Below are 72,089 nucleotides of genomic sequence, written 5' to 3'. Positions count from 1 at the left end.
TATGCAGCGGTCCTTGTCCCAGACCACAGAGCCACGCAGCAGGGGAATCTGTAACCGTCCTCCCCCGCCACAAGGTCACGTAGCCCCCGCACACAGAGACCCGAAAAGGAGGGATGGCAGGCTCCGTTGAAACAACCAGTCCGGCACTGCAGACCGCTCTAGGAGCAGGAGCCTATCATTCCTCGAGTGTAGAAGCGGTGTTAACATCACTGCACACCCTACCCACCACAGTCTGCATCCCTGTTTCAACCCTTTAACGTGAATTCATTAATAAAGAAAACGTTGTTAATTAACAATGTTCCATTAACTTTATTTTTAAACCTGTGTTGGAAGGGGGGAAACGTGGTGAACGGGGTTTGTAACCGCAGAAGAAAGTCAACAGTAGCTGAAGCAGGGGCAGGTTCAGCTTCTCTGTAAAGAAACTGAACAGTCACAGGTTACCCTGCTCCCTGAGGAACCTAGCTTTCAAAGCCTCCCAGATGCACAGCACTTCCCGCTGGGCTCTTCTAATTGCACGGCTGTCTGGCTGAGTGTAATCAGCAGCCAGGCGATTTGCCTCAACCTCCCATCCCGCCATAAAGGTCTCCCCCTTGCTCTCACAGAGATTGTGGAGCACACAGCAAGCTGCAAGAACAATGGGGATATTGGGTTCGCTGAGATCCGAGCGAGTCAGTAAGCTCCTCCATCTCTCCTTGAGACGTCCGAAAGCACGTTGAATGATGACAGTTACCCAAGACCACCCTCGACACATTTTTCCCCCCAGCATGCATTGTGGGGAAATCCCAGAATTCCAATGGGCAGCGGGGACTGCGGGAACTGTGGGATAGCTTCCCACAGTGCACCGCTTCCAGTGTCGATGCTTGACCCGTTAGTGTGGACTCACAAAGTCGAATTAGTGTCCTTAGTGTGGACACACAAATTTGACTTTGTAAGGTCGATTCCACAAATTCGAATTAAGTTAAATCGAACTAATCTGGTAGTGTAGACATACCCTTAGTCACTACAGCTTCTCCAGTGAGGGGCACTTACATATCACAATGTTTATTGCAGTATGCACATGACAGAGTTAAAAGACAAGTTATGAACATGGAGAGTTTTGGAAAGTAAAAAATTATATGGGAACACAATGTATATTTTAAAAAAAATCTACTAGATTCTAGTGTAGTCTGTTCAAACTCATAGCCTACTGGCAGCATATTAGGGGTGTGTGTGTGTGAGAGAGAGAGAGAGAGAATGAGAATTGCACTTGTGCAAAAAGTCATCAACTTCTTGTTAGAATTTGAGTTAATGAGGAAATTCCACTTGACCTAAAAAATGCCAATATTGTGACCATTTTTAAGAAAGAGGACAAATCAGTGTGAGGGAATTACCAAGGTATTGCTGGGAAGATTCTTGCTGGCATCCTTTTGAACAATCTCCTCCCTCTTGCTGAAGACACCCTTCTGGAATCCCAATGTGGTTTCAGACCATCTTGGAGTACCACCGACATGATTTTTTTTGCACTACAAATTCAAGAGAAGTGTAGAGAACACCACCAGCCATGCCATTATTTATGGCATTTATTGGCCTAACTAAGTCCTTTGATTCCATCAGTCATGAAGCATTATAGAGATGCTGTCTAGGTTTGGTTGTTCATTGAAGTTCATTTGTGTTCTCAGGCTACTTCAGGATGAGATAACCGCCACCATCCTCTATAATGGGTTGGAGACGGACCTGTTCACCATCCATACTGGTGTTAAGCAGGGCTGTAAGATTGCCCCAACCCTTTTTTCCAATCTATCTTGCTGTAACCTTGATTCTCATTCGTGACCGCCTTTCTTCTGAAATTGGGATTGAGTATCACATGGACAGTCAGCTCTTCAAACTGCAACATCTTCATTCTAAAACTAAAGTCACCAAGGCTGTTGTTATTGACCTTCAGTATGCTGTTAACTGTGCTATCCTCACCACACTGAGGATATACAACTGTACAGGAACATAGCCCTTACATTTTATAAAAATCCTTCAGAGGTGAAAGTAATGGGTGAGGAAGCTTCCATGCTCAAAACAGTTCTGATACTCCAGAAATGCAGCAAGAACAGGAATGGCCAGAAAGACAGCAAGAAAATTAGCTAGAGAGAGATGTAGTCTTGCACATAAAGAAAAATAATTCATAGCTTAGACAGTTTTAGGAGAAAATTATGCTTCAGATCTGCATGGCTGATCTGGGCTCCCAATATTCTACTCTTTACCAGCCATGTGGATACTAGGAACATTTCATGGATTGAGAACTGGTTAAAAGACAGGGAACAAAGGGTAGGAATAAATGGTAAATTCTCAGAAGGCAGAGGGGTAACTAGTGGTGTTCCCCATGGGTCAGTCCTCGGACCAATCCTATTCAACTTATTCATAAAGGATCTGGAGAAAACGGTAAAAAGTGAGGTGGCAAAGTTTGCAGATGATACTAAACTGCTCAAGATAGTTAAGACCAAAGCAGACTGTGAAGAACTTCAAAAAGAGCTCACAAAACTAAGTGATTTGGGCAACAAAATGGCAAATGAAATTTAATGTGGATAAATGTAAAGTAATGCACATTGGAAAAAATAACCCCAACTATACATACAATATGATGGGGGCTAATTTAGCTACAACAAATCAGGAAAAAGATCTTGGCATCATCGTGGATAGTTCTCTGAAGACATCCACCCAGTGTGCAGCGGCAGTGAAAAAAGCAAACAGGATGTTAGGAATCATTAAAAAGGGGATAGAGCAGGGGTTCTCAAACTGGTGGTCGGGACCCCTCAGGGGGTCACGAGGTTATTACATGGGGGGGTCGTGAGCTGTTAGCCTCCACCTCAAACCCCGCTTTGAATCCAGCATTTATAATGGTGTTAAATATATTAAAAAGTGTTTTTAATTTATAAGGGGGGTTGCACTCAGAGGCTTGCTATTTGAAAGGGGTCACCAGTACAAAAGTTTGAGAACCACTGGAATAGAGAATAAGACAGAGAATATCTTATTGCCCTTGTATAAATCGATGGTACACCCACATCTTGAATACTGTGTACAGATGTGGTCTCCTCATCTCAAAAAAGATATACTGGCACTAGAAAAGGTTCAGAGAAGGGCAACTAAAATGATTAGAAGCAGCCAAGAATCCTGTGGCACCTTATAGACTAACAGAAGTTTTGGAGCATGAGCTTTCGTGGGTGAATACCCACTTCTTCGGATGCAAGCAGTCCACTGCTTGCATCCGAAGAAGTGGGTATTCACCCACGAAAGCTCATGCTGCAAAACTTCTGTTAGTCTATAAGGTGCCACAGGATTCTTGGCTGCTTCTACAGAACCAGACTAACACGGCTACCCCTCTGATACTTAAAATGATTAGGGGTTTGGAACAGGTCCCATATGAGGAGAGATTAAAGAGGCCAGGACTTTTCAGCTTGGAAAAGAGGAGACTAAGGGGGGATATGATAGAGGTATATAAAATCATGAGTGATGTGGAGAAAGTAGATAAGGAAAAGTTATTTACCTGTTCCCATAATGTAAGAGCTAGGGGGCACCAAATGAAATGGGCAGCAGGTTTAAAACAAATAAAAGGAAGTTCTTTTTCACACAGCGCACAGTCAACTTGTGGAACTCCTTGCCTGAGGAGGTTGTGAAGGCTAGGACTATAACAGTGTTTAAAAGATAACTGGATAAATTCATGGAGGTTAAGTCCATTAATGGCTATTAACCAGGATAGGTAAGGAATGGTGTCCCTAGCCTCTGTTTTGTCAGAGGGTGGAGATGGATGGCAGGAGAGAGATCACTTGATCATTACCTGTTAGGTTCACCCCCTCTGGGGCACCTGGCATTGGCCACTGTCGGTAGACAGGATACTGGGCTAGATGGACCTTTGGTCTGACCCAGTACAGCCGTTCTTATGTTCCATAAGATAAGAGAACAGAGCCAACCTTCAGTTGAGAATTGCACTTCATGCTGAACAATTTGGAGATCTACAGCAAGTTAAATTCAGGGGAAGAAATCATTTAATGGTTTTTGAAGCACTTTATCACTGCTTCCAATCGGTTAGGAAAGTTTTGCATTCCACTGCTCTTCACTAAGTGCTTGTTAAGGGAGTAATGAGTTAGACACACATTCAGATTACTGCATCTTTTTCTAATTTATTTAGAAATATGTAAACTCTTGGGCGGGGATATTAGATGGCCAGGGCTGAGTGAATTTTATACCTCACAGAAGTTGGATGCATTTTTTTCCCCCAGAGTTCCAGCAAAGGTGTCCCGTTTCTCTGCAAAATTCTTTCTTCAGCTTTGTCTAAACTAGGCACATTTTCTGAACACTTCCCACCATTTCTAACACTAGGGCTGCACTGAGAGCTTTAATGTGGACAGGCCTCCAACTGTCACCTCCATTTAAGCGCCTCATTAACTTAATTCTATCTTCTACTGCACCTTAGAGGCCTGATCTAACTCCCCCAAATGACTCCCATTGACTGACTTATGCATTGGATTGGTTCCTAAATACTGAGGCCCTGATTTTCCACTGCTTCCAAAATGCACTCAAATATAGAGGGCAGTAGTTAGCCGCAGGGAACTAGCAACAGCTCCCTAATCCATGCCTGCTCAGCCCTGGTAGAAGTTAGAGTAATAGGGGGAATTCTCCAGGGGAAATCTCTGGTCAGCTGAAGTTGACTTTGCATGACTTAAATTGTACAAAATGAATTTAGCAGACAGGAGAATTTGATTCCAAGACCCTGATTACACAATATACTTACTATATGTCTAACTTTCAACATGGGATTAGTTCAGTTCAGTATGACATTAACTTGCTTAAAGTTATGCATGTGGTTAAGTATCTTGCAGAATCAGGTCCTGAGTAATTAAGTTCCAGTTGCTGTCTGCTATTTATTAGTACACATAGTTGAGTAACATTCTGTCTTTTTTTTCTGGACAGAATACTTCAGAATACCTCTGAAGCCCACATAAAATATTTTAAATCGCTCCTGCTGAAGAAGCTTCTGAAGTAGGGTGTGATGCTTTGAAGATAAAGATTACATCATGTTTTATCTGACCTGGCTAAAGATGGAACTTGGAACATCCAAAAGGGTAATGAAGATTGTGTGCATGAACATCCAAAAGGGTAATGAAGATTGTGTGCATGATGTTCTAGTGGCGAAACATTAAAACAAAAGCAAATTAATCACAATTGCTTTTCTGTCAAATTTAGATTCCTAGTGATGTGTGGGAACAATTATGAAATGAATTAATTTGTCCTTACCAAAGATGTGTTCAAACTCAAATACTAAAAGGAAGATGATGAAGGAAAAAAGAGAGATAAATATGGTAATATTAAGCCACAAAATAGCAATAAATACATACATATTCTCCAGCACATATACATATCTTAAAGTTGTGTCCCTACTAACAAAATAGATTGTGCAGTATAACGTCTTAATAGCAATAATTTAATGGTAATGATTTAATCATACACCACTAAAATGTATGGTGTCTACTCGCAGCTTTCCTGTTTTTCATTTAAATGAAAAATGAATCTGAGCTTGTCAGTTCCCAGCTGCAGTATTTAACCCTCTTGCAAATTTTCATATTTTGTAACACAATGTGGATAGTTATTTGGCTTGGTTTTTCTTAGCAACAATCTTTTCCCTATCATCTCTTTTCTGTATGTTTGTGATACTACCTCCACCTCAGAACACAGAGCCTTTCAGTGAAGAAATCACTGTCCAAGATTATATATCTATTCAGCTTCTTTTTAGGAGTGCACTACTGGGCATTGCCATAGGATGTGTAACAAATTCCCATTTGCCCAGTTACAGCATCTTTCTCATTTGTGTCTTCATCATTCTGGTCGATGTCCTAGATGTCCTAAAAATAACACAAACTCTCTCTTATAGGTTTAGCAAATCACTCCTTTCTCTGTCCTTTTTAGGAGAGGGAGGAATTGGAATGCATGATCTCAAAAGTAGGAGAGGGCATCTATCAGGAAAAACTGTAAGAGTGATGCACTTGCAGTGGAATCCTTTTTGTGGAGACAAATCTTGCCCCAGTCTCCAAAGTCACAGAAGAGTTTGACAACAGAACTATTACAGCTCTGTTGCACAAGAGTGGGGCATGACTTAAGGGGGTAGAGTGGGTGGGTCTGGAGAATGCAGCCATATTGCTAAAGGGCCTCTGTAAAGTATCTTTGCAATAGAGCAGGGTGAATAATTGATTTTTCAATATGCTGGCAGTTTGGAAAAATGAAAAATAATTCAGTTAATAAAAACCAAATCTGAACATTCAAAACAATTTTGGCAAATCAGAAGTCGACAAAACTGTTGTTTCAGGTTAAATGAAAGATTTTGTTCAATCCTGAACAAAATGTCTTGTTTTGTTTCTGGGTCCTTTTTCACGTAAGAGAAAAGGAAATGAAGGGCTAGATTCACAAAAGGGTGTCAATGGGAGGAGGTGCCTGGTAGTGCCCATCTGAACTTTTAATCCAGTGTTTAGGATACTCACCTGGGATGCAGGAGACCTGGGTTCAACTTACCCCACCTGATATGGAGCAAGAATTTGTACTTGGGTCACCCACATTGCAGCAGAGTGCCCTGGCCTATGGAATGGGCTGGCGAGGAGGCTCTCTGTCTTGCCCATTGAAGCTGTTTCAGTTTGTATAAAATAGTTAAATAGTAATTGGGCCATAGATAGTAAGTAAGAATGACACTATACCCTGGTGGTTAGGGTACTCACCTTTGTGATGGGGAAACCAGAGTTTATGTATGTCTCTACTCCAATGTCTCTTTAATTATGCACAGTGGAACATCTTTGACAGGAGAGATTGAGGGAGCTCTGCATGAAAATATCCCATAGCCCAGTAGCTAGGGTAATGTTCTGTAATGTGGGAGACCCAAATTCAAATCCCTGCTCTACATTAGACATAGGGGGAAACTGAACCTTGGTCTCCTACATCCCAGGTATGTGTCTTAACCAATGAGCTAACAGTTGTACAGGGCAGCACCACCACCATTTTCCTGTTCTTTTTCCCCTCACCCCCATGATTCTGCCCAGTGCCTGGCCCAGCTACTCTTCCTGGCATTGGACTCAGGGTCTGATCATAGTGAAGTGTGTTTCTACATTAAAAACTTTCACTATAAGCAGTTTCATTATGACTAGAGAGGTCCTTCCTGACAAAAGATTCCCATCACCACCCTGCTTCAGATCGGGCTTTTCCTCATCCCCTGTGATTGTAGAGTGCTCTCTGAAAGCTCATATGTTCACTCTCAGTGGGGAACTCTCAGATCAAGATCAGTCTGGCTTCTCTTTTTCACTGAGAGAAATGGCACCAAGAACAGGTACTAGGGTTTCCACTTTATACCCCTTCCTCCTGATGGTATAGAAGCAAGTTTATTCTTCCTCGCCTTCTGCTTGTAATCTACTTCTAATGCAGCATTTACTACCTATGTTTTAAATGATGATTTCTGCATTACAATGGAAGCGACACGGTGGAACCTTGAATATAGTGGAGTGAAGCTTGATTGGAAGAGGAATAAAAGTACATTAATGTATTAAAGCAATTAAGGGCAGTAGGGCACTTACTCCGCTTCACCATCCATTAAGTTTCACTGTCACCATATTCACCATAAGCAGGTTCCTCTGTATTTCATAAAAACAGGGAAAGTTGCTAACCCGCTACATGGCTTCTAAACTGCTGTATTATATGTATTAATGATGGGTAAAGCTCCATTGGCCCGAGAGTTCAGTTTGGATAAGTAGCCAAAAATTTAGATGCTTAGAACTGAATTATTTCTAAGGTCTGTAAAACTGGGCTGGAAATTTCACAAACATAGATTCTTGTGAGAGTTTTCATCTTCGCTGCTTCTGGTTAGGCTATTAGGCTGTTCCAACGGTCTGCTTCTAGGCCCAGAAGGGTCCCCCCCACACTTGAAAGAGAGCTTGTAGGTAGAGTACACATGGAAGGTCTAAGCTTCAGAACAGTAATGGGAGCTGATCACCTGAAAGAACCGGATTATGTCAGACAATGGGTAACTAGAATGCTGAAGGAAATTCAGAAGAGCCATAACATGACAGTGACTGAATTAGAGCAATATATTTTATAGATAGATGTTTTCAACCTATATAGTTACTATCCTACCTGCAAGCTGCCTTATGCTCTCACTATTTAGAAATATCTACAATCATCACAATAAAATTTTTGCAGTAAAAACAAGGTTGAATCAAGGAAACTGTCTGATCTTATTTTTAATCTTATTTAAAGAAAAAGTACTCTAGAAACTGTAAACTTATCATTGGAACATCACAGAATAAGCCTGTTCCTAGTAGCAGATAAGAAAAGCCTGAGTTTGCGCCCTTTAACGCAGGCTATGTGACTAACACTGATTACAGAAGGCAACATATCTAAAGAAAACCCCAGGGTTAAATCCTGGGAGTCATATTCATGACTGATTAGTTTTAAGGTCCCTTTTATCACTTTGAAAATTAGCCAATTATGTTCATGACATGGAAGAAGAAAACGGCCTGCACTCACAGATAAATAGTAATTCCTTTCACTATCATCGTCAGGACTGTGGATTTGACTCCTAATATAAACAAGAGTTTGTTCTTAGTGGCTTAGGACACTAAGGCCAGCATAGCTGATCTAACAGGAACCATGTGGACAAGGTCAAAAATGCAGCTTCTAATCTGATAAACTGACTTGTGTGTATTGTGATACAGCATGGCCAGAGGGCAGCAGGAGAGTGATTTTTGTTTGTTTGCTTTTTAAATGGATTTTATGACTGTGTTGATACTTCTTTGAATTTTGGGACAACTTTAAATACAGTTTCAGAGGGGTAGCTATGTTAGTCTGTTTCAGCAAAAACAACGAGGAGTCCTGTGGCATCTGTGATACAGCATGGCCAGAAGGCAGCAGGAGAGTGATCCTATTAGGATCCAGGAAGTGGGCGAGCAGAGCCCGCCCATTGCTAAAGGACCTCCCCCGAGCCTAAGGGGAGGATCCACGGGACCTGGAAGCCAAGTGATTCCGGGGGACAACTAATGAAATAACAGGGATGGGGGGAGGAAGATATGTAAGCTCCAGGATGATGAGAACCTTATTCCCTGTAGAGGGAAGAGAGGTTGTTATAGATTAATTACAGCACCTGAAGCCAATTAGAGCACCTGAAGCCAGTCACCTGATAAAACCCCCCTGCTTCAATCAGACAGGGGAAAGAGTTGAAGCAAAGTGGCTTGGTGTTGGAGCAGAGAGCAGTTTGAAGGAGTTGAAGCAGAGTGGTTTGGTGTTGGAGCAGAGAGCAGTTTGAAGGAGTTGAAGCAGAGTGGTTTGGTGTTGGAGCAGAGAGCAGTTTGGAGAAGTGCAGTGGTGGGCCAGAAGTCCAAGACCCTAGATAAAGGGAAACCCGGCTTGTGCACAGCACAGCAGAGGGACTCTACAGACACAAAGGGTTGGGAGAAACTTGGCCCAAGCAGAGAGAGGGCAGGAAGCCCCACAAGCTGAAGGGCCAGAGAGGGAAGTAGCTCAGGGGAAGGAATCGTTAGTTCACGTGGTTCGCCACTATCCCTAGGGTCCCTGGGATAGGACCCGGAATAGAAGGTGGAACTGGGTCCCTCCCTCTCCACTCCCCTTCTTTGGGACAGTTGATACCCCAGTTCAGGGGCAAGAAATGGCTCCCTGAACTCCCCACAAGAGGAGAAAGCGTGGGACCCGTCATAATAGTCCTGGCAATTTGCCACAGTATGTGCTGTCCTCTAATGTCAAACAAATCTTGCATGTATTCATGGCAATTTTCTTTATATTGTCTGAGATAATGGAACTGTGTTATTGCTCAGTGTAGAAAGGTCCTTGTTTTGAGAACATTTGTTCTCTTCCCATTTTTGCATGTCTCATAGCTGATAGCTATCCTTCAGCACTGATACCTGAAAATAGTTGGACTGCCAGCCACAGACTTCTGTGGGTTTCTGTCAGAGTCACAAAATCCTGGCTATCAGTGTGGGCTCATTCCTCTGAGGAATGAATTCCTGAAACCACTCTTCAAGATTTGTTTTTGCATCTTCCTTGATTAATATGCTGCTGATAGTACAAAATACATCCGGTAGAATTTTCATTAGTGTGGGAAGGTATGATTATGTAATCCCCATCTTTGACCAGTTGCCAGACTGTGCTAATGTTTATTATTTATAAAGTTCTTCATAAACAAGGGCCAAATTACCTCACTGAGTTGGTGACTCATTTATCTCACTTGCTGCCGTCTAAGATCAGGAGGGCATCTCTACATCTCAATGCCAAAATATCAATTTGGTGGTTATTCTTATGCACCTGCTTTCTGGGAATTCATGGATACAAGAAAGGTGCTTAACTTCTCCTTGTTTAAGTTTGAATTTAATATGTGTAAGCAAGGTGGTCTTGAACTCTCGCCTGATGCCTAATGAAGAGCTGTGGAAAAAGACTTCAAGAGCAAACCGTGTTTGCATAGCCACACCTACTCTGCCTAGGTACACAGCAAATGGAGCTGCTTTGGCTAGTTTTGGGTTGAAAATCACTCTATTATTTGAATGCAGGGGTAATGAAGTGTTATCCTTATTATATGAGTAATGGGCAGCAGAACTGTGCTTAGCCTGTCCTGATTGAGTGGGTCACCCTCAACTGAACCTCACTTGCTAAGCAGGGGTTTAGGGAGGCCAAATCCCACAGAAGAGGAGAGTGGGTTGAGCTGAGTTGTTTTCTATGCCATTTGACTGGCTTCTCTCTGGCGTTTAAAGACAGTGCTGATTAGACTCAATGAGAGTTTTTGTTTCTGGTTGGTGATTCCTAGAGCTGACATCATGGCTGACCAGGTCTAGGGGCTAAGCCTTAGACCTTGTGTGGGGACAGTGTTGCTGCAAAAGACCACACAGAAACTGCACTGGTAGCGAGGTTCCCCGCTATCTGTTGAAATTACTAAGAGCTGGGTTAAGTGGTGGAACCTCAGAACGTGACATGGTGGAGAGGCAGTGGCGGTCAGCAGTGGCAGAGAGACAGCGGCAGTTGTGAGCTGGTTGCAGAGATGGTGGCGGAAGCAGCAGCACACACATTGCTGAAAGCCCTCCACACCCTGCAGAGTGACTGATGAACCTCCACAAATACACCCCTGAACAGTCTTCGTAACTAAGTTGGTTAACTTTGCCAACTGTGAGTGGGCTGCAACAGAGGCAGAGGGAGTGGTATGTTAATGCACAATAATTTGTTGGACTTTCATGCTTCAAGGTGAGAAAATGATGCCAAGGACACTGCCCTAAGCACTGGGAGGTGGGATGTTTCCCTCCGGTCATGTGCCCCCCCCCAATTTAATGTTGTCCCCTTTTTATTTATTGTACACAGACTCAGTACTTGAGAGAGAGGAAGTATTGCCTCTCAGAGGTGCCTAAGGGTGGTGGTAAATTAAATTTTCCCAGATTACTGGGTGGAGGCTTGAGTTGGTTCTGTTTTGTGGTGTTAAGAGAAACCCCGACATATTGAACCCAGCCCTTGTTGCTGCCGACTTCACCTGGTACAAGGTTTATATACATATAGTTTTTACTAGCCTTTTACTTATTTTGATTAGTTATTAGCTCTAGAAGGTTGATTTATTTTTAGTTGTAAAATTATTGCAAAGCACCTTGTATAGCACCCATCACCTGTACCTTCTAGGATCTGGGCATAAGTGTGTTTTCTTGAGCATTTCATGCAAAGCACCTTGAGATATACAGGCATTGTGGGAAGCTAGAAAAGTTTAGTTGTTGGTTCTGCTTGAAAAAGCCTGTGTAAACACAGTCTATGCTCAGAAATTGCTTTTTCAAGAGAAAACACAGCGTTTAAAGCTTTAACAATAGTTATGGGGATTCACTCCTCTGAGAAGAAAATATAAATGTAGGCTGTGAATGGGAATTCATGCTGTCCATGAAGCAACATTCTTCAGGAACTCCACCTCATATTATAGTAAAATTGCAGCTATGAGTTGTACTGCAACCAGGGTGTAATGCACAGAAATAAATAATTATTAATTGTTTGTACTATATAGAGCCTAGCTGTAAAATTATTCTAGTTTTTACAGTAATACAGATTAAGAGACTTTCTTTTTTCAAAGCTGCAGAATCTCACAAAACTGCATGGAGGAATTATATGCCTAATTTTGTGCATGTGTGGTTACCCAACTTGCACACAATTGCAGTATTTGTGTGCCAGGCACCAACTACTATAAATATCTAACAGTCCATTTGTGCAGAGAATCCAGGGAAACCAACATACAACCCTAACATCTCAAGATAAACTCATTGATTAGTTGAACAAATTTTAGTGCATATTGGGTATGACTCTGGGATCCTAAGATATTGAAATCAATCCTTAAATGGCTTAAGTCATATAATTGTTCTTATCTTACTATTAAAATCAGCACAAAACCACAAGAAAGGATGATCATTATTAAAACTTATACTATCGTCTTTGCAAGTAATTAATGTGGCAGCAATATTAATAATTTCCTTAGTTGAATATAGGCATTCCTATGGTTCAGTTGCCTACTTCAAAAGGCAAATAGTAAAGACTTTAGTGGCTACCACTGTTAAATTAACATCCAATGACTCTATGAAACCAATACATTTTTTTAAAATTTATTGTAAAAGGACTAATTACATGGTCATGATGGATTTTAATCTCCTAAGAGCTATGAGCTGTCTAAACCAATCTTTAACGATATTCCAATGCTGTTTGCTACTGTAGTTGTTTATATTGTGGTAGTGTCTAGAGACCAGCTAGGTTGGGCCCCACAGATTTGGTGCAGGTATACAGAAAATAACAGTCCCAGCGCCAAAAAACGTGCAGTATTAAAGACAAGACATAACAGGTGGATGAAGCAAACATATGGCTGGGGGAAGAGGAGGGAGACATGATCAACAAAATAATAGAAAGTACAGAATTCTTCGCAAGTCAGGAATAGTACCCACTACTCACCACTTGCCACTTGATAACAGCAGTTTGTAGTATGCATTATGGAAAAGGTGAGTTTTGGGGAGGGACTTGAAGGAGGATAAGCTAATGGCTTTAAAGATTTTGAATGGGGTGTTTTGTGCTAAGGGACATGCGAGATCGCACAAAAGTGCTTGCCGGGGAAGTGGAGAATCAGGCAACTGAGTCTGTCCAGTAACACTTCTTGTACTGCCTCAATATCCTTCACTTCACTTACTGAGGATTGTAACTTTTTTTTTTTTTGTGTCAAGCAAATATCCTGATTGCTAAGAAGTGGCTAATGCTGCAGGTCACTAATATTAGATGCATTTTGAAAGGTTTTACAAACTGTAAATCTGAAGAAATTTACCATTTTGCTTATGCTGAGATGTTATTTTCCTATTATGTTCAATGAAGTATTGGGAAATACCACTTTCAGTGAAGACTTTTTTCAGTTAACTTTAGATTTTACTCTGTTAAAATGAGTTAAACGTTCAAGATCACATCATATTTATATTTCCTTAAAGTATAGTATTTTTACACCCATTATACAACTGAGCAGAGAGCAAAAACATTCCAAATTCCCCCAAAATGCCGACAGGGAAAGGAATGGAGAAATACAAGTGAGGAAACCGCAGTTTCCTCTATACAGGAAGATCAAGAGATGTGCGCTCAGATTCATCAACAAGGGGAAAGAGGAGGAGTGTATAGTAACAGAGCATGCTGAAAAGTGAAACACAAAATGACATGATTTTTTTAAAAGACAACCTTCAGTTCTGTGGAGCTGAAATGTTGTGTGTCCAGTGGTGCTTTTTCTTTCTGTAAGACTTTGATTAGCCCTTGCTTTGTAATTTTAATCGAGTAAATGTTTTTTGAATGTACAGTATTTGGTTTTGGTATTATTTGAGCCCTATTCTCAGTATCCACATTGGCTTGACTTACAGGGTTTTTCTTTTTAAAATTGCAGGATGGGACTTGTGTCCCTATGACCATATATCAGAATCACCACCCTTCTAGCTAAGGGAGACAGTTAAGGAGGTATTTTCCACTGCACAGGATGGTTTGCCATTGTGTGAAACTTTTCACCTTTTCTCCCTGAACTTCACTGGGACTATAAGTAGTAAAAATCAATGCTGAATTTGGCTGCTAATGTTAAAGAAATCTTAGCATTGAGTACAGTCAGTACTCTCCAGTAAGGTTGCCAGCTCTCCCATTTTCAACTGAACACCTGGTTAAAAAGGGACCCTTCCCAGCCTGGTGAAAAGGAGCAAGTGAGTGAGGGTGGGGGAGAGCAAGTGACGGAGGGAGGGGGGATGGAGTGAGCAGGGCGGGGCCTCAGAGACAGGGCAGGGCAGGGATTTTCGGTTTTGTTCGGTGAGAAAGTTGGCAATCCGGACTTGTTTACAATTGTGCTACTATATTGACCTCAGTGGGGACACTAAGAGTAAATGAGGGTAGAATTTAGCCCTGAGTGTGTAGTACAAGCTATTTAGGCAAATTATTTGTCTATCTTATGAATTTAGTGGCTTTACCCAAAAGCATTAATCAATTATAATGCAGTTTGATGGTCATGTCCAATAACTGTCAAGTGACTAAATGGTGTTGATTAGCAGAAATGCTCAGCATTTTACATTTGTGCAGAACCTCAAACTGCTTTAAGAAGATGGAGTTTATACAGCAGTTAAGCCTCTCAGACAAATGGCTAATTCCCCTCGAATGCAATATTAAACAAGAAGGCTTTAGTGCAAGTATTTATATGCCTGCTCTGAAGTATTCCATCAGTAATTTTAATTTCTGGAAGCATATAATAAGCATCTCTTTTCTGTGATGAAGCCTGAATAAAATGATCTGCAAGAACAATCAGGATTTCTGATACAGTTTAAAGCTGCTCTATTATTTTCTCAGTGAAATGTACCCATTTGTATAAACAGAAGTTGAAAATGCAATGAGAAAATATATACCACATAATTCTGTTGTACATAATGTGTTTAACTTGACTCTATACAGTTATTCTGAAACCTACTACTTCAGATGTATTTACTTCAAATTATTATTTTCAGACACCAAGCCATATAATATTTATGATTATTATTCCTGGCAATATACATATATAGTCAGATGTCTTGCATAGGGATTTAGCATCTCATCAAAATGTGACCATTTTATACAGTACGACAATAAGAAATGTAGAATTACTATATACATAAGTGATAAAGTATCACATGGTTTCAGTTGTTATCAGATTTGTCAATATTAAACAAGTAGGCTTAAAGATTTTGGTACTAAAATATTTACACTGAAACAAAAGATATCTCAAAATATTGACAATTTTACATTATCTATTTGTCTTAAGGTTTTGTATAGCACCCATCACCTGTACCTTTCAGGATCTGGGCATAAGTGTGTTTTCTTGAGCATTTCATGCAATGCTAAGGGATTGCCCCAATCTCAGAAAGGTACGTGAGCATTGTATTTTCCCCAAATTAGCTGTTCCACTTAGGCTGCAAGTGAAGATGTGATGCTGATCCTGTGTATTGAAGATTAGTGTTGGAATTGGAACACAAAACAATTACCTTAAAATATGGTACCCATTAAATGAAAGACAGGCACTCTGTGGTTTGAGACATTGGAAACTAGATTGAACAAAGCAGCATGGTGGGAGTGGGAGGGAAGTAAATATGATCAGGAATAATCCTAAACTAGAGGGTCTTATCTAGCTCCAGTCAAAATCACTGGGAGTTGAATTACACCCTAACTGACCTAGTATGAGGAGGTATTTCCATTTCTAACATACACACTCTAAGACAATAGTTCACAATAAATATCCAGAACTCAATTCCACAGTTCCCATTGCTATTCAGGGGAATTCCCATATAAGGAAAGGTGTAGAATAAGGGCCCTAGTTCATAAAATAAATTTAAATAGTTCTGTTACAAAATGAAAGAAAACTAAAAATGTTCCTGGAAGCCCTGAAATTTTCACCAGGTGTTCTGAATTCAGAAGTCTATGAAATTTAGCAGAGTTTTGGAAAACATATCAACGGAACTGGGCACATGGGTAAAAATATTCATGCGAGTAAGGGGTCTGAGTGGGCCCCAAGCCTAGAGAAGAAACATGCATTATTTTTCACTTTGTACTACCAGCAGAAAAAATAAAATGGAATAATTATGGGGAAGGGAAGGGTACCGATGATTCAGAAAGCTGAGGTTACTGAAATTTCAGGAATCAAAACCGGATCAGACTCTGCCACTCTGACTGGTCAGTGATTACTTGCATGAGCAGTCCTTACTGAAGTAAGTTTGAGTAACTGCTCACTGCTGGCTGTCCAGAGGTTCTCCATGTGATTTCCCTCTTAGGACCAAGGAAATATAAAATTTACTGAAAATAATTTACTTGATGCAGGAACATCAATGAAAACCGTACTTCAGAGTATGGGTGTGTACTTCCCCTATAATTTTTCATTGTATAGCTGTTTTGGGCACTACTGCAGTTCCTATTTTACTTCTCTGTTCATCATTAGGACATGCTTTGGCAGATGTAGGGAATTCCTCTTTTTGGTTTATGTTGGGGGTAATCAAAATGTGATCCAATAGGCCAAGCATGGTCCACAGGATGCTGCAGGGTGGCCTGTGGCCACCCTTATCTTTCAGATAGAGGTGTCCCACCGAAATAACAGATCTCAGCAAGAATGAGGCTCCATCTTGATCCATTTTTTTTTCCGGCAGCATGAAACCCTATGGCGTGTTTTCTCTTTGGGTCACAACAAAGAGGAAGGTGGTTGCACTCGCCTTAATTTTATTACTAACATTTATTCCCACAAACAAAATTTGGGCACTTTGAGGTCAGGATGTCCCCTTGAAGTTCCCACCAACGCAAAAGTTCGGAGTGACTACTACTAGCTCTGAAGGGTTAAAAAGTAATGGCTCGCTCTAAGAAATGATGCACAATGAAAGAGCTATTACTGACCATACTCTTTGATTTGCTCTTATTCTTTACCTTTAAAGGAGGAAACGTTGGGTTCTTTGGAACATTTTTATCACCCACATCACATCCTGAAATGTTTTGGGTCCCTAACTTCCTTAGACTCCTTTGAAAATCCTAGCCTGAATCTGTGTATTAAGTTACTAGCGTAATTTTATGTAGTAGAGTGGAACCTGTGAATCTGTACTTGTTAATCCATAAACTTTATAATTTGCACAAAATAGGCTGATCTCTTCTCAGTAAAGATTTATCAGCAATGAGGCCATGAGAGATGTCTCACATTAACACTACATTTTTAACAGAATAGACTAGAGTACATTTGAATGCATTTTAAAGTGCAATCATAAATAAATAAAACTAAATGACACTTGTCAAAACAAATGAACAGAGTACATTTTGTTATATATGCCTGTCTTGTTCTAATGTATTCGTTCATTATTGGCTAATTTGCAAAACTCAGTCAGTCACAATTGTTCTCCCAGTCACTAGTTCCAATTAGAGAAGTTCTCTGTTGCAATAGATCATTCAGATCACTTCACAGAGGGGACCATATTGTGCTATCGATTTTTTTTTTAAAGCTTAAAAATCAATGGCACGATATTGCCTGGAGCTTTTCATCAAGCTGTATTTATTTATTTTTTTCTGCATTCTTACGTAACTGGCCTTCCCTGACATAGTGAGAAGGAGATCTGACATAACTGTGGAACTGATCCTCTACCGCATGATGCGCAAATCAATGTTTTTGGAGAGTTTTAAAAAAAAAAAGTAAAGAGATTAAAAAAAAGCATTTTTCCATTCATGGAACATTAGCAAAGCTGCTCTTTGGTACAAGTAGATTTCCCCCACCCCCATTCCAGTTCCCAGGGAGGTGTACAAAGTTGTTTTTGGACAAATCTGTTTGGTAAGTAGAAAAATAAACAAACAACCAACTGACTCCAAGCAACTTTTGTACCAGAGGTTTTCTCAGTGAAGAAAATTTTATATCATAAGGTATGAAAGATGACTGAACAGATTAGATGTCTGTAGAGGCCTTTTAACATGGGGCAATGATCAAGACTAACACTTAATTCAGATTTCCAGCAATACCATCATCACTGTGTAATAGTTGAAATAGTTCCATCTGGTCCATTATTAGTTATTTCATTGCTTGACAAGAAGACATGAAATCCAAGGCAAAGTGGGGGAAGGGAGAATTAAAACTGTGTGAAATGTTTAACCTTTTAGCACAGTTCAACAGAGTTTAAAGTTTCTGGCAAATTGCCTAGATTTTTGCAAGGCATTCATGTTTTGTAAGCCCCAAAAGATCATAGTGCTTCTGAAATTGCATGGAGCCAAAGCAGAAGAGTCCTGAAAACTAAAACATGGTAAACCATAGAAGTAAATAGTTCAAAACTGCTACCACTAATGATGCTCCTGTGAGAGCTCTCTGTAGACTACCATGTCCCAGAGAGAGGCAAAATAGCATTCAGATAGCAACATTGTCTGGCATCAGAACACTTCGTGGGAACAAGGAGAGGTCAACAGGTCCATGAAACATGGTATCTTTTTATTTTTAATTTATAAAATGAGCAGGAAAAAAGAAACAATGACAGTTTGTTCTGTAAATTTATGCGGTGATATTACTTGCAACTCATTAGCCACATTAACTTATATTATATCAGTGCTTCACCTATGAAAAAAAACTATGGAGAAATTGAAGGAAAACATGTTTTCCTAAAACATGTATGTGTGTGGGGGGTGGGGTGGGGGGTCAAGGGGGGTGGTTTTAACAATATAAATACAAGATAGAATTCAGGAGCATAAAAGTTGTTATGGATCTGAGAAAAGTGACCACTTCATTCTAAACTATGGGGTGCTGATGTGGGAATGGTGATAGGTGAACTTCAGAGGGCTCATCAGTTAAGCATCCAATCACAGCTGGGTTTTCTGTCACAATTTTCATATCCCCACAAATGGACCCATATCTTTTCATTGTGACCACAACTTGAAGCACATGAGGATTTTGGGGAGAGTCTACAAGATGATTTTGTGGGGGAACCCCAGACTAATTGACTCATTTTATATAAAATGTTCATTCTGCTTCTCATGCTACTTAACTGCCCTTCCTTGCAGCCAGGCCTCATATTAGTTGTCTGCACTAACATAATGAGTGACAGTGCTACTGGTACTGCCCCTAGGACCACAAACTACTTGGGGTCTCAGAGAAATCAAGAGATTTATGGCCATGGGCTCTACAGATCCCAATGAATAGCCCTGGGTTAAAATAGGTAGCACCATGAATGACTATGATCTTCAGGAAAAAGTGATCATCTTTCAGTCCTGGTAAGCAGAAAGAGTGGACATATTTTCAATGATACTTTTGCGAGAAAAAAGGCCTAACAACTTCCTATTTTTAAAACTGAAACCTGAAATTAGCCCTGGCATTTCTACTTCCCCCAAATCCTTAAGGAATGAGGCCCAGGCATCATCATATTCACAGGGTAGCTCTGCATCAGTCTGAAGCTTATATAATCCAATCCACTCTCTTTGTTCTGAAAATTGGGCTGAAAAATCTCCAAAGATCTGGCTGTCTCACAAAACCCTCATTACTGTATTTCTTGGTTTAATATGGAGATGCAGAGTCTTTCCCACAATAGTAGGATCTTCAGACTTACATGAAAGCAGGAAGTGTCAGGATGTGGAACTTCAAAAAAGGTTCATGCTTGGCTCACACTTTAGAGGAAGATTTAAGTTGGCTCATACTTTCCCCAAACCTTTTTACCCATAGCTACTTAGTAGATAGAACATTATGGACCCAGTTTTGAATTCCTTGCACAGGGCATACAGGATGAGGCCTTTGACATTAATGGGACTCAGGGAAAAGGCCTATTCTGAAATAAAAATGTTTATTTAAAAAAAACACAAGACTTTTTTTTTCTTTATACTGCCATATATTTCAAATAATAGTATAACAGTTTAGGTTCAAACAGCCAGTTCACTGAAAGCTGCCATGGATTTAAAGGTCTGATAAGAAGTATAGTTAGGTACATTTGACTGAATATAGAAAAGATAGAGGAAATATTTTAAAGGATCAACTAAGTGACCTTTTAAAACATGGAAATATTGCAAAAAATCTTTCCTAATTGTTTCCTAGTTTTAAAATATTGTTTAAAATACACCATAAATTTGTGCTGCTTTTATTGATTAACAGCCGCATATTTTGGGGATGAGAGTAATTTGGTCTTCAACCTCATGCCCCAAAATGCTCCTGCACCCTGCTGTTAGAACACTGTAACACATACCTTGTCATGTGCTATTACTTACAGTACATGTCACAGGACAAATGTTTGTTATTAGCAGAAGTTTCATGGATGAGTTTTACCATTCAGTTTCTGGTCCACTCCAATTTAACAACAATTTTATATTTTGCCTTCAGGCTAGAAAGCTAAGCTTGTGCTAGAGACATTTCTATTTAGCTGTCAAGGCTTAAAATGAACATTTTTTGTTTTTAAAAAGAACTGGAAAACTTATTTTGACATTTTAAAAAATTCCTATAAACAAATAGCTGGCTTATACAGTATCCTCTACAATATATATTAGTCTTTAGTTTCATAGCAAATAGTTGAGGTAGAACTTGACAAAGTTCATTACTTTATAATACATTATTTGATGCTCCTTTTAACGTTTTTGTGGATTCCAAGTTTAGAATCTGTGTATCACTGATGATCATAGGGAACAATATTAACATCTAGTGATTAGATACTGTAGGAAAATGACCAGTGTGTATTCTTTAGTCATATCCTCTTAGAAGGTGGTGTCAATAATTTATGCCAGCATCTAGTTCCTTTTAGAAAGGGTCTGCTTAAATATAAAATATTCTATTTGCAAACAAACTGCATGGTATTCTGATTTCAGTCATGAAGTGGTTTACATGCGTGGGTTCTGGGCAGACCCAGAAGTTAATATAGGCCCCATATAGAGTCCCAGTAAACTCCCTGTGCTTGATTCTAATTTACACTAAAGCTTTTTTACAAGCTCTCTGCAAACTTATACAGATCTTATCTCCCATTTACACTGCCAGAGCACTATAAAGTGGCCTTAGAATAAATGAGACACTTCATCTTTCGGGTCACTTCTGAAAAATTCTCCTTTTCTACTTTCACTATCTTTTCTTGTAAGGGAAAAGGGGAAGAGTGGTAAAAAAAAAGAGACAGAAGAGGAGGTGGGGAAAAAAAATCTGACAACCAAAAACTGATTTATCTTTGAAAACAAACATTTCAGTTTAAAACCAAATGAAACTTTTTGCTTTGAATTTTGTTAGTTTTTCATGGGAGATTTTTTTAATCGGTTCCTATTGTGAACTATGGTCATGGTTCATTAAAGAACTTACGCATGTACTTACATCCATCTCCATTCAGCAAAGTCCCACTAAAGTCAGTTGGACTTAAACATGCACCTAAACATTAAGAAGAAGTTCCAGTGCTTTGCTGAATAGGGATAGTTTGTTGATTGTGGTTGAATGAGAGGTTCGTGCAAACCTTGGGCTGAGCTGATTCTGATTGGCAGTTCTCTCCTTCCTCGTGGCTCCTCCTTTCCTCAAGAGGCCTTAGACTTCCTGTACCTTTTGAGGCAGCCTTCTGGGCAGAGAGTGGGCCTTCAGCAATCTCCTCTTCTGAAGTTTTCTGAGTCTAATCCTTTCCCCCATTCTAGGTTCTTCAAGCAGCTGTTGGATGACCTTTCTCAGAGCAGATGCATTTATGTATTGTTCAGAAAATGGGTGGAAAGTGCTTGGAGCAAAAACAGAGAGATTTGAAGAGATGCATGCCAGCCAGTCAGCTATGGCCACCAGCCAAACAGCTTGAATAGGGATGCGTTCCAGATTCTAACCTTAGGAAAAAAGAGATGCCAGCTGGCCATTTTGAAAACTCTGGGGAACAAAAAAGGAGCTTTACTTAACCTATGTCAGTTAAATGGGGTTGTATGATAGACACAATGTTGGCATCCTTTTGCAATTAGAGCTGCTTACTTTGCAGACTAATTTAAACTGACTGAGCATAGAGCTCAAACCACTATAAAAAGGGGTGGTCCAGGTCCTATTATTTTACATGTAGTGAATGGGGAACTAAAATAAGGGAAAATGCCAACTAAAACTTTACTTTCAAATTATTTGAAAAGCTACATTAATAAAGCACATTAATACATGTCTAAAATGGCTATTTTGAGTGCTTAGTACACAGACCAAAATCTTCCTGGACACAATGTTCTTATATTTTGATTCAGTAAAGTACTTAAGCACATGCATAACTCCAGGTTTGTGAGTAGTCCTGCTGCAGTCAGTAGAAGTTCATATGATCCAGATAGCAAAAAAATCAAAGCATTTAAAAAAAGTATTGCTATCCTTTTTTATCCTAAGTGGTTAGCCAATATTCAGACCCTTGTATGTGGCTGGTTTCTATTAGAAGGAGAAACTGATGTATCTTCCTTTGTCACAAACCTGTTTTATTTACAAGGTCCTGTTTCGACGAACACTGTGGGAATCAAATAGGAGACCATCTTTCCTCATTGTTCCAGCCTCTTCCCAGATAGCACTCTGCCCCAAAAGCTGTCTCTTAGCTGTCTCTCAGGGCCACATTACCAGTGCTTTTCTTATTGTCTTTCTAGTCCTCTTCTTCCTTTGCTGCTGGCTTTTATACTTCTGATTCATGGGCATAGTTCCACCGACCAATACACAACCCGTGTGTTTGCAGGAAAAATGTTCCACTCCTACTCCAGCCTTGCCATGCCGGTCCGTGATTTCAGAGGTGGCTTCTATTGTTTCAGCTATCACTAAACAAAGGGGCTTTTAATTGCTCCCTGAATGGAAGGCAGGTTTGTGACTGTCCATAGATCAGACACTGTCAGGGTTCCCTCCCCACTCTGAACTCTAGGGTCCAGACATGGGGACCCACATGAAAGACCCCCTAAGCTTATTTCTATCATCTTAGATTAAAAACTTCCCAAGGCACAAATCCTTCCTTGTACCTTGGATTAGGTAATGCTGCCACCACCAATTGATTTAAACAAACATTTAGGGAGGGCCACTTGGAGCCCTACCTTCCCCAAATATCCCTCCAAGCCTGTACACTCCTTTTCCTGGGGAGGCTTGAGAATATATCCTCACCAATTGGTACAGGTGAACACATACCCAAACCCTTGGATCTTAAAACATTGAAAAATCAATCAGGTTCTTAAAAGAAGAATTTTAATTAAAGAAAAAAAGGTGAAAGGAGTACCTCTGTAAGATTAGAATGGAAGATAATCTCACAAGCAATCAGATTCAAAACACAGAGGGTTTCCCTCTGGGCAAAACTTTAAAGTTACAAAAAGAAAACCAGGAATAACCTCCCTCTCAGCACAGAGAAAATTCACAAGCCAAAATAAAAGTAAATCTAATGCATTTCCTTGCTAAATACTTACTAATTCTATAGGAGTTGGATTGCTTGCTTCTTTGATCTTGTTCCGGCCAAAGCCGCACAGAACAGACAGAACAAAAACCTCCCCCAGATTTGAAAGTATCTTGTCCCCTTATTGGTCCTTTGGGTCAGGTGTTAGCCAGGTACTTGAGCTTCTTAACTCTTTACAGGTAAGAGGATTTGGTGCCTCTGGCCAGGAGGGATTTTATAGTACTGTATACAGGAAGGTTGTTAGTACTGTATACAGGAAGGTTGTTACCCTTTATATTTGACAGACACACTCCCTGGGAGCCATCCAACCTCCAACATAACACTATACATCAATCAGAGTAATGCATTTATCTCTGTGGTATATAACTATCACCCTTTTCAGGATCTAGGATGTCCAATGATGATAAAATTGGCAATCTTCTTGACAGCAGAGGCAGATCTTCCGCTGGTATAAATCAATGTAACTCATTTGACCATAGTTGAGCTATGCTGATTTATACCAACTGCGTATCTGACCTCAGGTCTCTGTCTTGAACATGCATGAACATTTACACATACAGCCTTATATATGTTAGAAAAAGAATCTACTCTTGCAAAAAAAGGGCACATTTCTGGTAAATTGTGATAGCTGTGATTCTTTTACAACTCACAAAACAGAAAGCAGGCAAAAATAGTTGCAGTAGGGGAGGGGTATTTACAAAGAAATGTACTTGGAATTGTTCCTCCACATCCACCTCTGAGTTCCTCTCCAGTCTCTCTCTGTTACCTCTTTTCAACCTGAATGTCTAATCAAAGTCTGGGGCCTTGGGAATGCTCCAGTAGGGAGTAAAAGTTGGTGATAGGTATTTCTCTGATGTAGTTTTGTTTATTTACAGACTACACACACAGTCCTGTGTCTCTGAAAGCAGAAGGAATCATTTAATAGGAAAGTGCTTCTTTTGCTCACAAACACCAAGAACACTCTTTTCAGTCTGCATACCATACCCAAAAACTTCTCCCCAGGTTTCTTGCAGGCATAGACGCTGACTCTGTGGGTGCTCCGGGGCTGGAGAACCCACAGGAAAAAAATGGTGGGCACTGAGTGCCCAGCGGCAGCCCCCCCCAGCTCCTCCCACCTGCTGCGATCAGCTGTTCTGCAGTGTGCAGAAGGTGCTGGTGGGGTGTGCTCAGGGGAGGGGGTGGAACGGGGTAAATCAGGGAAAGAAGAGGCAGGGCGGGGTGGAGCAGAGGTGGGAAGAGGTGGGGTGGGCGTTCAGGGGAAGGGGTGAGTGGGGGCAGGGCCGGGGGCAGAGCTGGGGTTGAGCACCCTCCAGCACATTAGAAAGTCAGTGCCTCTGCTTGCAGGTCAATCACTGTGCTTTCAGTTGCTCCTTCCCACAGTCTGTGTCACTCCCTCTGTGTTCTGTTCCCACCAATACACACACTTCTACACAAAACAATACTCATCAAAAGCTCCTGGATGGGATCACATACTTCTTTTGTCTGATGTGGGGGCTTATCATTATAATTGCTAATTGAAGGTTGCATTCACTCCTATCAGTCTCAATGAGGTTCTATCTGAAACCGATAACCAGGTTTCACCCAGCTCATAAGTCTCTCTCCTTTTTCCTAGCGGTTCTCAAACTGTGGGTCGGGACCCCAAAGTGGGTCATGACCCCGTTTTAATGGGGTCACCAGGGCTGGTGTTAGACTTGCTGGGGCCCCGGGCCAAAGCCCGAGGTCTTCGGCCCTGGGTGGTGGGGCTCCGGCTACAGGCCCCTGCCATGGCTCAAACCCTTGGGGTGGTGGAGTTCAAGCTTTTTCCCCCTCCCCTGCTCGGGGCAGTAGGGCTCAGGCAGGCTCAGGCTTCAGTCCCCCCTCCTGGGGTCATGTAGTAATTTTTGTTGTCAGAAGGGGGTAGTGGTGCAATGACGTTTGAGAATCCCTATGTGACATTTGAGGAGGAAAAAGATCTTTCAGAAATAACTCGACTCAAGGAAAGCTTGTGTCCAGGTTCTCTCTTTGGATCTGATGCTGTGCCCATGGAAGTCATTGACAGCAATTCCATTAATTTCAATGGGAACAGGATCAATCCCTTTACTGCTTTTCTTAGAAAAGTATTTTATAGACATTTTGTGCTAGCATAGGCAGCTAAAAGAAGGCATTCTTTCCATAACAATATGACAGCAGAAATACCAAAGTTAAAAACATGTTAGCATATTCTTACTGTAAAAAAAACCAACATATTAAATCCATGCTACTTCAGTAACACATTAGTAGAACTAGAGAAGGAATTGTTTCTGGGAGTTTTACTGGCACTTGCCTGAAACTCTCCATTCATCCAGCCATTTGACCCTTCACTGCATAAATTCTTTTGTGTTAAGTGTATATGAGAACAGAAGCTGTCAGTATCATACTTCCCAGGTGTCAATTAGAACTAGTGGGCTTAAGCAGGTCTGGAAAAGTGAGAGTATCTTTGAAATGAGGGTGCAGATCCCTGGATAAACTATAGTGGAGAACACTGTTCTAATTTTTCCCACCCATGTGCGTAATGAACTTTGTTATGTGCACCATATTGGTGCACATAACAAAATTCATGTGGTGGGGGTGGGGCTGAGGGGTTTGGAGTGTGGGAGGGAGCTCAGGGCTGGGGCAGAGGATTGGGTGCAGGGGGTGAGGGCTCCAGCTGGGGGTGTGGGATCTGGGGTGGGGCTGGGGATGAGGGGTTTGGGGTGCAGGAGGGTGCTCCAGGGCTATGGTGGGGAGAGGCGCCTCTCCCCACTGCGGGAGCTCTGGGGCTGCAGGATAGGTGCCCATCCTTATCCCCAGCAGGTCCGGGCTGGGGGGAGGGCCGCCCCTGCCATGGCTGGATCCAGGCCATTCTGGGGTTGGGCCAGGCCAGGCTGCGCCGCCCCTGCCACGCCTGGACCTGATCCAGCCACAATTGGGTCCAAGCCACTCCAGCTGTGCTGCCCCGGATGTGGCAGGTCCGGGCCATAGGCTGAGTTGGGGCTGGGGGAGGGGTGCCCCTCCCCAGAGTGTGGCAGGTCCCCGGCGGGTTCCCTGAGAACCTGTGCAGTGCTAAATAGGCTGCTGTGTGGCCATGCAGTTTATGGGGAATTTAGGTGAGGAAGGAATATTATTCACTGTTTAGGGAAAGTTTAGCTGTTTGAAAGAGTTTGTGGACCAGATTATCATCTTGTGTAAATCAGCATATCTCTAGTAAAGTCAGTGGAGTGATGTTATGAGGTTATGATGTATATGAGGTGAGGAACTGGGCCTTTATTCCTCAATAAATAATAAACCAGATGGTTTAACTTTAGGAATATCAACTCTTGACTTCTTTCTTTTTGCTGGATGTCCCTCTAGATGACTGAAAAAACTGAAGTTTAAGAAACACAAATGATAAAATGCAATTTACAGTCTTTGAAGAGGTAAATTTTGGAGAATAGTCTTCATGGCTCAGAAAGGGGAAAAGGTGGTGGTATTCTACAAAGGCCATGGCCACAATCCCAAATTCTGTCCATAATCCCAGAATATGTGTCATAGGTTTCTCCCCCACTTGGAGCTTTTGGGTTCACAAGATGGGGACCTGCATGGACTCCTCTAAACTAAAATCCTAGTTTAGATCTACTACGCTGCCACCAGCTAGGTTTTTAAGTGTCTAGCACACTCCCTGTTCCCCTGAACTTTCCCTGGGGAACACAGATCCAACCACCTTGAATCTCAGCACAAAGGGAAGCAGCCCACTTCCCCCCTCCCTCTCTCCTAGCCACTCTGGAGAGATACACACCGATTCAACTCTGTGAATCAACCTCAGGAGGAACTCACTCTTCCCCACTCTCCTTCCCTTGAATCTCCACATGAGAAGGAATTAACCAAGGCCAAAGAAAAGAAAAGAATTTATTAAAAGAACAAAAAGAAAGTACACTATCTCTGTCATACCAGGATGGAACAATACACAGAGTCTAAATTATAAACCTGGAGAGAACTCCCCCTCCCCCTTTCTTTCTCAGTAAAAGCAAAGTACAGCAATAGAAATAAAGAGATTCCTTTAGCAAAACACACAATTGCCAATACAGAAATAAAAGTAAAAAAATACTTGTTCGCCTTTCTAATACTCACTAGACTGAATAGATGAAAAATACTGCAGAAACCTGGGAGGACTTGATTAAGATGTCTGGACTCCCTTAACTCCCAAGAGAGACTCTCTCAAAACAAAGAACACAGAAAAAAAAAAAACTTCCCTCCACAGAGATTTGAAATTATCTTGTCCCTGATTGGTCCTCTGGTCAGGTGGTCATCAGGTACTGCTTGTTAACCCTGTACTGGTAAAAGAGACCTTAACCCTTAACTAACTGTTTATGACAATATGTTTTTCTGATAAATTGATAAGCACTTAAATATTTATCAGCAATATAGGCATTTTAGTTTGTCCTGATTAGGAATGATGACTAACATTCTATTGAGATAAATGTGGGAAATGCATAACTTAGAGATACTGGCCAAGAATTTAATACCTCAGTTCCTGAGGGAAGAACACCCCTCCTTCTCCCCACCCCTTTCTGCTGGATAAGAGCCAGAGCAGTATAAAAAAGCTATAAAATGCCTGTAACTGTCTGGGAAGGTTTCCCCAAGTGTTGGGACTGCAGACATAGCCTTAAGGCTGTCTTCTGAGGACCCCTTTGCGAGCCCTGGTGTAAGATGCATGCCAGGTAATATCTTTTATTGGACCAACTTCTGTTGGTGAGAGAGACAAGTTTTCAAGCTGCACAGAGCTCTTCTTCAGCTCTGGGAAAGGAACCTGGGCTGTCAACGCCAAATACAAGGTTGAACCGATGGTTTGTTTAGCATAAGTAGTTAACACATATTGTGAGAGACTGTTACATTCTGGGGTACAGTTCAGACTAGTGAGGGTTTGTATCATTGCCTGCAATCTTGGGTGCCTCACTTGCAGGGTGACCCCAACACACTCCCAGTCTCAAATTTTCCCCCAAACCGTCCAGCCCTTTCTTTAGACGGTGCATGTATTAAAGGTCCATTGCCCCTGTAAAGGGCCAAATTCAACAGTTTGGTATTTTAACAGGAGTTGCCAAACAGTTCAGTTTAAACACAGCACTGGTTTAGTTTTGATTAAAAAATAAAACAAGTTTGTGTAAGAGAGAGATTTTAAGTATCAGTATAAGGCATTATAATAAGAACATAAGAACATAAGAAAGGCCGTACCGGGTCAGACCAAAGGTCCATCTAGCCCTGTATCTGTCTACCGACAGTGGCCAATGCCAGGTGCCCCTGAGGGAGTGAACCTAACAGGCAATGATCAAGTGATCTCTCTCCTGCCATCTATCTCCATCCTCTGACGAACAGAGGCTAGGGACACCATTCTTACCCATCCTGGCTAATAGCCATTTATGGACTTAGCCACCATGAATTTATCCAGTCCCCTTTTAAACACTGTTATAGTCCTAGCCTTCACAACCTCCTCAGGTAAGGAGTTCCACAAGTTGACTGTGCTCTGCGTGAAGAAGAACTTCCTTTTATTTGTTTTAAACCTGCTGCCTATTAATTTCATTTGGTGACCCCTAGTTCTTGTATTATGGGAATAAGTAAATAACTTTTCCTTATCCACTTTCTCAACATCACTCATGATTTTATATACCTCTATCATGTCCCCCCTTAGTCTTCTCTTTTCCAAGCTGAAGAGTCCTAGCCTCTTTAATCTTTCCTCGTATGGGACCCTCTCTAAACCCCTAATCATTTTAGTTGCCCTTTTCTGAACCTTTTCTAGTGCTAGAATATCTTTTTTGAGGTGAGGAGACCACATCTGTGCACAGTATTTGAGATGTGGGCGTACCATGGATTTATATAAGGGCAATAATATATTCTCAGTCTTATTCTCTATCCCCTTTTTAATGATTCCTAACATCCTGTTTGCTTTTTTGACCGCCTCTGCACACTGCATGGACATCTTCAGAGAACTATCCACGATGACGCCAAGATCTTTTTCCTGACTCGTTGTAGCTAAATTAGCCCCCATCATGTTGTATGTATAGTTGGGGTTATTTTTTCCAATGTGCATTACTTTACATTTATCCACATTAAATTTCATTTGCCATTTTGTTGCCCGATCACTTAGTTTTGTGAGATCTTTTTGAAGTTCTTCACAATCTGCTTTGGTCTTAACTATCTTGAGCAGTTTAGTATCATCTGCAAACTTTGCCACCTCACTGTTTACCCCTTTCTCCAGATCATTTATGAATAAATTGAATAGGATTGGTCCTAGGACTGACCCTTGTGGAACACCACTAGTTACCCCTCTCCATTCTGAGAATTTACCATTAATTCCTACCCTTTGTTCCCTGTCCTTTAACCAGTTCTCAATCCATGAAAGAACCTTACCTTTTATCCCATGACAGCTTAATTTACGTAAGAGCCTTTGGTGAGGGACCTTGTCAAAGGCTTTCTGGAAATCTAAGTACACTATGTCCACCGGATCCCCCTTGTCCACATGTTTGTTGACCCCTTCAAAGAACTCTAATAGATTAGTAATACACGATTTCCCTTTACAGAAACCATGTTGACTATATAATAAAAAATGGTTACAAGAGAAATAAAGATAAAACACTTTCTAGTAGCTAAAACTTAATAAGCTAGACTTGGTTCAACGTAAAATCCTTATCACTGGTTCCCAGCCACAGGGCTGACCACATTCTCAGGTCAGGATCTCTCCCTCAAAGTCAAAGGGTTGGTTCCTTTCTCTCACCTAAGAAGACAGAGAGAGAGATACTTTGGGGTGTTTTTGCCCCTCACTTTTATATCCCAGTCACTCTTTGAAGTGTGTTTTTCTGAGGATTACCCGTCAAAGCAAAATTTATCCAAACAGTAAGGAAGGTGACATGGAGTGTGGTGGGGAAGGTGGCACCATGTTCTTTCTTCTCTCTGTGTATGCTGAAAAGCAGATTTTCCTTGTCTCCTGCCATTTCCCTCTCTCGATATCTCTAGGTGAATTGTGTGAAACACATTTCTACTTATGTGAATTGAGGTAAACACCTTCCTTTGTTTAGGATAAACCTGTGTAACAACTTTTGCCTAATCAGGGCCATGTGGGTTTGAACATGTGTTAGTAACATCTTACAAAGGGAATTCATAACTATGGATATAATGTTGCTAGATACAGTTCACAATGATGTTACTGTCCAGCAAGTTATTGGTTTTCAAATATACCTCACAATGCATATTTTGTACAAAGATTATTACAATAGTGTATAGGATGTGAATACAGGGGTGCTTTCAGTCATAGAGACCATGCAAAGTGAAATGGCCTATTAACACCTCTGCCGTCATAGGACAAAAAACAGGGGTTAGGGAGTTACAGATTGTTGTAATAAGCCATGAATTCAGTGTCTTTATTAAGACCATGACTTCGTGTCTAGCAAAGCTATGAAGTTAAGCTCCTAAGCTCATCTTACTGAGGTGCTGTGCAGGTTTCCTTTGAGGATGAGGATTGAGAGGCCAAATATGGAGTGATCATTAAAGCATTCACCCACAGGTGATATGATATTTTTGTCATAATTTTTCTGTGAGAGTTCATTCAAAAGTTTAGTGATTGTCTGTCTGGTTTCGCCTACATAGTTGTTGTTGGGGCATTTAGTGCACTGGATAAGGTATACTATATGTTGTGAAGGTGCATGTAGGAGTAATGAATCTTGAAAGGTGTGTTGTGTGAGTATGGATCATCATGGCAAGGGAGATAAGTCTGCAGGTTTTGCATCTGTTGTTATGGCAGGGTCTGGTACCGCTTTAAGTTAGTGTGTCCTGACCTTGCTTCTGATGATGAGCTGAGTGAGGTTGGGGAATGATTTTGAAGATCAGAAGAGGGGTTTGACAAACATTTCTTTCAGGATGTGGCCCCTATCAAGTATTTAATGATATCCTGTTTGGGTTCCAATGTTGGATGGGAGGTGACAACTAGGGATATGCGGTCAGAGGATTTTTCCCCCTGTATTGAAGCAGGTTCTCTCAGAGTATTTGGATGGGCCTTTCCATCCAATCTGCTTCTCTGGTGGAGTGTCCTTGTTTGGTGAAAGCAGTTTTAAGTGTGTTAAAGTTTGAATCCTGGATTTTCTTCTCAGAGCATATTCTGTGGTATGTGAGTGCCATGCTATAGATAACAGATTTATTGCAGTGTTTGTGATGGTTACTGGATCTATGAAGGTAGCTCTGGTGGGGTTTCTTGTATATACTTCTCTTTAGGGTTCCATTGCTGAAGCTGTTGGTGGTGTCCAGGAATTTGATGTTGGAGTGGGAGTGTTCTAGACAGAGTTTGAGTTTCATAGGGCAGCCCAGGCAGACTGCCATCATTTAGATAGGTACTAAGGCTGTCTAAGCTATACTGCATGCTTCTCAGCTCTGAGCTTCCAGAGCAGGCCAGGACTGGGGTAAAGGGCCACAAAAATGGCTTAAAGACACTATAGCCTCCCCTTGCAGTGGGTGGAGACTTCTGCAATACTCCTTTTGTAGCTGCAGCACAGAATCTCACCCCAGATTTTCTGAGGTGCTATCGTTCCTGTAAAATAAAGACCAGAAGACAAGCTTTGTTGCTCGAAAGCTTCTCTCTCTCTTACCAACAGAAGTTGGTCCAATAAAAGATATTACCTTACCCATTTTGTCTCTCTAGTCTCTAATATCCTGGGACTGACACAGCTACAACTACACTGCATTTTACTGTGGAAGAGGTAAGAGTGGTGGCTTGGCAAGGTGATGGCATAGCGGGAACCTTGGAAGAAGGCACTAAAACTTTTGTGTGCAAAGGAGATGAAGTGGTTTTATGTCAAGGTTGGTACTCTTAGCAGAGGTGAGGGGGAACCGTGTGGGGTGGGGATTTCAGGAGGTTTTCTAGAGGCGCATAGAAGGATAGATCTTAATGCTCATCAAGAAGCACCTTGCAGGATGCCAAGTCTAAGTGTGTGTCTTCAGAGGGAGGAGAATAAGAAGGGTTCCAAAAGCTGTAAAAGGCAGTCAGGTCTTGGCTGGGACTTAAGCTATCAGGAGAGTTCAAGCTGGTAGGGGTCGTGCTGTTTAGAAAAGGGGTGTCTCTGCCAGAGTGGGTGAGTGAATTGTCTAGAGACAGTTAAAAAGGAATTTTCAGTTTTGTACTGTAGGATTGCTAAGTACAATATGCTCAGAGTACTGTACTTCTATAGCAACAGGCTAAAGGTCAGATTCATAAAAGCATGGAGTTTATCAAAAGATTTTAGTTACATTGGTGGAAGAATATATATAAACAAGTAACCAGTTGGTAGTTTCAAAGCTCAGAATGTCTCAATTCTGTGAAATCTACAATCACACTGTAATTAATCAGAATAAGTCAGTGCTGGAGAATAGATGATACCTTGTAAACAGGGAAACATTCTTACCAGTAGTAATCTTGAAGACTGTTATATAACTGTGGATTCCATTCTCAGTTTTCACGTTCTTAGTGTTGTGCCTCATTGTGTCACTTGTCTTCTCACCTTCCTAATAATTATTATTCCTTGTATTGCAGTTGGACCTGGAGGCTCCAGCTAGGGTGACCAGATGTCCCGATATTTATAGGAACAGTCCTGATGTTTGGGGCTATTACCCACCACCCTATCCCAGTTTTTCACACTTACTGTCTGGTCACCCTAGCTCCAGGTGAGATTAGGACGTCATTGAGCTAGGCAGTGAGGATAGCTCTTGCCTCACTGCGGGCACAGGGAAGGAGGCCAGAGCTGTTATACGTGGCAACTGAGAGAAAAAAATGGCAGGTTTTAATAAAAAATAAGACCACTCATGGTTTGTAAATTGAGAGGGATGCAGAGTACTTATTTTTTTCTCCCTTCCTGGGTTGTGCAGATACATGCCATTGTATATAAATAGATGTTTGTTATCGCTTAACAAGGCAACTACTCCAACCATATCAGTAGCACTATGGCTACGCTCAAATACACTAGCTCAACTTTTTTCTTATTATTACACAGACATTGTCCTTACAATTTTTACATGTAACGTTACACTGTTCTCCTCTATTGTGATTCTTTACTTTTGCTATGAGAGTATAATAGCCTAACATTCAGAGCTGCTGATAATCTGCTCCCAAATTTAGAAATACCAGGAGCCAAGAATCACAGTGTATCAAATCTCCAAAATAAATGACGCATGTTTCAAACTTGCCTATCCACGGACAAGAAGATGCTATGCACACTTTTGTGTCTGATTGCTGATAAGGGACTGCGGCTTTGAAGTGCTGACTGATGCCGGGCTCCAGGATAAAGCAAAGGGGAGAAGGTAGAAGACATAGAAAGCTGTCTGTTGATATCTTAATGTTTGTTATTTAATATTTATTTTTATTATTTCTGTTGGGATATACAATTGGATGGGTGCAGGGAAGAAGGATGAATAATTTATTTACATCAATGCAGAATATTTTAGCTAAATCACAGCACTGGTAATCAGAAGATTTGGATTCTACTCTAGCACTTCAGCAGACCTCCTGTATCACCTTGGACAAATCGTTTAGGTCAAACTTTTCAAAAGTGGTCACTAGTTTTGGTTACTTGAGTAATTGAGAGATCTTCAACTGGCGTTGTTGGCACATGGCATTTTTGAAAATCATGCCTGTATTATCTCATGTAAGGTCCTGAAAAATTCATGCACCAAAATTAGTGGACACTATGGAAAGTTTGGTCTTTCACTGCCCTGTATCTCAGTTTCCAATTTGTAAAATAAGGATACTACTTCTCTTTCAAGAGGAGTGTCATAAGATTAAATCAGTTTTCTGTTTCAGTCTTAATACAGGGTTCACAATCAATAAGTTGAGAAGTGCTGTACAAGCCCCTACACAGAGAAGTGGCAGATTTCAGTTAGCTCTGCACTGTTAAAAATGTTGGATTTGATTCTCTTCTCATTTACACTGGTGTAAAACGGAAGCTGAAGTTGGTAGGCTTACACTGATGTAAAATGGCTGGGAGGAGAACTGAGCTTATATAGGCATTGGTGTAAAACAATGTCAAACTCAAAGGGAGAATAAGATTTAAAGGATGAAAAATTGAGGGGGAGGGAGGTTCAGAATATCTGCTATTACTTTACAGGATATGCACTGGAAATCATATGAATCTGTACCAATGCATTAATTTTCCTGAGTTAGTCACACATTTGGCATATGAGTGCTTATGTGATTAGGGATCTCTTTCTCCTCTTCAAGAGTTACAGTTCTTGTTTCTCTTTACAGTGTTTTCTTTCTCAGAGATATGTCAGTTGCTCACTTACACCGGAGCAATCAGATAGAAACTTTCTCAGTAACAGAGACTGTGTCGTGATGGAACCAAACCTGCTGTCCCACAGTTATAAATAGATTCTTGCATAGGTCTGGGAAGGGCACATAGAAATTCAAGAATATAGAAGTATTGTAAACAAAAAAACATACCCTGTGGTACCAGGACCCTGTGTTCAGTTCAGAGGTTCTTTCCTTTATTGATGGGATTGGCCTGTGTGATGTTTTGCATAGCTTTTTAAATTTCATGTATATAATTTCCTCTGACCAACACATGAACTACTGCTACCCAGAATAATTTCTCTGGAAGAGGGGGCAGATTCCATTCTTGTAGCCATCTCTGATTTCCATTTTGATGTCTTCTTCTTGCAGCATTTGTCCCCGGTACTCAGTTACCAGGGTATTCAAATGACTATATATATAAATGATTTCCTTGGTAGTGGTAAGAATCTCCACAGGAAAATAAGCAAATATTTGGAGGTTTTTTCAGTGGCTTTCCTGGGATGCAAAAATTTTTGGTGATCCCAGGGGTGAAAGTAACTGAGGACACTTACTGGTACGGGGGGTGGCTCTGGCCCCCCGGAAGAGGTGGGGCCTCAGGCAGAAGGGGAGGGGCTGGTGTTCAGCATCCCCCAGCCAGCCCTTGGCCTGTGCTGCCCAGGGTTCCGGTGTTGATTTAAAGGGCCTGGAGCTCCAGACGCTGCTGCTGTGGTAGGGGCAGCGGTGTCCAGAGCCCCGGGCCCTTTTAAATTGCTGGCCCCAGGGCAGCTGCTCTCTTTGCCCCCCCCACCCCCGCCACGCCTGTCAGCAGGCGGGGGGAGGGGGGGTGCAAAAGGGGAAGGGACGTTAAAGTGCTACAGGGTCCTTTGCCGCAGCAGCCCTTTAATGTGGGCTGGGTATGGGCCGGTGCAGGTTCTTACCGGTACGGAGTACTGGCCTCGGCCCGTACCAGCTCACTTTCACCCTTGGGTGAGCCATCAGAAATGTGTGTTATTTTACAGTAATAAAGGCAGTTTTGCAGACAGAAAGTTACATTGCTCACTGTGAGCAGCCCTGTCTAAATGCTTATGCAAGTGAAAATATTAGATGGTTCATTTAATGAATTTTGCAATATTACTCAAATATATTATCTGACTTTTCATATTTTGCCCAGCTTTTAGAATAGGGCAAATAATTTGTAAATATGTACAAATCATTACATTTTGACTAAAATCTTAATGCACATTTTTCATCATTTGCATACCTCCACTGAAACTGCAAGGGCTTGTAGACCTCCTGGGTTGTGTTCTGGAGTAAAAAAGAAAACAAGAAGTCTTATTAACAATGTCGATGCACAAATACCTGATATGGGGGCAAATACCAGGTTTTTGCACTCATAAGGTAGGCGTATGTAAACAATTGCATACGTTTAAATTTGAAAGTCTGTCCCCATGTGTAATACCTCCAGTACGAGTTGATTCCCTAACTAATTAATGGATTATATTGAATGAAATTACACTTATCTATTCCCTATAACATTTCTCTCTTCTGGGGCATTTACTGTGTATACGTATTTGTCCTTACTTTTTTAAAAAAGTAATTCAAATATGGCCACAGTTTTAATAAAACAATTATTTAGTGAAAGGTTAAGTTTGCACAATTAAAAATAATAACAGATTCGGAACTTCAACATATCAGTTTCTACAATAAAGGTAACTTGGTCACATGGTGCATCCTATGCTTCTTCAAAGATAGGTTGTGATATTAGTTCTTCCTCTATTTAATATTGCCTAATGCAGCACTATTATTAAGGCCTGGTCTATATTTAAACATTAGATTGACAGATAGCCAAAGACTCAAAGAGTAATAGCAATTTTTTTTAAGTAAATCAGAAGCAGGAAGCCTGCTAAACAACCAGTGGGGCCACTGGACGACTGAGATGCTAAAGGAGCATTCAAGGACGATAAGGCCATTGTGGAGAAGCTAAATGAATTCTTTGCCTCGGTCTTCACGGTTGAGGATGTGATGGAGATTCCTGAACCTGAGTCATTCTTTTTATGTGACAAATCTGAAGACTTGTCCCAGATTGAGGTGTCATTAGAAGAGGTTTTGGAACAAATTGATAGACTACACAGTAATAAGTCACCAGGACCAGATGGTATTCATCCAAAGGTTCTGAAGGAACTCAAATGTGAAATTGCAGGACTACTAACTGTAGTTTAAATCAGCTTCTATACCAAATGAATGGAGGATAGCTATTGTCACACTCATTTTTAAAAGGGGCTCCAAAGGTGACCCTGGCAATTTCAGGCTGGTAAACCTGACTTCAGTACCAGGCAAACTGCTTGAAACTATAGTAAAGAATAAAATTGTCAGACACATAGATGAACATAATTTGTTGGGGAATAGTCAACGTGGTTTTTGTAAAGGGAAATCATGCCTCACCAATCTACTAGAATTCTTTGAGAGGGTCAACAAGCATGTGGACAAGGTGGATCCAGTGATATAGTGTATTTAGATTTTCAGAAAGCCTTTTACAATGTCCCTCAATAAAGGCTCTTAAGCAAAGTAAGCACTCATAGGACAAGAGGGAAGGTTCTCTCATGGATTGATAACCGGTTAAAAGAGGAATAAGTGGTCAATTTTCAGAATGGAGAGAGGTAAATAGTGGTGTCCCCAGGGGTCTGTACTGGAACCTGTCCTATTTAGCATATTCATAAATGATCTGGAAAAGGGGGTAAACAGTGAGGTGGCAAAATGTGCAGATAATATAAAGCTACTCAAGATAGTTAAGTCCCAGGCAGACTGTGAAGAGCTACAAAAGGATCTCTTAAAACTGGGTGACTCAGCAACAAAATGGCAGATGAAATTCAATGTTGATAAATGCAGAGTAATGCACATTGGAAAACATAATCCCAACTATACATATAAAATGATAGGGTCTAAATTAGCTGTTACCACTCAAGAAAGAGATCTGGAGTCATTGTGGCTAGTTCTCTGAAAACATCCACTCAGTGTGCAGTGGCAGTCAAAAAAGTGAACAGAATGTTGGGAATCATTAAGAAAGGGATAGATAATAAGATAGAAAATATCATATTGCCTCTATATAAATCCATGGTACGCCCACATCTTGAATACTGCGTGCAGATGTAGTCACCCCATTTAAAAAAAGATAGATTGGAATTGGAGAAGATTCAGGAAAGGGTAACAAAAATGATTAGGGGTATCGATCATCTGCCGTATGAGGAGAGTTCAATAAGACTGGGACTTTTCAGTTTGGAAAAGAGACAACTAAAGGAGGATATGATAGAGATCTAAAAAATCATGAATGGTGTGGAGAAAGTAAATAAGTATTATTTATTCCTTCTCATAACACAAGAACTACGGGCCACCAAATGAAATTAATAGGCAGCAGGTTTAAAGCAAACAAAGGGAAGTATTTTTTTACACAATGCACAGTCAACCTGTGGAACTTCTTGTGAAGACCAAGACTATAACAGAGTTCAAAAAAGAATTAGATAAATTCATGGAGGATAGGGCCATCAATGGCTATTGGCCAGGATGGACAGGGATGGTGTCCCTAGACTCTGTTTGCCAGAAGCTGGGAATGGGCAACAGGGGATGGATCACTTGATAATTACCTGTTCTGTTCATTCATTCCCTCAGGGGCACCTGACATTGGCCACTGTCGGAAGATGGGCTAGATGGACCTTTGGTCTGACCCAATATGGCCGTTTTTATGTTCTTTGCAAGGGCATGTCTTATGGCATGTCTATACTAAGTCAAGGACTCCAAAGGAAATACAGAACAAAGGCTTCCTGTACAACCTCGCTTTGGCCCCCTTGCTTTATGATAGTCTTTAATAGCATGATCACATTTTTTCCCCTCAGATCCCTGCATCAGTCGGTAAACAGAATGGACAATGATCACTTAATGGGTAGTTATTTGATATTTCTTTTTATCCTCGTTGTTTGATGTGTTGCTTCATGTCTTATTTATTGATTGTTCTCCTAGGGAAGACTAGGAATCCAGGGAAACATGATTTGTGCTGGGGCACAAAGCAAAGGAGACATTGTCTTTTTTTTCTCAGGGACCAATTTCTGTACTACCTAACATTGTCAGAGGTTTCAGTGAGTAAGGTCGACAGCTGAGAAGTTTACAATAACTTCAGTAAGGAGTGCAGGATTTTACCCCATTTCAGAAACCAAAAAAGCTAGAGTGGTATTTTATTTTGTTGTTTTTTGTGTGCATTCTACATCTTTCACACACTTGCATACTCATGCAACTGAGAGACATTTTCCTCAAGTCTTGCTAACAATTTGGTTTGCTCTGTTTTTGTTGTAATGAAAGTTCTAGATCCTTGAGGATAAAAAGCCCCTATGAAGGGAAACATACAAATGGCAAAGTTGACTAAGCAATCACCTGTCAAAAAGTCGATTCCTCAAAATATTAATGGCAGCTATTATCTGAAAAATCACTGTACAGTATCACTTCATTCTGTAAAATAAACACTGTATACACTCATTCTGTATATTCTTGCCAATGTGTAAGTATGCTTAATATGCCCACTAGATGTCACTGTTGTTCTTTGCCACATATTTCCTTAACGTTTTATAAGCAAATACTGTATAAAGAGAAATTCAGATTATTCCTGTTTTTCTTACTTTTAATACTAAAAGAGGCACTGTTTGACTAAAAGTATTTCCATGAAGACATGTTTACAGGAAATTGCATATCAAATTGAGAATTAATATCAGATTTAGACAGTCATTACAATACACACTATCCATGTGTATGACAATTATTCACATATGCTTGTGCATTATTAGTGAGGTGGTAATAAGATTCCCAGAAGTGCTACTTTCGACTGGTGTCTTCTGGGAATTATAATGCAAACAAGCATTTCTAAAACCACAACATCATTCCTGCAAATACTTGTATCCTCAAGATAGAATAATGGTAAATCATGGAATTACTTGCTTCTGTCCATAGGTGAGAGCATGACAATCCCCATCCTATATTGGATTCAGCAGGTGTTACCATGATTTCAGATTTTACATTATCTATACAATGAACCATAATAGTTCTGATCTGGTTTCCATTTAAGTTAAGCATAATGACTTCAAAGGCAGTAAATCAATTCCAACAACTATGTTAATTAATGCTTTATTTATACGTTGTTAGTAGAACTCATAGAAACCTCTGCTAGACACTCTATACTAACATATTGGTCAGTTATGTTCCCACAAACAATAACCTTCTCTCCTCTTTTTTTAATTAGAAGGGAGTATTCTTTTTTGTATTCAGTGAACTATATTTTAACTAGAAAAGTGTGCAAGGGTCCTATGATAAAATTAAATGGGGGTGTTAATAAAGCTAAATATGAAACAAATTATTGCTCCTGAAATTTGTGGCGCTAAAGAAATGCTTCTACTTAACTTTTGTTCATTATTGTCCATTACTTCTTTGATATGTTGTATCAGTTGATGCAATATATCTATTAATAAAACCCAAATCAAAACCCTATGTTAGAGGGACATTAAGGTTGCAGAGTTAAGCACTCCAAAGTGCCAAAAGTAACCTTGATTCAGTCCCCTTGTGTGTATGCATTATGTTACTGTCTTTAATTACCACACACTATTTTTTTCTTATGGGCCCCTGACTCATCCAGTGCACAGAATGAATGGTGCTTAATTAATGAGCTGCTTTTCAATATTTAGTTTTATCCTCACTGTTCAATGTGTGGTCATAGGCTTTATTTACTGCATGCATTTCAAATCTTGCTATGAAGACAGAATTATTAATTTCTTCACGGGCATTTCTATGGTGCTCTCACATAGTGTCAGAGTGCTTCACAAACATTGTGAATTTATCTTCGCAACACCTCTTGTCAAATTAGGGGTTATTATTCCCTTTTTACAGATGGGGGAAAGGAGGTAAGGTTGCATTCAGCATTCCATTAGAACTTTCAGATGTTCTAAACTTTGTGGAAGATATCTTCAGAAATTTTCATTTCTTGAACCCAACCCAAGTGATGGATTTCTTTGGAAAGTCTAAGCAAAATCTGTTCATCCACTTTTGAGTTATGTGAGAATTAAAAGAATTAACTTTTTTTCCTTTAAAAAGATATGAAGACTGGTTTTACATGCACAAAAATGGACATACTTTCCAAGCTGAAATCTTTCCAGGTGTTGCTCTTAATGGAGAATAAGTATCCAGGCCTACATGTAAAACAAACATTAAAAAAATGAAGTTTATTAAAATTTAAAAATCAAATTTCCACTTAGTTTACATTTATGGTACTAATTATGTGAATATGAAATAATAGATATTGGACTCAACTGAGTTGCCATTTAAATCAAAGGGAGTTTTGCCTTTGGATTGGACATTTTATCAATGCTATATCCATAAAACTTGGCATATGCTGCTGTTTCAATGTAGAGATTTATTTATTTAAATTGATAAAATGCACTACACAAGGATATATGCACAGACAAGTCAATTTAAAAATACATACAAAGATAGATATTACAGCTATAGATTTATATAACTATAAACAGATATACTGTACGTATGATATATACACTTCCATATAAGACATCAGTGATTTTACTACAGAACTTGGCAACAGTTTGCAGTAGTGATTTCAGGGTCGCACAATATTTTTCCTCACTTCTACAGAAAGACTACTGTCCATAATTCAGCTGATATTGTGTATTGTATATTTACAATTATAGCAGGTTAGTCTGTGTGTCATTTATACACATAGTTGGGTGTTAGAGAGATGTGAGTGGTAAATTAGTATTCAACTAACCCAAGCACTTTATAAAAAGAGGTTATTGAACTGAATCAGATTAACCTGCTCTGACTACATATTTCAGCTTTCTAAAAATTGGGACCCCATTCAGCACACGAAAATTTGATGGGTGTTAATAGGAGTATTCAGGATAGTTTAAGAACAGCAAGACAATTAAAAAAGAACAAAAAGAGCTGAGTGCAAAATTCATTTCCGGGGGTGAAGGGAGATCATAAATCTATTTTTTAAGAAAAAAATACAGCCAGTGTGATAGTGCCTTCCCACGTCTTCTGGCTAGGTGCTATGTGCATATAAATGTTTCACGTTAAGCTTTAAGATCAAGGGAAAGTCTGTGGGGAACCTTGTTTCCTGGAGATATGCTTGCTCGAGCAGTTCCCAAGTACTGACTAGGATACTTCATTTTCTGGAACACCAGTTCTTTGCTTGCCTCTAACTGTGTCCACAGTTATGAAGCCTGCATTTCCAGAAGTGGGTTTGCATAGATGTTTGGTCATAAACCAGCCTAATTACTATCCTCTCTGTTTTGTGCATGTTTAATACAAAGTTTCACCTTTCTTCCATATGATAAAGTGAACAAAAGACATAGTTGCATTAGCTGAGAATGTCTGCTTTTTAGAACCAATTGCACTTACTGGGTCTCTGCCCTGTATACCTCAAAGTGCCCTCATCTCCCATTGAGCTTAAGAAGAGTTGAGGGGACATTCCTTGCACAAAAATAGATGCTATTTTTCAAAATTTGGCATAATTAACACAAATGTTTTCAATATTCCATATGGGAAGCGTAGCAGAGGGATTCTTCTAATTGAATATAATTAGTTATTTTAACTACTGTCATCGGTTATTTAGTTAAATTTTTATATTTATAGTAAAACATCACCAATATGAAATTTTATATTTATTTCTCAGATACATAGCAGATGGCTCTTTGGTCCACTGTAGTAATGAATTCTTAAAAGAACTATTTTCTACTTTATGTTGCTAATATATATAAATAAAAAAATCTGTCTAATTTTTAACTTTTGCTCGTGGAAATCAGCGCTTGTTGCTCTCTTCTTAAAATAATCAAATATCTATTAGACAGTTTAAGAGGATAAGTTCTTATAGTATAACATATAAAATGATTACAAATATATTGCTTCAGAGGACCGATTTGTTACTCGTATATGAACTGTAACATTTAAGATAGTAAACATGTATATACTACCAGTATTTATATAGTGATATCATGTACAACAAAATGGATGAAATCATTTAGATTAAGAACAAATTAATACAAAGAATGAGTATAAACAAAACCCAGTAACTTAGTAGGGAGAAAAGTGGTCATTCCTTCCCCAAAAAGAGTGTGAAGTCCTGGGCATAGACCTGTCACTTCCTTTTGCCTGCTTGCTTCCATATTCTTATTGGATAGCACTGAAATACTGGAACTCTTCACTGAAACAGTTGTGGCAGCTACTGATTCATCATCTTGCCTGGAAGGAGATGCCATCGAGCTATTTGGGGAAAGAGAGTTGATGGCATTCTTTATCATCTGGAGAGTTTATGCTCCTGCATTTTTTCAACATGGCACTCATGTCAAATGCAAAGTTAACAAGGTCTGATCCATATTCTATATTCTACAGATGTCACTGCTGAATTTAGTTCCTGCTGACTCTGGAGAAGAGCAATTACTGTGATGCTTGATTCCAGACACACACTTAATATCTTCAAGTAACAGGTATGGACAGTGATGAGCTGCCAAAATATTAACAACCGGTTCCCTCCTCCTCACCCCGCGAGGGGGTCGTGCACCCCCTGCCCCCCGGGACTCCTGCCCCGCCCCCCAGGACCCCTGCCCCATCCACCCCCCTTCCCTGTCCCCTAACTACCTCCTGCTGCCCCATCCAACCCCTCCTCTTATTCCTGATGCCCCCCCAGGACTCCTGCCCCATCCTACCACCCCTTCTCTCGGTCCCGACTGCCCCGGGAACCCCTGCCCCTGACTGCCTCCCACCACCCCATCCAACCCCTGGTCCTTCCTGACTGCCCCCCCAGGACCCTTGCCCCCATTCAATTACCCTGTTCCCTGCCCTCTGACCGCCCCCAGTCCCGACCCTAATCCACCCCCGCCCTCTATTCAACACCCTCTCCCTGCTCCCTGTCCCCCTAACCGCGCTGCCTGGAGATGGGGGCCATGGGCGCTGGGCTGGAGTTGGGGGCTGGGCCAGAGCCGCTGGCCAGCCCGAAATCAGGGGCCGGCCCGCAGTCGGGACCGGGGGCCAGCCCAGAGCTGGGGGCCGGCCCAGAGCCACTGGCCAGGCCAGAGTTGAGGGTTGGGCCAGAGTCGGGGACCGGGGGCTGGCCTGGGGCTGGGGCCCAGCCCAGAGCTGGGGGCTGGAGTCACTGGCCATCCCGGAGTCAGGGCTGGCCCGGAGCCGCGCTGCCCGGCCAGAGTCGAGGTCGGGGCCGGGGCTGGGGCTGGGGCCGGGGCTGGGACTGGGGCTGGGGCTGAGGCCAGAGATGCGCGGCGCCTAGAGCCATCCTTGTGCCCCCCCACCCCAGCTCACCTGCAGGAAGCTGCTGCTTCCTTCTCAGCCCTCCCAGGCTTCCCATGCTAACAGCTGATTGGCAGGAAGCCCGGAGGGGGAGCCTTCAGAGGAGGAGGCAGAGGCAGAGCTGGAGCCAGGTGAGCTGGGGTCAGGGGCAGGGCAGGGCAGGGAGCTGCTGGAGCTTTTGTTAAATTTAAAAGCCCTTTACAACCGGTTCTAAAAGGGTTTCTAAATTTAACAACCGGTTCCCGCGAACCGGTGCGAACTGGCTGCAGCTCACCACGGGGTATGGACAGAGAGAGAATCTTTATCCTTTTTAACTCTCCACTATGTTGATGTGCAGTATCTTGCCTTTTCTGCCCTCATAAACATTTCAATTGATTTCCACCCAACGATCCTTCATTGGATTTTAAAAAATGAAAGAAAGATATTAAATTGCTAGTAAAGGTAAATACGACTACCAGAGCTGAATGAATATTTTAAAATATCTTGCATTAATTTCTGTTGAAATTTTTACATGAATTTGCTTTAGCCTTGTTTCCTTCTCTGTAGTGAAGCCAAACGTACTTATTGTGAAAAGCCAAGTTTCCAGCAGTGGAAGGTTCGTTCAGTAATCCACTCCACCAATGGTAGGAAATTTCCATTCTCACACATTAAGAGAGCAGTGGGATGAGCCATTAAACATAACAGTTTATATTCATGACAATATAATTGGACTAAACTATGGTGCTTCAATAGTTTATTATCTGGCACTGTTGTACAGCATGTGGAACTATTTCCAAGACTTGTATAGAACTTGTTTATAGCAGATGAATATGTCTGTTTAGACTTACTCTGATGATTAGTCTAGATTTTCTTGCATTGCCTTTAATAGTGTACAGTTCAAGTAAACAAAGAACTTTACCAGTAATTTTTTTAAAGCAAACTAAAAAAAGTTTGTTGTTTAAAATAAATAAAAATGTAAAAGATGCATTTTGATTCATAACATCTAATGCTGGGAAATCTAAGCTCTTCTCATCTACAGTGTTCTAGCCATAACATGCTTTACTAGAAGTGTTCCATTTTCCCATCTATTTTTATTTATGACACTCTCATTGAAAAGAAAATGGGCTCCACGAGGAAGTCATATAGGATGGAAACAGAATGAAGGAAGTCTAAGTAGGAAAAGAGAACAGCATAATTTAAATTCATTTATCTTAAAAGACAAACAGATAAAAGCACAATAAACAGGAGACTAATATCACTGGCACAGGAAGGAGTTAGATAAGATACTTGGCTGATTGCCCTAGCAGCTATTAACTTCAGCTCAGCAGTTCTGTGCAATTGTGAATATGTACAAGTCCTAAAAAAGAAGACAGTACAATTAATGAAAGCTACTGAAAACAGTCTAGGACTGTGAATCTTAAGAGCTTCAAAATCTCAGTCCTTCTGCTTAGAGAGTTTTCAGTCTTTTAAATAAATGAAGCCCACACTACTCCTTAAAAAAATTGAGTATTGTTACTCTTATGGCTCTGATTCAGCAAAGCATGTAAACATATACTTAAAGCTAAGCATGTATTTAAGTACTTTGCTGAATTGGGGGTTTAAGTAGAAATTTATTTTAATTTTGAAAATACTTTAAATAATTTCTTTTGGAAGAACATGGTGCAGTGTAAGTGTTGTGTTACCAAAATATTTTTAACAATTAAGCCTCATTGCCCTAAACTACTTCCTTTTTTTAAGGTCTTGTGAGAATCACATAGCAGTCACCAGAGGAGGGAGCAATAGCTCAGTGGTTTGAACATTGGCCTGCTAAGCCCAGGGTTGTGAGTTCAATCCTTGAGGGGGCCATTTGGGGAACTGCAGCAAAAAATCTGTCTGGGGATTGGCCCTGCTTTGAGCAGGGGGTTGGACTAGATGACTTCCTGAGGTCCCTTCCAGCCCTAATATCCTATGGTTCTATGTAGAGCAGGCAGTAAATAAGCGTGTTTAAGACAAGAAAGGAGGCTACAGACAAAATATGAAACTCCATATAGAAGTCCTAAACACACACTTTAAGGCCCATCTACATTACTAAATTCACTACTTGTACAAATGGGTATTCAAACATGCTTATTTAACACTGCAGGGGAGCATACTGACAACATACAATATAAAGGAAGTTTCCTGAGCAATAAGCCTGTGCCACACCATGAAAAAAGGGGTGTGTCTTTCACAACACCAGGATCAACACACATGATTAAGCAAAACCGTCAAATACGCACAGAAGAAAGAAAATGTAAAGGTGTCTCTTGCAAAGAATTCTTCCGCACCAAGTAACTTAGCTCTTGTTTTTCTCTTTTCCTTCACTCCACTTGTATTTTCTTTCTCAAACGTTACAGTTCTCTTTCTTATTTTAAAATTTGCCATCAGGCAGGTGTTTTTTTACTTAACATGGTATTTTAATTGTTCCATTTTTCTCTCTTCCTTCTTTTTTTATCTTTACTTTCCCTTCAGGACACTTCTCCCTTTCCTGATTCTACCTTATTTTCATTTTATTTTCCTTTCTAATTATCCCAAAATATATTCTTCATTGTCACCCCCCATCTTTCATTCTTGCCTTCTTCTCTCTTTTCCTCCTAATTGCATCCCTCACAATTTTTCTTTTCTAATCCTCTCAATTATCTCTGCATCTCCCCACTTAATATGTCTGCGCCTTTCTCATTTCATCTGAAAATTACACCCTCCTCCCCAACCTTTGCTCCCCCACTTTTTTGGATGGGACTTTGTAGTTCCCTTTTCAGGTCCATTGAAACCTGAAGCGGAGAAGCCATTTCCCTTTTCCAGGTCCACAGTGGTCCTTACAGGAACCATTTTCCCCATTGCCAGGACTTCAGAGGCATGAGGATTAATTCCATGGTTTCCAAGACAAAAGGCCCAAAGAGGAGGGGATGTTTGTGGTGACAAAGTAATTATAAGCTTCTGCCTGCTGTGGGAAGATGAAGTGGGTTAACACCACCCAAAAAGTGCAAGCTGAAGAATACCTAGAGAACCCACAGTGCAGTTTAAAGCAGCCTTGGTGCAAAGAATGATAATTTACACTAATATTTTTTAAAATGTATGCTGATACTATAGGGTAAGCCTCATTTGTTAATTAAATGAATGGCTTGATAAATATTTAAATAGGAATATTAGATGCAAACTCTAATAATTCCTTGAAAGGTACCAAAAGAAACTGAACAGTTTTTTAAATAAAACATGCTTTGCACTCCTGGAAGATACAGTGTAAGATTCATGGAGCTTGTGTTTAGCCTGGTACATTCCCTTTTTTTTTTTTGTTCTCCCCCCCCCCACCTCTTAAATCGAAGGCTTTGGTCATTAACACTATGAGTCACAGTAACATGTTATGATCTGAGCTGGCATTTATAACAAAATACAGCTTCTAGCCTTTTGGATGCCTCTCCTACAGGTCACTTGTCCTAGTGATGGAGAGAGTGGTTGCTCCCAAGAGAAAGGAAAGACGCCCATTAAGTCAGCTCACACCCTGGGAAAGGCTACCAATTTCAGAGTTTCTATTCGTACAACATCTTCAGTTCTGCCCTCTAAGCGGGGTCAATGTTATAACAGCCGAGAGAGAAAGAGGCTTGGGCAGTGAGTGAGTGCCTGGAGAAACAATGCAACTTACTCTGTAAGGGAAATTTGTAACTTGTAGACAGGCTGGCTCATTTTGGTGCTCATTTTTGGAAATACCTATATGATGATTTGTTTTGTGGATTATTGATTTAGGTGTCAGGCAGATAAAAAGCATCATTTCTATGATACCTTTATCATCACTCTGACAAGGATTGCTTTCAAGTTAAAGACCGATAAAAATACCAACTTTTGACATTCTCACAACAGCCGTGTCATTTTTTTCTTTTTCTTTTGTTTTGTTATTGTCAGTGAAAGGACAGTATAGATGAATGATGGTGTCAGACGTGTTAATAGAGTGACATGTCACTCTTTTCTTTTTAATTTTTTTAATTGATTTATAAAGCATAATACAATTTAATTAGGAAATATCTACACGGGAGAAACCTCTGACTACCCAGTATCAGCACTCTCCAGGCCTACAAGGCCAAATTCATCCTTGATATTATATCACGGAGTTACAGCAGCCAAGAATCTCCACCATAAAAACGAATATATTTAGTTTTTAACCATGTACAACAAAGATGATAGTGTAAATTGTTCATTCAGGCTGCAAGTGAGCAGTGAATATGAGATTCTGAAGACTTCATTTCTACAGACGAACAAAAATCTGATGGCCCTTGGTCACACTTACGCTCGAACATTCCATTTTAACCCATTCTTCTACCCCTCTTATTTCCCCTCCTCTGCCTTTTTTTCTTTCTGTCAGCATACTAGTTTGATAGCTATTCAACCACAGATGTCTGCGTTAAAATAGTTTGTCTAATAATACTTTCCACTCCTACAGCACCTTGTAACTGAGGATTTCAAAGCACTTTACAAATATTAACTGAATTAATCAGCACCCAAGGAGGTCAATATTATTAATCTCTTTTTACAAGTGAGTAAACTGAGGAACAGAGTGACACTGGATGCCTGTATCAGGACCAGGCACAGAGCTTGTATTTCTTAACTCCCACTCCCATGCTTTAACTGCTAGACCATCCTTTCCCCCCAATAAATACATAGTTATTACTGTGATTAAAGGATACATGTTAACATTCTTAATCTATTGGAGATTGTTAATATGATGTGCCAATTTCTTATACTAAAAGCCTTACAATTTGCTATATCTCCCTCACTGTGGTATATTAGGACTGAGGCAGGTAGAAAATATGTTGATGGTGATCACATACTGCAAAATCCCCAGGATAGATCAGCTGTACTTGTAAGCCAACTATGCAGGTTAATGTGTAGTAAGTGAATTGAAGGAAACAGACAAAGGATTAGAGATTAAGAGAAAAAAAAGACAGTGATAAGCTAACCAAGCAAGAAAGATAAAGGAGGTTACAAAAGGGAGGATGAGAAAAGTTTTTTTTATGAAGTTGGAAATATACAAGCACACGTCTGAATTATGTAGTGTAACTACAATACATGACTAACAATTGAACATAGTTTGGTACATTGCATACCGAGCCCCCCTCTAAATCATTATAGTGGTTCCTGCAAGTTTAGAATATAGGTAAGACATTTATTTACTGTCAAGATATATCCAGATACTGTTGTCAGACCATTTATTTACAACATACAGTGATGAAAGAATAAACATTTTCCTTAGATTTCAGTGCCATGACATTGTATAAAGTATAGATAAAATACTTAGTATTGACAGTACATAGCAGCTTTTATTCAGCTATTATCTTAAAACCCTTTACAAATGTTAATTAGTTAGGACTAACAACACCCCTGCAAGGTACAAATACATGTTAAAGCCTGAAGGAACTATTCTAATAATCTAGTGTGGCCTCCTGCATAACATAGACCATAGTTTCACCCACGGATTTCCGCACCTAGCCCAACGTCTTGTGTTTGCACTACAGCACATCTTTTAGAAAGACATGTACTGATGTACAGTAAGTCAATGGAAGAGCCAGGTATCGTGAATCCAAGCCCTTACTATATACACATCCTTAGACTCCAAATTCCATATTTTTGGTGGTTTTACAATTTGGATCAGACACATTTATTTATGACCATGTGACACATTTGTTTCTGAATGTGAATTGTCAAAAAATTTGCAGAAACAATGAGACTATTTAAGGAGCCACAGCCATTTGGCTACAAGTGTGCATAATACCAAAAGGAAAAATCTTTCTTTGGAGAGAGACAGCTAAGGAAGAATAAATTGAGGAGAAGAGCCAGTGCCAAGATATATCACACTGATGAATTCTCACGTTCTGTTTATACAGTGGCCTAGAATCACAGCATCATCAAAGTGAACATTATTTTGCTAGTTATGTTGTTTGTCTTATATTTGTAAATTGAAGGATATACTTCTATGACTGTTATGTTGGTTTGCCTTCATAATTTAAGGAGTCTTTTCATTGATCCTACTATTGTAGAGGTTGAGGGAGCCTGTGTATAGTGCTCTAGAAGTTGAATGAATAAATATTATTATTATTATTATTACTGAATAAATATAATGGAAAATCACAATAGGTCATATAATTAAGGCAAGATATAACGCTGTCCTCGGGAGCCAAAAAATCTTACCGCATTATAGGTGAAACCGCGTTATATCGAACTTGCTTTGATCCGCCGGAGCGCACAGCCCCGCCCCTCACCAAGCACTGCTTTACCGCGTTATATCCAGATTGGTGTTATATCGGGTCACATTATATCGGGGTAGAGGTGTATGTGTCTATTCATAGTTATATATTAGAAAACATTTCAAATTTCAGTACGACTATGAAACAACCTATAATTTTAAATTATTTTTAATTTTGCTGAATATAAATATGTAGGGGATAAAAATTAGAGCAATGTGAAGACAGGGAAATAATGGGCTAGACAAAGTGGAAATTAACAGTGTTGTTTAATGCATATTAACCAATGAAAGTTTGGAAGGAAACTCTTAATTTGCCAATGAAGAATAATCTTTATATACAGGAGAGCACAGAGCTCCAGAGCAGTGATACTGTACAGAATGTTATTTCAAAGTAAGCCTGTTTGTTCCTGTTTCTGTGTGTGTAGAATCCTCTTTCAAGACTTTGGTGCCATAGAACATCTGCTAGTGTTTAGTCACCTTCTGCACTAATGATTCTGCCTTCTGGGGATTAAATTGATTTTTCACATTTTAGCATCTGAAGGCCCAGAGTATGCCCTATTGCCTCAGAGTGTGTGGTGGCACCAGCAGCAGGGAATGTCAAGGCAAATGCTTTTAGGACAGCAGTAGCAATGATGGAAACACCACAAAGAGATGTAAGGTTCCATGGAACCGAAAAAAGTTCTGATTCTTATGTTAACAATTTAAGAGCAGTTCGATGTGGATTTAATGCATCGATAAAGACATGTCCTCATGATTACCTAAAATCCTGCTCTCTTGATTTAATGCTCTTTAAGGAAAAGGTATTGACTTATTATTACTGCTCCAAACAAGGTTTCCTTTTACCCTTGGGTTTGTTGCTCAACTCTCCTATTGCTGAATTAATTAATAGAAAAGGACTCTGGGGAAGAGCTGAAGGTAAGAGGTTTGGGGTGGAGTGGGAATGGAGGTTTGTGTTGCGCTTACTGGATGGGATGTGAACTTTTCTTTTTGTATTGTGCTGCTGAGTGATAGTTTTATTGACTGCAGCTTTAAATGCTGTCAGGTTGCCTAATGTTTCTGCATAGGTGTTAAAAAACATGATAGGTTAACAATAAAGAAAAAATAATAGAAATCTCCCTGGCCTGCCTGACTCTCTCTGTTCCACCTCTCTGAATTCAAGGTTTCCTAATGCCAAACAGAAGTGTCTCAAGATTTCCATTTTGTCCCATCCATTCAGCATCTAATATTCCTATTTAAATATTTATCAAGCTCTGGGTCTAAAGTCTATCACTTGTGAAAGACACCGTAAAGAGGATATGTTTATGTTAGTTGAACTGAATGGCATGGAAGCCATGCCTTCTGGGATACACAAAATCATTCAAGAATAAAAAAATAAAAACCTGAAACTAGTTCTTGCTTAAGAGGCAACAATTGCTGGTCTCCTGACCACAGGTTGCCCTTTATTCTGATTGGGAGTCAGGAGATCCCTGTTAAGAGTTGTTCTCTTTGGCCAGTGCCCAAGACAAAGCCTGCCAAGGCCTGGCCAGAAGGCTTAGTAGAAAAGTCTAGAGCGGGACCCAGACCAACCCTTGGCAGTCTGTATGGATAAATGTTATTGTCCTGTCCCAACACCAAATTACTAAACTGGGAGACAATAGTGCCTACTCATAATTTAAAGCCATTTAGCTTGAGCATTTCCCTTGCAGGAAATAAATGCCATTAACCACTGATTAGTGGCATCAGAGCCAAGCTAGCCATTGCCAATGCCAGCATGCACTAAGATCTCCCCAACCAATTACTGGGACAACTTCCTGCTTTAAGGGCTTACTTTTGGGGGTGGAGTGGATGAAGAGAGATCTTAATCAGCTTGTGAAGAGTTGGCTTATTTCTATATGTGCTGTAGTAAGATATCAAATTATACCAGTGTAATCAGAGGGAAATGATCTGGTCAGAACAACTATAAGTCTGTCCGCTCTCTTTTAATATCTCCTAGCAACCCTTGCCCCAATGCTCTGAGAGGGGAGATGAAGTGGTACTCTCCCTTCAGAAGTGGGATGCCTGGTGCTGGTCACCACCTTCCAATCCTCCTGGGCCCCCTTACATGTGGAGTGGACTGCTAACCAGATGGCCCATCATGAAATCAGGACATGATCAACTGGGGGGAGCATAAGCCCCTTCTGTCCTCTTCATGAAGCCCTAAAAGAGCACTGTAGCTCCCCCCCACTTTGGATTCAGAGTGATACAGGCCAGGGACGATTCCTTCTGTACTTTGAAAAAATTGCTGAACTACCACTTTAAAAAATCTAAATGACAATTACTTGTCATTCATTATAAATTATGATTGGTTAACAAAATGTCAAACAATCACAAACAAACCATTTAACAAGTTATTAATAAACATTTTCAGAGTTTGCTTTATAGTGAGGTAGAAATGTACATGTAATTCCATCTGAGAAATATGGGAGCACCTCACAAGGCAGACCTCAAATGCTGGGATTGTAGGAATGACGAACCGGGCCTGCTGCTGGGATTGTGGACTTTAGCATAGAGTACCTGGACTTTTCCCCCTAATCTTACATCCTTTCCCTTGCAAGTGTCATGATGACATTCCTAGTACCTACAGAACTGTCTGTAAATACCATTGTGTTTCTATATCATTGACATAAATTCTGCCTTTAGTTCTGTCTGTGTATTTACATCCTGGTGCTGCATAACAAGTCAGTGGGAGTGTTGCCATTTATTTAGTAACTCAGTTCAGAACATTATATTTTCAGGATCTTTTTAGTTCATCTTTAAAACACGACTGCTGCTTGCTGAGCACCACTCCTGGCCCAGAGGGTCTCTGCAGACCCCCCTCCCCGAGCTTCTGCTTTCCCTCTCTTCAGGAGGCATGAAGACCTCACAAAGGCTTTCTCTGGTTAACGGTCCCCCAGCAGGTGTAGTTTAGTACCAGAATCAGTTTATAACAACTCACAGACCCAGTTCTTAGCGTTGATATTTTCTCTTACCCTCCAGGGCTCTTCTTCCATCTCAGTCCATCACTAGGGCTCTGACATTCTGTCCCAAACTGTCAGGGTCCCTCCACCGCCATCACTCAGGAGCCTCCTGCTCAGTGGGCTTTAGCATCCAAGTTGCTCTGTGTGTTGCCTAATCCTCACCCTCCACCCCCCTCATTCAGTAATCAGGGTTGGCTTAGGCCCAGACTCTCCAGCCCACTGGGCAGCTACCCTGTTACAACCTTTAAATATCAAAAGCAATTATTTGCGATGTGGATTAAGCACCCCAAAAAATAATTAAAAAGGAACTTTTTTCAGCTAACCGATTGCAAGAGCCATTGAAACCTACCCCAGGATACCATTCTTTATTCTTGCCCCTCTTAATTGAAAAGACGTAGGCTGCACCAATTTAAATGAACTCCAGTTCATAAATTTACATTATACAATGAACCAAGTTTCAGATCAATTAACAAATGTGGATTTCCATTATGAACTCCTGAGAAAAATTAGGTTTTTTTAGAACACTAACACTTATAATTACAGTAGTGCAAAGGGTTCTGCTTTTGTAATATATCCAATTTCAAAGGTAACTCTGAGAAATATTCAAACACTAATTCAGTTCACTATCAAATTAGTTTCTGTAGTTTTATAGACCTCAGCCTGCATTATTGCTTTTTAACAGGGACTTGATAAATTTTTAAAGAAACATACGGTAAGCGCTGTTCCTATAATAGAGTTTAGACACTAGACTGTATATAAATATATAACCTGGCAGTTCATGTTCATTGAAACCTAAATTGTGATTCACCAGGTGTATCTTTCTTCCATCCTGGGGCTCTCAAAAGACATTCAGTTTCATTGCATGTTGCTGTGATTTAAATCAATTTATTCTTGAGGTTTTTAATGTTTTACCAGGATAAATTTCCTCTGTCCACTATGGCCTATATAATGAAGAGTGATGCTAAGATGTCATGTTGCCAACAGGTTTATATTCTGCCGCCTTACATTATTTTCTGTTGATGAATCCATTTAGAGCCTTATGGCTTCTGAGTATGATCAGTGGAAAAAAAAGGTCCAGCTAGAAAAGTGCAAAGAATATGTTGCATCGTGTCACAGTAACAGAAGGAAGGGAAGGAAGAAGAACATAGTCAGATTTCAGGTGTATTTTAAACTTCCCTGATTGTCAGGGAAGCCTGTTCAATACATGATTCAGAACAAAATACAGTCTTGTCTCATGTGTTTTGGCTTCTGGGCTAAAAGTGTCAGTCACAATCATCTCCAGATCTTATGTGATATGTAAACATGGCATGAGTTGTAGATACCCATTCCTTCACCAAACTGGATACTAACACATAACGTCAGTCACATTCCATGTACAAGTTTTCATAAATATTGTAATAGACTCAGCCAACGAATATGAAACAAGTTCCTTCTGAAATAATTAAAAGGATAATCAACTGCAAGTAAACAACTTTATATAGACGAGCGCACACACTTTATTAAACTGGAGAGATGACTGAGATGTAATACTGAGATCCAGGTCCAAAATTTCAGGGATGTTGGGATCTGGGGTCTTGGTGAAAGGCCCACCACTAAATAAATAGATACAATTCTAACTAGACTTCTACAGCTTTCCAAAATAATTCTCTTTTAAACTTGCTTTTGAAAAACAAACAATAGTAGAGTTAGAGTACTGGATGCTAAATTCTCCATACAGTACCTTATTCCTTGTTCGCTGAGTCCAAAATGGAAATGAATCAGCACAAAAAAAAAAAAGATTTTCCTGAACCACATCTAAAATGCTCATCCTAAATATGCCATTTATTTTCAGATCCCTGGATCTTTAGCTCCCTCCCTTTTCTTCGTCCCTCATTTAAAAATTTACATGTAAGAAATATTTCCCTGCACTTAGAGACTGCTCCAAATAGAATGTACATACACTGCATATATATTACAAACTTATCCCTTTCAGGGGTTTGGCTTTATGAGTAACTGGCATATTAATAAACAAGCTTCAGCATAAGCTTAACCATTCATAGGTTTCTCTACAGAATTCCCTGTATCCCCCTCTTACCCGAAAGGTGGTAGAATTGTCGAGGTGGTGGTCCCTCCAGACGTCCACAAGGGAATGATGGCCAACGATCTCCCTGAGGACATCTGCAGTGGCCTGGCACTTCTCTCTCCTGATGTGGTCCCACTCATCCAGTATAGTGTTAAAGTTCCTGCCCAGGACCAAGCACTTGCGAGGATCCAAGGTACCAAAGAAGGTAGATGCCAGCCGATAGAACTGTATCTATCCGTATTGAGGCAGAGATGTTAACAAGAGTGAGGATCAGCCCCTTCCGCACAGACCTGGAAGTGCAGTATGTGACCAGGCACAACCTCAGCAACCCACAGCATCTTTGTCCATAGGTTCTGGGAGACCAGGGTGGCCACCCTGCCCATGAACTCACTGAGGTGGCTGAAGTACACTCTGTCCACACACTGGATCAGTGTGAGTCTCATGCAGAAAGATCAGAGTTCTCTTCCCTCCCCCACAAAAGAAGGAGAATACCTGGCACCTGCACCCTACAACCTCTGATGTGATGGTGGTAGGTCTCACCGGGGGTACTGAGGAGTCTTGTGGGCAGTGTCACCAGTGGCCACCTCTTTGGAACCAAACAGCAACCAGTGGTCAATCCCATAGGTGACAAGAGAATTGTGGAAGTTGCAGATCTATTGATAGGCTGAGGAACATTGTCCTTTGGTCCTTTTCCCTCCACCAACAAGGTCCTTGATTCAAATCCCCCAGTTGCTGGAGAGTGAGCTGCATCTTCCTTTTGGAGCCTTGTAAGTCCTCCAGGAACTGGCACAGCTCATCCCATGGCACAGCAGGGCCTGAGAGATCCACAGACTCAACTGTGATGGCAGGGCCCATGCCCACCTGAGTCTTGGGGGAACCCAGCACCCTTCCTTGCCAGGGCAAGGGACAGTCCCTTTGGACATGCCCTGAAGTCCCTCAGAGGAAGCACCAAGCCTCTCCTGATGAGTAGTGGATCCAGTAAAGGAAGTTTTGATATGGCACAATGAAGGATCCTTCTAAGCTCCTATTCATTCACTGCTGTTGGCAGCTGAGGGGTGACTTGCTGGCAGAAGGAAAGCATTTGATGGAAGGTGAGGTCCTTACAGCCCAGCAGGAGAGGGTGGATCATAGAGACCAATTTCTCCAAGGTGGACTAGGGAAGCAGAAGGGCAGTGTGGGGGAGGAAGGATGGGATGGATGTCAGTACCACCTTTGCATCCAGGTCCCCCAAAGGCTTGAGGGGGACAAAATGGTCCCCACTAAGATGCCCTTTCCACCACCTCCTGGGTGGTGGCCTCCAGAGGCAGGAAGAAGACAACCTTCCCATACACCTTGGAGGCTGCCACAATGGCAGAGGGCTCCATAACCCATGCCAATGGACACCATGCCATCTCGTTAGGGGGCAATGGATGCAATGCCTCCTGGTCAGGGTGGGGGAAAGGCCCAGCAGCAGTAGATGGAAGATGAGGAGGAGACGGCAGTGGTGGATGGAGGCACCACAGCAGATGATGATGGGACAGCCTTATATTTAAGAAAGGAAAAAAGAGTGATCTGGGAAACTATAGGCCTGTTAGTTTGACCTCAATTGTATGTGAGATCTTAAAACAAATTTGAAAGAGAGTAATTAAAGATATCGCGGTAAATGGTAATTGGGATAAAATACAACATGGTTTTACAAAAGGTGATCATGCCAGAGCAACCTCATCTCTTTCTTTGGGAAGATATCCAATTTTCTAGACAAAGGAAATGCAGATCTAATCTATGTAGATTTCAATAAAGCATTTGGTACAGTTCCCCATGTTTTCTGTAAGTGCAGCAAGCCACACAATGAATGAGGAGGGTAAAAAGAAATATTGAATAATTACCCATTCATCGAATGATGCAGGGATCCTGTGGAAAAATAGATTGAGATTATGTAATTAAAGACTATCTCATAATGCATACATGCAAGAAGGCTGAATTAAGATTGCATGGTCACCCTTAACCCTTATTTCCCAACTTCTGAGTGTTTTGTCTTCGCAACCGTAATATTCTTTTAAGGTAGTATTTTATGTAATATAATTATATATTTACTATATTATGATTATATTTAAAGCTACAATATTTTTATTTAGCTTTGAATTATTGCTTATTATTATAGTCCATTCCACTAACTGTAAATCACCCCCATCCCACAGGGGGAGGTGTGTGTCTGAGGGCTATTCAAAATTGATTTCCCCTTACGCATGGTAATTATGGAAACACTTTTGCTAAGTAACTGTGTCCTGATCCACAGCATTAAACACCTATGAACACTGGTTCAAGATCTTCTTAAAGACTTTGTTTAATCCACCTTTAAGGCACAATCTGTGATCCTTTATCTTGGAACATCTCCCTGTTTCAGCATGTATGTTCAGCAGAGGTCCTCTTTGCTAATGAAATAACCACGTTATGCTCTTACAGAAACCATACGAAGACTGAGATTGCATCTTAGCCCTAGGGAAGGAAAATATACACAAAGTGAAGGTGGTGTGAGCATTATAAAAACCATAAGGACTGTCAGATCTTTTAAAATATAGAATCTCTGGCCTTCATCCTGCAATGAGATGCATTCAAGCAGAACCTGCAGATCTGCACTAACATCAGTACATTTCCACAAGAAAACAAGGATGCTATGTGCATCTCATTGCAGAATCAGGACCTTGGTCTGCTTAATATGCATATACATAGTCTGCTTTCAGATTTTGGCAGTATTGGATTCAGACAACATTCTTAATGTGTGGGTGAGATTAATATATTATACTGGGGAAAATCCCTTTTATAGTTGACCTCTTGACTCAGAAAAATGTTATAGACCATTAATAATATTTCACATCTAAAACTTCCAGCTGCCATTTCAAAGGAGCTAAAGGAAAAGGAAAACATATCTTTTCCAAATTCTGCTTGGTTTATATGCACACAAGAGATCACTCCTCGTAAAATGTATCACTTCTGAAATTCACACTGCTCTGCCTTTATTAGATTTAATAAAGCACATTATTTACTGTACATAACATAGGCATGTGAAATTAGCAATGAAGAGCCCAATCCCACTACTATGACAGCCAATCACAAAATTCCTATTGCCATGTCTGGGAGCAGGAGCAGGGCCCAGTAATGACCTTGATACACAATTGTCTTTGCTGATAGCAAATGTTGTATCAGAAAGTATGATACAGCTATACATGCTAAAAGAGAAGGGGGATGAAGTGGGGGACATATCTGTGAGGGTTTCCTAATGGAGATTTATTGCCAGTCATTCCATTGAAAAGGGGAGGGAAGGGGAGAAGTGTGGCTGAATATTCCCCCTGCAACCCTTGAGAAACAGGCTGCCAGACCAGCTCCTCAGATATGCAGATCACTATAGATCTTGGGGGAATTCACCTTTAATGTGCCCCTGCTGGACACTTGCTCCCTGGAAGTTTGACTTCAAGGAACTGCACTGCCAGGGATTCTAAAGTTGATGATCACCTCAGGAACCCCACAACGTGCGGCTGTGTTATCTTCCCACCCTGATCTCTGCATCAGAGGAGGAGGAGGCACTACCTATTCCTTCCAGCCACCCACTAGTTGTCCTCCCAATGTTTGGATCCCCAGACCTGCAGAATGCCATCTGCTGGGAGGAGGGAGAGAGGATAGGTTGCTGTGGATGCATGTGGATCCCCCCACAACCAAACAACAGAGATGCACATCCCCTCTGAATGTGTGTCCCATGGACAAATTGTACCCGCAGTCACTTTCAGACATTACTTAAGCAAATTTCCACGGACTTTGGTGAAAGTTTACTTGAGTAAGGACTGAGTAAAACTTGAGTAAGGAATTTGAGTAAGGATTTGACCATAGATAATTATTTATTATAGAAATTACATTAAGAACACTAATAAAATTCTATAACAATAAAAATAAAATAATTAATTTAAAAACTTTAATCTTTATTTTATACTACAATATTCAAATCAGGTAATTGAAATTCTAGTTATAGGAAAAACCATTAGAGTTAATAGCCTACAGTATGTGATAAACAAAGGTTTCCTGCAATTCGTATAAAGCCTTATTTCTGTAATTTTCTGCAGTGCTATCACTGCTTCAGCTTTCTTTATATGTACACACTATTGGGTCTTTAACCTTCAGCAGGGGCGGCTCCAGGCCCCAACATGCCAAGCACGTGCTTGGGGCGGCATGCCGCGTGGGGCGCTCTGCCGGTCGCCGTGAGGGCGGCAGGCAGGCAGCCTTTGGCGGCGTGCCTGCAGAGGGTCCACTGGTCCCACAGCTTTGGTGGAGGGAGGTCACCTGGAGCTGCGGGACCGGCGACCGGCAGAGTGCTCCCCGCAGCGTGCCGCCATGGGGCGGCGAAATGTCTAGAGCTGCCCCTGACCTTCAGCATGCTTCTAAATTCTTTTTAGAAGATGAAATACTTTAACAGCTTTCTAGCTTGTGTTTTTTTTTGGGGGGGGGGTGTTATATGAGAGAGTTTATTTTGAATCAGTTCTTTTGACTTCAATGTAGCTTTTGCAGTGGACTGCACATCTGACACAGAGAATGGATTATAGTGACCTTAAACAGTAAAGTGTGCACAGGAAATGATATTATTTCAAGATATTGCCCCAATACAAAGACAGAATTTGTTATCCAAATGATGCACTGATGAATGTTCATGGACATGTCATATTTCTTTTAGGTACCATGCCCACAGTCCAGGGCCCCTTTTGGAGTTCATGTGAATTTTTTTTAAATTCTGTATTTTCTCTCTTTAAATATTGTAGATCAAATAATCAACATATCCAAACACCCATCAGTTCTTTGAATTCTTCTGGAAGACTCCCTGCTGTGCCCTCTGAATTTTTAAGCTTTTCAGCGTCTCATGTGACAGCAATTTTTTTTTCCAATGGACATAAGATGTATACAAAACTGTCAGTGTTTTACAATCCTGTCATTCAGAAGGCACTTTAAAGTTCCTATTTTAACTTATTTTTTATAGTACTAACTGCTCAGGTACAAAATCAACAAATCCTGTGAACCCCGCCTCTTGCACTAAAAGAATAACTAAAAGCTGCTATCCCAGTAGTTAGTCTTAAATGTATTTGTTCTGAGCTGTGTTTTCACTTCTAGCCTTAAAATCACCAAGACTATATGTTTTCTTTTCCAGTATTGCTCTATGCACTCCCTCTAGTGATACTACCATGTATAAACATTGTTTCTTGGTGGGGGAGAATGGAATTTCCCAAATGGCTCACAAACCATTTAATGAAGCATGTAGCACAAACATTTCATTACAACATATTGTGTACTTTTACCTTTAATAACTACATTCCTCATCCAAGAAGTCTCCATAGCTTTCAAAAATGAATTATACAAGTATTATTTCACTCAGAATACATATTTTCCATGACAATAATAGTACTTTCCTCAACTATTGTATTTATTAGCAACCTGTTGCCCTCTGACACTGGTATCATTTTCATCGACCTTGATAAAGTGTGTATCATTTAGAACATCTTTAAAAATTATTAAAATAGTTTTTATTTTATTGGATTCTTTTTTCTTAACAGCACATGAAACAAGAGAGCAAGAGATATTGTAAAACATTAGGATGTAATCCTTATTTGAAGGAAAGCAGAAAAAGCAGAACTGCCTCAGGGTGAAATCACTTACCCAGAGCAAAAGTGTAATCGGGCTATATACCAGAGAAGTGAGGGTGGGCTGGAGAGGTGAAATTCCCCAACCCAGGGTCAAGGCATGGAGCTATAGCACTGCCCCGTTGCCTCTGCTCCTGCACGTTTCTTCTATTCTATATAGGTTCTTATACTGTACTTAACATCACTGTAGTATGTGAGCACCTTTCAGTAGTTCATTAAGTAATGTGACTACACATCTGTCACATATTGTTTGTTCTCTAATCCTTTCCCCAGGGGGAGAAGTGTTTATAGTGGAATGTCTTGTTTTAGTAGTTTTTTGGTTTTGAAATGTATCTCTCTTATCTGTTTTATCTATCTACCTAACTATAAAAACTGATATCACATTTCCATATATATATATTTGTTGCTCTTGGTTTACGTTGAGAAAACAAGGTCAAAGAAATGTGCCTTGTGCTTGGCGTGGAAAGTTGTGAGGGTTGTGATGGTTCTTAGTTTCTGGAGGAATGCCACAGTCTCAGACCACCCCTAGAGAAAGTTCTGTCTCCTGCACAAACTAAGTTAACTTTTATTATTGAGAGTTCCACTGTGCCAGCGGAGCACATCTGCTGACCAAAGTCTTCATCCTGGAACTTTAGATTGTCTGTCTTTTAGGGTATGTTGACACTGCAACTGGGAGTAAGCCTCCGAGCCTGCTTAGACAGACTTGTACTAGCAGGGCTTAAGCTAGCAGGCTGAAAATAACAGTGTAGACACTGCAGCTTGGGCTGGAGCTCAGGCTCTCAAGCCCACCTGACCTCCTAGGTTTGAGAGTCTGGCTCCAGCCCAAGCTGCAATGTCTATACTGCTATTTTTAGTGCACTAGCTCAAGCTCCAATAGTGGGAGTCTCTCTATCTGGGCTGGGAGCATCACTCCCAGCTGCAGTGAAGACATACCCTAAGAGATCCTGGACTCAGGCCATGAAGATAAGGACCAAGTGGATAAGGGGATCCCATATTCAGTTCCTTGCCCATCCACACTGGCATAGTACCAGAGCTGAGACTTTCTCGGCTGTGTGGCCTTTCTACCAAAACACCCTGCATATCCCTAGTGGTAGGCTTAAGTGATGTGGAGGGTCTTGTGCTTGTCCTTCACACCACAGATGAATTTTAGCTCCAATGAATAGAGGTAATTGTAGTAGGGGGGATTACTTCCCGTGGGACAAATGAACACAAGTGCATTGACTTCTGGCACCTGCACAACTCTCCTTCAAACCAATACATTCCTAATTAATTATTGTTCAATAACACCTAGCATTTTATAGCCATAGACATCTTATAAAAGCATTACAAATATTAACCAATTTTTTCACGGTGATGGTCCCACAGTAGTTGCTACTCCCCTATGCTTTTGAATTACAGAGCTATGATTTGCTCCTGTAGATTCTGATGTCACCAAAATTGAAACAGTTATAACTTGAAAGTGCTTTGTAAAAGGTCATTTATATGACCTATGGATAAATAGTGTCCATGTGGTCATTTGTACCTTTTTACCTGTTTTAACTGCTGACTTTTGAACAGCTCACATTTCCTTCCTCTCCCCAGCAAGAACAGAAGACCCCCCGCCACACACACACATCTTTCCAAACAGTCATGATAAAATCACAATTTTCAAAACACTGTTAATGAGTTAGTGGCCATACTGCAGTTGCTGATGCATGAGTGTCCAAATCACAACTACTGTTACTACTGGCAAATAGCAGAACCTTGTTTGCAGGCTCAGCTAGGGTGACCAGATGTCCTGATTTTATAATCCCGATTTTGGGGTCTTTTTCTTATATAGGCTCCTATTACCCCCACCCCATCCTGATTTTTCACACTTGCTGTCTGGTCACCCTAGAGCAAAGATCCTGAACTCCCTTTTCATTCCAAGAGTGGCTCTTCCAGAAAAAGGTTAAAGTATATTGATAGGGTGTGGTGGGAAAGCATGTACTTCCATTCCTGTTCTGGAGTTGTTCTGTAGGTAAATTCAGGTTATCAGACTTCTTCAAGGCTGTCAATCTATCAACTTTCATGAGCACTAAATTCACTTTAAAAACTTTGATCATGAAAAGTTTAATTTTTTATACAACTAAATTCAGAGGAACCTGGTAAGTCATGGTTGAAATAAGTTCCTGTCTTTTCCACAGTATATCTGATATTTACATATAACAATTGGGATACAATATTCTTTATTTTTTTAAAAAATAACATCTTTATTTCGCATGTTAAAATTCTATCCTTGGGGCATTGCACAGTTGTGCTGCATGTACTGCTGTTGGCAGATATTTGAAAAGGAAACCTCTACTGTATGCACAGCAGCAGCTTCATCTGTGCCTCAGGCTCACTTGCAGTGCTTACACTAACAAAACTGACTTGACTATTGTTCCTTTCATTAGGCCCATATCTTTCCCCCACTGAGGACAATGAGAATTTGCCAATAACTTCAGTGGATGCCAGCTCAAGCCCTTATCCATTAGTTCAAGGCTCAACTGGCGATATAGTTCCCCAGTCCCCACATGCCTAAGCATTTGCCACTGAAATCAATGGAAAGACTCTCATTGACTTTAATAAGAATTAGATTGTGCCCCAAGTACAGTAAAGAAATATGATCCAGTTATTTTAAGGGATGATCATGCATCATAAAAGTTATTGGAGCAGCACTAGGCTCTTAATTTGTATTTTCCCCTGAATTCCATTACATTTTATCCCTCTCTATATTTGGAATAAAAAATGAAAGCTTCTATATTGTAGAGAATGAGGGAGTTGTGTATATTATTTCTTATGTATATCATATGCATCTCTGTTTAATGATTTGATATAACCCTGCCTGATTGCATAGAGTTAAATCAAAGGCAGTTGTTAAGGGGGAAAAGAGGAGATAAAACAATGGGAGACACATCAGGGTCATTATGGGAACAATGGAGAGGGCTATGAATTGGGGAATATACCTGCCTGGCTCCAACCAGCATAGCAAGGTTTACCCTTCCCAGACCTAAGCCTAAAATCAAGCGGATAGAAAACCATCCCAGGCCTAGAAAAGGATGTGGGAAGGAGGTTGAGTGGGTTGTCAGCAGCAGCTGGAGCAGAGTAGAGAGAGACAGAAACTGCAGTAAGCAGACTGATTCTCCTAACCAGAAATGGTGGTAACTCGTCCGAAGGGAGCTTACAAAAGCTTTCAAGAAAAAATTATGGGGTAGGTAAGACCCATGTTTTATCCCTTTACTCTGTATGCTATGTACCTTTGGGTAAATAAATAATGCTTTGTTTTGAAGAAGTTTCTTTTTTAATCACTTTAACCAGCTCTGTGGTCACAGGCTCCTGGAAGAAAAGGGTTTACAAGTGCCAAATGCAGTTGGGCATGTGGGGTTAACACTGCTAAGAAACAGGGAGCTGGAGAGTAGAGGCCCAGTCTAACCGAGGTAGGACTGATTTCAGAGTAGCAGCCGTGCTAGTCTGTATCCGCAAAAAGAACAGGAGTACTTGTGGCACCTTAGAGACTAATAAATTTATTTGAGCATAAGCTTTCGTGGGCTACAGCTTGCATGCATCCGATGAAGTGAGCTGTAGCCCACAAAAGCTTATGCTACAATAAATTTGTTAGTCTCTAAGGTGCCACAAGTACTCCTGTTCTTTTTGAGGTAGGACTGTGTAGTTCCACCCAGAGAGGTGTGAAGATCACAAAACCAGTCACCAGAGGGGTGTACTTTTGAGAGACTAAAGGGAGTCTAAACTCAGCTTGCTCTGTAACCAGAACATGTATATTCCAGAGTGAATTTTTTTAAATGACAGTTGTTGGCAATATATTTATCACTTTCCTTTTCTATTCCTCTATTCATTTGGACCCTTCATTTGTTTGTATTTGAACTGGGCAGCATTTTACTCTGTACTCTGGTTTTATTTTGCAACACAGTAACATACTCCCTAGGTGCTTTGGTGGTAAGGGGGATGGCCACTACTGTGCAAATATATTTATGGATTATTATTTTATTTTCTATCTTATTAATGAATTGAGTCGAGGGAGATGCTGGTGGAAGCTTAAATTGTTGGGAATGTAAAGCCAATGCTGCAATGAACTTTAAGGCAAGATAACTGCACATTTCCTTTATAGTCTAAATTAAAAAGAAATACAAAAGAAGAGTGCAACAGAGGGGATAATCTAAGGAGTTACATCAGTCAACCAGTGCTCCAAAGCAAGGGAGCAGCTCAAATACAATTTTAGCACCTCTGGCTTTCAGAACTCAGTTGGATGTAATGTCTACATCAAGGAACTGACAGAATGAAGCTAACTGGTGTGAAAAAAACCACTCCTTCTGAAGAAGCTTCTAAATAGTAGTTGTCTAAATCTATTGATAAGCATGGATGCATTATTAATGAAGCCTGAAGCCTGCCTGGTGCTGCTCAGATGGTTCAAGCATTTAGTAGGAAATATTTCTGTGAAGTGCTGCACAGAATAATGACAGTGTCTGTCTTAAATCGAACAAATGACTGTAGCAAGCTCTGGGGAGGCTCAGAGCAAGCAGATGCTTTCCAAGTGAAAGGCAGTGGGGTACCACCTGCTGTAGGCAGCCAGACAGTAGAAGGCCACTGAATATGACTAGTTAATAATTCAAGACAACAGGAACCCCTAGCTCTTCGAACATGGCACTGCCCCTTCATCATGTGCTTTTCATCACCCTAATGAGGTACTTGAAGAATTAGACGCTAAAATGTCTTCCAGATATTCCCCAGAGACTAAGGCTCAAGCTGCCATTATACTGAATAAGAAGTTGTCTATAGTCTACAAAAGGAAGAGGATTTTAAAAAATTGGCAGGATAAATGCTTTGGATAAACACTACTGTATGTTACACATTGCATAATGTGTCATTAACCTGCAATCTATAAATCCATTAGGGATAGCATTCTTGGCTCTTGCAAGATATTTCTTATACTTAAAAAAATAAAATAAAGACAGAAAGCCCTTTACATAGATTTGCTACAGGTTTATTGACAATCTGACTAGTAACAAGTAAAAGAGTTTGGGAAACTGACATGATGCTGTGAAAAGATTCTGACCAACTGGATTTTTCCAACAAATGCTTCCTAAAAAAAGGATATTGTTTTCTTGATCAGTATTTGTATGAGTCCCGTCTGACCTCCCACCAATGAACTACATTTTAATTAGGTAAATATAGAACTGAAAATAAATACAGATTCAAAATTTAGCAAAAAAGACTTTATTGCCTCCTGGATTACTATAAACAACAGAAGTTCCCCTTGCAAAAGCATTGCAGTTTTCTGATGAACTGTAGGCTCTGCCTTGCACCAATATACATCCTGATGATTTTTGATGATGCTTCTCTTTCAACTTGCAGACTTAGAGGCAGGTTCTTATTCATTCACTGTTTTTTGATTTATGACATTTACTTTGAACAAACTTGCTGTTTCTAATTTGTTTTTCAAATACTGAGAAATATTTTATTTTAAGATGCCTCCTGATTACATTTTTATTTATCTACAACTGAGTTGAACTGTCACTATAGATTAACAAAGCCTGAATCTTTTTCTTTGCAAACATCATAGGGCCAGGTTTTGCTACCCTTACTCATACTGGCTAGTATTTTATGTAGTTTCATATAGTTAGGTTGGAATCAATTAGACTCCTCCTGGAGCAAGGTATTACTCATAATAAATAAGGGAGGCAGAATCTGATCTTGAGTGTAAAAATATTAGTTGGTACCAATAGCATGCAACATTCATCCTGCAAAGAGTGAAGCAGTCATGTAACAATGATAAGAACTCATAGAAAGAATCATTTGCTTCCAACACATCTTCCCTATTCCCTCTTCGCGTGCATGTATAAACCGTATTTAACAAGAATTAATATTTAACAACAAATTACAGATCCAAATGAGCAACTGACTATTCATCCAGATCTTGTCATCTTCTTGTCTTGTGGAGGGTTTTAGATTATGAAATCCCCAGAATGTAGACTGCTATTAATTAGGCTTAGGATTCTTTCTCTTCATTCATGTTGTAAGCACCCTCACTACTATGGTCAAATGTGTCACTGGATTTGGATCTAGCCACCAGTTTCTTCTGCACCTAGTACCTTTATCAGTCTCATCCATGTAATACTTCAGGGTTCAGCTGTATCCAGTAACTTCACCTGACGATAGCTAATATGTTCCCTCATCCGGTTTTATCTGGACTAGCTCAGCTGGTTTAAGCTTATGTAAACTTTTAGGCTTCATTCCAACAGTTAATGAAAGCCCAAGAACTCTTATATTTGGAACCCATGAGCCTCCCATCCTTTAAGCAGGACAGTATTTTTCTGACCTGTCAACCCATAAGCAACTGAGCTGGGTTTATTTATTGAACAGACATAGAGGTTGCCCGATAGCTCAACAAAGCTGATATAGGTTCTTTCTGTTTTAGAATTCTCTTAGCAATCTGTACTGCTGTCTGTACCAGACCATTCCCTTGTGAGTAGTGGATGCTGGAAGTAATATGCTTGAAATCATGCTGTAACTAAAAAACTTGGAATTTAGATCTGCAAACTATGGCCCACTGCCAGTTACTATTTCCTCAAAAACACTAAAACAAGAAAATGTTCCTTTTGACTTTTCTATGGTCAGATGGCATGTGGGTCTAGCAGCAATTAAAATTACTACAAATTGAGGAAAATAGTCAGAGCGTACCATATATGCCCCTTCACAGAGCTATATTATATCATAGTGTGCTATGGGAGTTTCTTTGAATTGCACCTTTCTGGTCATGTTTCTAGATCCTGCTCCTCTGTTTCCCCCATGCAGGGGATCACAGAGACAGCTGGGGCTACAATAATCCCCGCCCCCACAGTGCAGTCTTTGTGGAGGAGACAGAAGATCATGAGACTGGGAGAGCTCAGCCAGCCTGTCCTACATAAATAAGTTGCTGAGGTAGTTAATGTTTGTGGTAAGGCTTCACTGTCCCCACTCCACTTTTATGATTGACCTGGGGAAGGGGATGTCTTTAATCCCACTGAGTCTATCATCCCTGCCTGACTGCTGTGTTTTAGAGATGGCAGGTGACTCAGAAGGCCATGACCATCGGGTCCACTCTATTTCCTTGATTGTTACTCGGCCAGAGCAACCTGTACCTTTCCCCCAGACTAGGACATTGGTGACAACAACACTTCTGCCATTGGCCCCACTGCAATATATACAACTACCATTGCCATATCAATGCCTATTTATCAATTTAGCTACTGATCATTGTAGGGATGTATCTACTTCCTCACAAAAATATCACAGAAGCAGCAAAGAATCCTGTGGCACCTTATAGACTAACAGAAGTTTTGCAGCATGAGCTTTCGTGGGTGAATACCCACTTCTTCGGATGCAAGCAGTGGAAATTTCCAGGGGCAGGTGTGTATATATAAGCAAGCAAGAAGCAAGCTAGAGATAAGGAGGTTAGATCAATCAGGGAGGATGGGGCCCTGTTCCAGCAGCTGAGGTGTGAAAACCAAGGGAGGAGAAACTGGTTCTGTAATTGGCAAGCCATTCACAGTCTTTGTTTAGTCCTAAACTGATGGTGTTAAATTTGCAGATGAACTGGAGCTCAGCAGTTTCTCTTTGAAGTCTGGTCCTAAAGTTTTTTTGTTGTAGGATGGCCACCTTAAAATCTGCTATTGTGTGACCAGGGAGGTTGAAGTGTTCTCCTACAGGTTTTTGTATATTGCCATTCCTAATGTCTGATTTGTGTCCATTTATCCTTTTCCTTAGAGACTGTCCAGTTCGGCCGATGTACATAGCAGAGGGGCATTGCTGGCATATGATGGCATATATTACATTGGTGGACGTGCAGGTGAATGAACCGGTGATGGTGTGGCTGATCTGGTTAGGTCCTGTGATGGTATTGCTGGTGTAGCTCAGGAACCAACCCATGCAACAAACCTCGTGCCAACTCTGCCCACATATCTACACCAGCAACACCATCACAGGACCTAAACAGATCAGCCACACCATCACCGGTTCATTCACCTGCATTTGAAAAAATCTCCAGGCTATGATAGACAGAGGCCACAGCAGGGACTCAACACAGTGCTGTGTGACAAGCGTAACGGAAAGCCAAAGAATCAAATGGACGCTCATGGAGGGAGGGAGGGGAGACTGAGGACTCGAGCTATCCCACAGTTCCTGCAGTCTCCGAAAAGCATTTGCATTCTTGGCTGAGCTCCCAGTGCCTGAAGGGTCAAAAACATTGTCTCCAGTGGTTCAGGGAATATGTCATCAATTTACCACCCCCCCCCCAAAGAAAAGGGAAAAAAATTGTTTCTCAGCTCTTTTCAATGTCACCATATGTCTACTGGATGCTGCTGGTAGATGGGGTGCTGCAGCGCTAAAGAGCAGCATCCTCTCCCCTCCCTTCCCCGGTGGCAGACGGTACAGTACAAAATGACTGATAGCCGTCCTCGTCATCATCCTGTGAGTGCTCCTGGCTGGCCTCGGTGAGGTCGGCTGGGGGCGCCTGGGCAAAAATGGGAATGACTCCCGGTCATTCCCTTCTTTAAGCTTTGTGTCCTGGAGATTTAGTCCTGGCAGATGGTGCAATAGGGCTCGTAACTGTCCTCATCATAGCAGCTGGAGGCTGAGCTCCTCTTCCTCCCCCCCCACCTTCATGTCTAATGGAGATTCTGGACTATCATAGCAGTGGGAGGCTGTGCTCCTCTCCTGCCCCACCCTTCAATGAGTAATGGAGATGTCCTGCCTGGAATATCATAGCAGCTGGAGGCTGCCTCCCCTTCATTTTATCTCACTAAAAAGTCAGTGTTTCTTATTCCTGCATTCTTTATTACTTCATCACACAAATAGGGGGATAACTGCCACGGTAGCCCAGGAGGGTTGGGGGAGGAGGGAAGCAACGGGTGGGGTTGTTGCAGGGGCACCCCCTAGAATGGCATGCAGCTCATCATTTCTGCAGGATATCTGGGGCTCTGACCCAGAGCGGCTGTACTCTCTGGTTCTCTAGTAGACTTGCCCCATATTCTAGGCAGGACTGACTCTATTTTTAGACAAAACATAAAGAAGGGAATGACTTGGGTAGTCATTCCCATTTTTGTCCATGCGCCCCTGGCTGACCTCAGCGAGGCCAGCCAGGAGCACCCAGCAGACGGTACAGCAGCAGATGGTACAATATGACTGGTAACCATCATCGCCAATTTCCAAAGCAGCAGATGGTGCAATAGGGCTGGTAACTGTCTCTGCTATGTTGCAAAGGCAAATGACTGCTGCTGTTTAGCACTGCAGTGCCGCGTCTGTCAGCAGCATCCAGTACACATACAGTGACAATGAAAAAAGGCTAAATGGGCTCCATGGTTACCATGCTATGGCGTCTGCCAGGGCAATCCAGAGAAAAAGGGCGTGAAATGATTGTCTGCCGTTGCTTTCACAGAGGAAGGATTGAGTGACGACATTTACCCAGAATCACCCGCGACACTGTTTTTGCTCCATCATGCATTGTGATCTCAACCCAGAATTCCAATGGGCGGGGGAGACTGCGGGAACTATGGGATAGCTATGGGATAGCTACCCACAATGCAGCGCTCTGGAAATCGACGCTAGCCTCGGTACATGGATACACACTGCCGAATGAATGTGCTTAGTGTGGCTGCGTGCACTCGACTTTATACAATCTGTTTTAAAAAACCGGTTTATGTAAAATCAGAATAATCCCATAGTGTAGACATACCCAGAGTGTCAGTTCAACAACGCACAGCTTAGAAGTCCCTGTATGGTGATTGCCGTAATATAGCCCTATACAGTTTCCTCATAGCTGTTGTATCTATTATCTGTGAGAAAAAATGCAGAGTAGATTATCTGTGATTACCAGATACATCCATACAGTGGGTGGATTTCCTGTATGCACAAAATCACAGGTGGGAGGCCACAGTGGGAATTTCACTGCACTTGCAGTTACCCCTATCTGTCCCTGGCCTAATGGCTATTCATTGTCATTCATAGTGGCAGTTCATTGTCATTTGTAAGAACACAAGAATGGCCCTCCTGGATCAGACCAAAGGTCCATGTAGCCCAGTATCCTATCTTCCAACAGCGGCCAGTGCCAGGTGCCCCAGAGGGAATGAAGAGAACAGGTAATCATCAAGTGATTCATCCCCTGTCGCTCATTCCCAGCTTCTGGCAAACAGAGTCTAGGGAAACCATTCCTGCCCATCCTGGCTAATAGCCATTGATGGACCTATCCTCCATTAATTTATGTAGTTCTTTTTTGAACCCTGTTATGGTCTTGGCCTTCACAACATCCTCTGGCAAGGAGTTCCACAGGTTGACTGTGTGTTGTGTGAAGAAATACTTCATTTTATTTGTTTTAAACCTGCTACCTATTATTTTCATTTGGTGACCCCTAGTTCTTGTGTTATGAGAAGTACTAAACAATACTTACTTTCTCTACACCAGTCATGATTTTATAGACCTCAATCATATCTCCTATAATGAATAGTCACTGAGCCAGGGAAAGAGTATGAATGACTGTATGGCCTGGTAGTTAGGGCACCCACCTACATTGTGGGATACCCAGGCTCAAGTTCATGCTCCAATGACTGTTTGTTTAATTATTTATACAAAGTGTAACAGCTTCAACAGGAGAGATTGAGAGCTCACCCTCCCCCATCACCAGCAAATCCCAGTCTCCAGTGGTTAGGGGACCTTTCTGCCATGTGGGAGACCCAAGTGAAAATCCCTTCTCCACATCAGGCAGAGTGGGGAATTGAACCTCATCTACAATGTCCCAACTGAATGCCCTCCCACTGAGCTAAAAGTTATAAGGAGGGCAGCACTGCCTCACCTCCTCCAGGTGTTTAAAGAGTCTACTCCTTTGCTTTAGTTAAAATGCCTAAAATTGAAACAAACAAAAAATCATCAATTGAATGAAACGTTTAATTCTACCCAACTTGAAATATCGTCTGTCTTTTTGATTCACCAAAAATGTAAAATTTCATTTTCAGTTCAAAGAATCATAGAATATCAGGGTTGGAAGGGATCTCAGGAGGTCATCTAGTCCAACCTCCTTCAACGCTAAACAAAACTTTTTTTAAAAAATTTTAATTGCCAGCAAACTGAAAAAATCCATTATTCACCCATCTCTACTTGTGATACCATAAGTAGCAGCTTCTCCAGGTAAATGAAAAAGGGAACTTAATGGCTGAGCCAGTAAG

The 72,089-nt window shown here is 40.9% G+C and overlaps 1 long non-coding RNA gene across 1 annotated transcript; it reads left to right on the top strand.

Moving 5' to 3' along the window:
- The first annotated feature begins 35,883 nt into the window (after positions 1 to 35,883).
- On the top strand, positions 35,884 to 60,704 carry LOC120406855. The gene is made up of 4 exons (XR_005599641.1): positions 35,884 to 36,009; positions 43,048 to 43,142; positions 44,506 to 44,582; positions 60,007 to 60,704. It is a non-coding gene; the product is annotated as an uncharacterized LOC120406855 (long non-coding RNA).
- The last annotated feature ends 11,385 nt before the right edge of the window (positions 60,705 to 72,089 follow it).

This window comes from Mauremys reevesii, linkage group 5, assembly GCF_016161935.1.
Source record: "Mauremys reevesii isolate NIE-2019 linkage group 5, ASM1616193v1, whole genome shotgun sequence".
NCBI lineage: Eukaryota > Metazoa > Chordata > Testudines > Geoemydidae > Mauremys > Mauremys reevesii.
The sequence above is the reverse complement of the archived record's forward strand: the minus strand, read 5'-3'. Positions and strand labels throughout refer to the sequence as shown.